The sequence below is a fragment of the Rhinoraja longicauda genome, chromosome 4 (genome assembly GCF_053455715.1).
Source record: "Rhinoraja longicauda isolate Sanriku21f chromosome 4, sRhiLon1.1, whole genome shotgun sequence".
Classification (NCBI taxonomy): Eukaryota; Metazoa; Chordata; class Chondrichthyes; order Rajiformes; family Arhynchobatidae; genus Rhinoraja; species Rhinoraja longicauda.
This window is the reverse complement of record NC_135956.1, coordinates 62,290,358-62,361,976: the sequence shown is the minus strand read 5'-3', so window position 1 is coordinate 62,361,976 and position 71,619 is coordinate 62,290,358. Positions and strand designations below refer to the sequence as shown.

The window sequence follows — 71,619 nt, the reverse complement described above, 5'->3', positions numbered from 1 at the left end:
AGGGCAAGGTTGGCAGGAGCAGGGAACCCTAGATGACAAGAGATATTGAGGCTCTTGTCAAGAAAGAGGAGGTATATGTCAGGTACAGGCAGCTGGGATCAAGTTCCTTGAGGCATGTAAGTAATGCAGGAAGTCCAAAAGGACACATGAGATGACTTTGGCAGATTAAGTAAAGGAGAATCCAAAGAGATTCTACAAATATTTTAAGGATGTAACAGCAACTGGGGGAGAATATTCTGATCCTGACCTCCCATCTACCTTATTGGAGATGTTTGAACTGTCTATAATTGGACTTTATCAGATTTTATCTTGCACATAATGAAGTACCCTTTAACCTTTATCTGTATACGGCTTGATTGTAACCATGTGTAGTCTTTTCTTTGCCTGGATAGTATAAAACAAAAAGCTTTTCATTGTACCTTGGTACATGTGATAATAATAAACTAAAATAAACTCCTTAAAGATCAACAAGAGTTGTTAAATTAATATACTTGTCATTATTTACAATGGAGAAACACATGGTTGCTGGGGAACTCAGAGAAGTCAATAGTGATGTCTTGAAGAGGTTCGTCCAGAAGGTTGGATCAAATGGGATCCAGTGTGAGCTAGCCAGAGAGTGCTAGTGGTGTGTTACTTTTCAGACTGGAGGCCTGTAACTAGCTGCATGCCATACAGATTGGTTTGGATGATAATGCAACTGATGTGTCAGGGACAACACCACGGTTCAACAGTGACCACACTGACACTCACACGACAGTGAACTCACATGGTTTATTCTAATTACAGTGGTAGGAAAGTCCAAAACCACATTTTGATATATATTTTTAAAAACTACCCTCGCTGTCAGAGCACGTGCGTGATTATGTTGGCGATCACAGGCTTCCCCCAGCAGCTTAGTCCTGATCTTCAAAAGTGATGGCATGATAATCTTAGACTTCTACTTGCAGTTCAGCCCTGCCTCAAGAAGATTGGCTGACAGTACAGGTTTCTTCCTGGCAGCTCAGCTTTGGGCTGGAATGTTGGCCTTCATAACAAGAGGAGTTGAGTATAGGAGCAAAGAGGTCCTTCTACAGTTGTACCGGGCCCTGGTGAGACCGCACCTGGAGTACTGTGTGCAGTTTTGGTCTCCAAATTTGAGGAAGGATATTCTTGCTATGGAGGGCGTGCAGCGTAGGTTCACTAGGTTAATTCCCGGAATGGCGGGACTGTCGTATGTTGAAAGGCTGGAGCGATTGGGCTTGTATACACTGGAATTTAGAAGGATGAGGGGGGATCTTATTGAAACATATAAGATAATTAGGGGATTGGACACATTAGAGGCAGGAAACATGTTCCCAATGTTGGGGGAGTCCAGAACAAGGGGCCACAGTTTAAGAATTTAGGCCATTTAGAACGGAGATGAGGAAGAACTTTTTCAGTCAGAGAGTGGTGAAGGTGTGGAATTCTCTGCCTCAGAAGGCAGTGGAGGCCAGTTCGTTGGATGCTTTCAAGAGAGAGCTGGATAGAGCTCTTAAGGATAGCGGAGTGAGGGGGTATGGGGAGAAGGCAGGAACGGGGTACTGATTGAGAGTGATCAGCCATGATCGCATTGAATGGCGATGCTGGCTCGAAGGGCTGAATGGCCTACTCCTGCACCTATTGTCTATTGTCTATTGGTGAGGTGACCCTGATGGTTTCCGAATTATCCTGGTGGCCAGTCTTTGCTTCTGTGGGTGTGTGGGGGCACAGTCCCTCATTGTCTGGGGCAGGAAGAGGTTCTGGCTTCTCAGGCTTGCCCCAGCCATTCAGACGTAGCCTCGGTTTGAGGCACTACCTGGCTATCTATGGCTTCTTTCCCAGCAGACCAGTCTTGACCAAACAATGGCGCTGGTGGGCTCAGGTCTTTCCCAGGGGCTGAGTCTTCCTCATGCCTGCAATAGGCAAACACAACTTGGAGGGAGGCAAGCCACTTTTACCCACTGTTTCAGCTTCACTAATTTCATATCACATTTTTAGATAAACTTGGTGCTGCTCCCAGCAAGCCCTTCTAAACTAGTCATTGAGCTATGGGTTATCTTGTAGCATGATGAGGATGTTAAAGTGAGGGATATGGCAGAACATTCAGTTACAGATTGTGATGGAATATAATACTGTCCCCACAGTATCTCATAGACACTCAGTTTTGACCACCAGTCCTGTCAATCTCCTTTTGTGCCACACTATGCCACAAGACATGATGGAGGATTTCCTCAGTATGAGCTGCTGAAAGAAAATGGCAATGATTATTCTAAACAGACACAGCACCAGATATTTCTGAGAATTTGATGATAACTTTCCTCAATTTCCATGCAGCGATGCTGTTCCAAAATAACCATACAAATAAGTATTCCCTTACATTGACTGAATTGTTTAATGTTAAATTATGTTATGGAAAGCATTTTGCACTCTTTTTCTCTTCTATTATCTGGTTTATGGCTTTGAATAATGGTGCATTTGTTTACATATCTGCTAGTATATTTGGCAATAATAGATTTGTTCTGTAAGGATGGTAGTCGTACGATGTGTTCTCTGCAAACACATTTTCAACTGAAAAGTCATTTCCAATATGATAATGGTTTAATATCTTGCACATGCACTCCATAATACTGCAGAACAAGGCCACCCTGGAAAAATATGATCCCATTGCCACAGGAATTTTACCTTCAAGTTATACTCATGAGACCATTTCAGACATTAATCATTGCTTGTGTGCAAAAGAACTTCTTGACATCAGCCCTGAAGTTGTTATAACATAATTCCAAAGACGGCTGGCCTGCAACTGCAATTTAACAAATCAGGACTTTGGATTTACCCTTGTATTGTGCAGAAAATGTTAAATAAGGTCACTGGTTGACCTCCTTTCAAGTTTTAATTTTAAACTTTTCTTGACTCAGATCTCTGACATTTGGAATCAGCTCCACAGTCATTTCCTTTTCCATTATAATCTTGACGATTGCAGCATGGTTTTAGCCTTCCAGTCTCTGAGTCCAACTCCAAGCAGTTTGTCATATTGGATTGCAGAATAGGAACTGTCTCAGTACAGGCAAACTTGCCACTCTTCTCCATCCTGACTACTATGAACACCTACCTGTATGATGGGGGTCAAGAGGCTGGAGTACCTGCAGAAGATTTCACTGCCCAATCAGACTCCATAAGATGCCCATCGGAAGTCCATAGGGCAACATCAGGGGCCCCTTTGCTGTTGTCAGCATGGGAAAACAATTTCTGTGTGAAATAATTGTTGGTACCTGTGGAAAGTCTATCCCATTGTTTAAGTAATATTTGTAAGCGAGCACATAGGTGATGAGTGAATGGACTTGGTGTAAGATAACTTACCGCAGGCAAAGTTTTCGAAGCCCGCAATTTTGCAGCAGGTGGAACAAGAAATTTGATCATTATAAATTCATGTAAATTAACTCTATTACTTTGACATCGTATTTTTTAGTGATCAATTTTCACTAAGGAGTTGTTTTGATGGGGAAGAGCCTGAGGTTATCAGCGCCTTGAAAAATTCCTACTTTACTGAAATTCTATTGGCAGTTGGACTGCAAAGTATGCAGATAACATAAATTGTGTCCTTGGGTAAACCTTGTTTATGAACAGAAAGAACTTTTTCGTGCAAATTCTTCAACCGGTGACCTTTTCTCTTAAGTTGCTTAAAACAAAGGTTTTGTAGTCCTTCATGGAACACTGCAATGGATTTTAGGTCAATATTGATGAATGAGAAGTTTAATGTATGTCTTTTTTGAGCTAGCCCTAGTTTATTTTATTTTATTATTGTCACCTGTACCGAGATACAGTGAGAAACTTTAGTTTGTGTGCTATCTAATCCAAGAAAAGACTATGCATGATTACAATCAAGCCACCCACAGTGTACAGATAAAGGTACAAAATTTAGTGCATGATAAAATCCAGTTAAAGCTGGTTCAAAGGTCTCCAATGAGGTAATTGGGATCTCCCATCTGCAGGAAGTTGGAAGTCGGTGGTGTTGATGATGGGCCAGATTTGTGTTTTGAAGTTCTAATATAACATCAAAGCAAACAAGAATGATAAAATTAGTGACCAGGACACAGGGTTTAGAGAAGAGTGAAAAAGTTAACAATTGCTCTGAGCCCGACAGCTTATATCTCCAAACTCATAGTGAAGGACAATGGATAAGGGGGGGTTGAGGGGGTGGGTGAATGTGTAAGATTTGAGAAGTTTTCCCTCATTTGGAAAGCAACACAATACCAAAGAGCTGCAGTTTGGACATTTTAAACGAGAGACTGGGGCTGATAGCGGAGAAAGGCTGCGGTCAGATTAACAAAGGATGTCACAATCCGTGGGTCCTAAAATGGCCGCAGGACCTCGTGACCAGCCACAAAAAGTAAAAACCTTACAACCCAGTCTCTAGGTTTCTGCAAAGCTACGGCCAGAACAAAGGATGGGTATTGGCCATGCAGAAACCTACGAAACCAGGTCGGAGTCCAGACACTGGGGCGCTGACATCAGCATACTCACAATGCCCCAAGCCGACCTAAACAGTTCATCTCAGTGAGGGGGCACAATAGCCCATAGAAAACTACCTGGTAGGTGATGGGAAACCAGTTAACACCCATCACCTCACAATGAAATCCCAATTTACACCGTCTGGCCATCCCCGGTATCCCCGACCATAAGGCAGATCAGAAGAAAACCTCATACATATCTTTTTGAACAAAGAGATTCCAAGATCTGGCGGGAGATAGGACGGGTCAGAAACAGTATAACTGGCCACTACTTTTGGGTTTTAAACTCAAGAAGAAATACTGGAAGAAGAAGCTGAAGCTAGAAGAAAACCTGCAAGAAACGCAAGCAGGCAAGAAGACGGACAGGAGGCAAGAAGCGCAGAGAAAACCGGGTTCGAAGTCTGAAGTCAAGAAGAAAGTCGGAAAGAAGAACGGATGCAAGAGAGAGGAACAGGCACGCAACTCGAAAAGAAATACTGCAAAAACCGAACAGCCAGTAACCCCAGTAATAACCCCATGGTGAGCATGCACTTCAAATCCTACATATCCTGGACATAGTTTAGTGTAGAGAGGAGGGTGGTTGTGAATAAACGTTGGGTGTGTATTAAAAATAGGGTTTGGTCAAGGTTGCGATGCGTCGTGCGTTCCCCATCTGACAGTCGTGTATGTGTCTTGCAGAACTGTGTTTAAGAATTCATAAGTAAAAGGGTATTCGTGTATACGTTTTGTGTAACTGTGTGTTTCAAGGATTCAGCGAAGAAGGTATTCGGATATATGTCTCGTGGAACTGTGTGCTTTTAAGTTTTCAGCGAAAAGGGTATTCGGGTATATGTCTTGTGAACTGTGCGTTTTGTGATTAATAAATAAAAGATATTCATGTATTCGGTATGTGTATTATAGATATGTCTTATCGAACTGTATAATAAGTATTCATGGACAATAGTCCCAAGTGCTGAATAAAAGCCTTTTTCATTTAAACCCTGGTTTTAAAATCTGGTCTGGTTGAATTTTTTTCTGCACTATAAGAGCTCCTGCATCTAAGCCCAGTGTCTAGAACCGTAAGGGGTGAGTGGGTCGAACCACTCACGGGGAACCAGTGTGCACGGCCTGGTCAAGGGATCAGAGCAAGGCACGGGGACCTTAGGTCGGGCGAAAGCTCGGCGCAGAAACCCCTTACAGATAATGGCGACCACGAAGGGACACTGGCAGCAGGATGATAGTGTACCAGAAAAAGATTTTAAAACTAGGGACATAATGGACGAGCGCATTGCGGACTATGTGTTTAGTAAGGTGAATATCACCAAACAATGGATGTGTGCGTTACTAGATAACAAGCGCCCACTGGATGCAGCGATCCGGTTGACGGCCAGTACAGCCCATAAGAAATCTGTAGAAAAGGCTGTCTGGCTGACCTGCTATAAAAAGCAGGTCCAGCTTTTGGACCGCGTGGTTGTGGCACAGGCAGCCCAGATCAGGGACCTTCAGGAGGAGGTAGAGGAGAAGGCTGCGGGTGGGAACCAGTTGATTGAGGCTCTGGACTCTTTAAACAAGGAGCGCCGGGTCGTAACCAACCGCCACAAGGCCAGGGTAGAGCTGATGGAGTGTCAGATCACTGAGGCTATGCGCAGTAAGGGCAAGCTCAGGGAGCAGTGCGCTTCCCTGAGCCACCAGCTGGAGACCCAGGAAGAGAAACTTAAGGGAGTTAGGGCAGCCTATAAAATGGTTTTGGAGGACAGGTCGGAAGGGGCCGACCACGGGGCCTGCCTGCAGGAGATAGAGGGTCTGCGGGGTGCTTTAAATAAAGCAAGCGGGCTGGTCTGTTTGATGAACCCCCCCGCGGGCCAGTCACTAACGGGTGCGAAGGTCCCGGTTCCGATCCCTAGAAAGACCATGGTGGCTTCAGCCCCCAGACTCCACAATTCCCCTAGCTACGAGGCATCCTGGAAAAGGGGTAGTGTAGGGGAAAGAGAGAGAGAGGAGCTCCCGGTAGAATACTCGGCACCATGTGCCCGGTCCTGGAAACCAGACGGGGACCCCCCACGGAGAATGGGGACACAGGACCCATTCAGAGCGAGATCATGGTGCCCCACAACTCCCAGCATTTAGGAGCTATGATCGGGCATGTAGCAAAATTGTCCGAATCAGGGGACCCCTCAATACATTTCAGGGAGATCGAGCAAACCGCCGCAATCAACGGTTGCGACGAGGGAGAACGGGCAAAATTGTTGCTGTTCTCCCTGGACAGCTCGATCCTCCAATGCCTCTCAGATGAGAGTAAAAGAGGGACCAGGACCTACGATCTCCTGCGGGACGAGGTCCTGGAAGTCTTGGGAGTGGGCGATGAGGGTCCATTTGCCCGATTAGAGAGGACCCTCCAGATGGAGGGAGAACCCCCAAGGGTTTTTGCGGCGCGACTGTGGTCAGTATATCAGAGCAGTTGCCCGCACGTCCCCGCGCGGGATGACCTGGCCGGGAATGGGAGAGCCCAGTGGCTCCGTTGCTTGGTGTCAAACAGCCTGGCAGCCGTCAGGAAGCAGGCGAAAGCCTGGTTTGATCCCACAAATAGCACGGAGGAGGCAGTTTTAGACCATCTCACGGTAGGGTATAGAAACACCCGGAGTACGTCTACCCGACTCGTAACAGGGAAGGTGTACGTAGCGGAGGCTACTGCACTGGCCCAAAAGGAGTGGCGACAGGAGGGTAACCCTACCGCACAGTCAAAGTGTTTTAAGTGCGGTAAGGTGGGGCACTGGCAGAAGGATTGCAGGGCCCACACCAAGGAAGATAGGGTTGGCACCACCCAGCGCACCGAGGTCCCAGTTAAGCCCGAGATCATCGAAACAATGATCGAGGTGATGCAGTCCCTCATGGCCGCCCAGGGGAAGGTGGCAGTCGCTACCGGCTCACCGGGTGCGAGGGGGGCACTGGACATTCCCCAATGACATCAGCCCACGCAGCCTGCCTATCTGTGTCCTCTCCGCTACGATGCGTGGAAGAGGCCGCTTGTGGAGATGGTAGTGGAGAGGCAAAGGGGCAGTTATCTGTTGGACACGGGGGCTTCATGCACCGTGGTCCACACAGAGGAACCCTTTGACTCTCCCCTGTCCACGGGGGTCCCTTTCGCACTGGCGGGGTTCACAGGGAAGGAACAGGCTGGCGCGCGTTCACAGCCAAGGATGAGGCAGGTCACGCAGACAGGCAAGGTTGCCTGCGTGAGGGGGGAGGACATTCTCCAGGAATGGAGGGTCTCCCGTTTTGGGTGGGATTCAGGTGAGGAAGAGCCTGATCAGCTCGACCAGGGGCTGGATCCCATTACGGAGGAAGAGGAGTCGGAGGGGGACGACAGTAACGTCCCCGACTCAAGCACCAGGAAGGCGGGGGTAGCGAGCGAAGGCTCACCACCTGTAGATACAGGCAGGGTGAGGCCGAATGCCGCGGGTATACCCAGCACCAAGGGGGCAGAGCTGGATGAGACGGGGCCAGGGTCGGCAGCTGCGGGGGGTACCCGAGCTGCGGCACGGCAGGAACCGGTCCTCAGCCAGGCTGTCCAGGGGGCAGTGTCTAAGGTGATCCTCCGTAGGTCCAGCAGGAAACCCCAACTTAGGAAGTTTTGGCCAGAGGTCAATCACACCCCGAGGTACGGGAGCCAAGTAGGGAGGAGGGAGCTTACGTCCCGGAGGGGACCTAGCCCCCGCCAGGCAGCGACAGGCTGCGGAGGATCAAAGGTGGGAGACAGCGTGGTGCAGCCGCAGGGGACGACCCGCTGCAGCCCTGACAGGGATTAGCTGAGCCGCCCTGGGAAGGCGGCACTGTATTATATTTTAGATACATTTAGATAAGGATAAGCTATTATAGATATGGATATTTTAGGTAATATAGATAAGGATAGGTATTTTAGATAAGTTTAAGTATTTTAGATAAGTTTTGTGGGGATAGTTAGCGTTTAAATAAAGTTGATGCGTCCAGGATGTGTGGGTGTGGGGTGCAGGCTGGGGGTCAAGAGACCCGCCCGCAGAGGCGTTTAACAAAGCCAAGCGCTCCCCAAGAGGCTGGCTATACCATTCTCCTTTATCTGTTTTCTGGAGTGGAAGGAGGCACTCGTATGGTGGATCTTTGCCACGGCGATCGGATGTGGGTGGGCCTATCGGGGCCACACCAAGGACATCATCGTCTACGGCTGCTCCGGGGACACGGCTCCCATCACGACCGATGGGACTGGAAGGAGAGAAGCGGAGGAGACCGCAGTTTACTTCCGTGAAGGCCGGTGGCCGGGGTGGCTGGGATCGAACTCTTCAGAGTATTCCAGCGCCCCAGGTTTTGCTTATCGGGACGCTTCATTATTGTGCCCGAGAATCAAGATCATCGCCCAAAAGATCAGCGCCACCGTTGGCAAAAGGATCTGCCTGGTATGCACGGGGAAGGTCCCCACGAGCAGGCGGTGGTGGCTGAGGAAAACGAGCAGGACAATGGCCAACTCCACTGTTGAGTGGGAGAGACTTAACAACAACACTCACAGAACTATTTCTGGGACTAAAGAACAGTTGAGTGTGTGTTGGGACAAATGGTGGGAACCGGATGAGGGGATTTATATGTGTATGTGGGGTTCAAGGTATCGTTGCCCCACGGGCAACAGCATATTTTTTTCAGAGACAGTGGCAGGATGACGGTAAGGGGATGAGGTGGGATGTTAGCTCGCGGGCTTGTGGGGTCCCCCTTTCCCCGATCCCGGTAAACGCCACTGAACTCATCACCAGACCACGCATGACACCTCCCACAGTTCCACTGGCAGTAGCACAGGAGGGTGAGTGCCCAAAAACCACTAAGGGGCCCGGGAATGGCCTGGTACTGATACTGACTGACCAGGTATTGTACCAGGGGGTGCACTATGCGGTAGCCTCGGTGATTTTAAACCTCACCGAGGTGCGGTTGCCGGAGTGGTGCCCCAGGGAAACTGAAAGACTTACCGGGTATATCAAGGAGAATGGAGAGACCGTTACGTGCGGGTGGGCGAGCAGGACCCAGCCGCAAGCTGCTAGGAGGACGTGCCCCCCCTCCACACCGAGTAGACTGTGTTTTATATTGTCCCCTTTTAAAATTTGTATAAACTAGGTTTTTGTATTCGAATTTGTATCAAGAGTGATTGTGAAGGAATGTAAAAAAAAAAAAAAGTATCGTTTTACTGTTGTATTGTTTTCATGTCCTACATTACAGCTGACACCAGTAGGAGGATGGCGGAGGCATCGGCCCGGGACAAGGTGTAGGTGTATGTGTCTGACATGAAAATGTACATACTTGTAATATAGTTTTGCCCGGGACACGGGCAGTAAAGATCAGCCTAAGATGGGGACTGTACGTTCGCAATGAAACACTAGTTTAGTTAAAACCTCAGGGGTCTGGATATGGAGAATCGGGAAAACATTACTCAACCACATTATTTAATTGATTCGATAAGCTGGGGTTATGCAAATCAACAGGAGGGACTGTAAGATTTGAGAAGTTTTCCCTCATTTGGAAAGCAACACAATACCAAAGAGCTGCAGTTTGGACATTTTAAACGAGAGACTGGGGCTGATAGCGGAGAAAGGCTGCGGTCAGATTAACAAAGGATGTCACAATCCGTGGGTCCTAAAATGGCCGCAGGACCTCGTGACCAGCCACAAAAAGTAAAAACCTTACAACCCAGTCTCTAGGTTTCTGCAAAGCTACGGCCAGAACAAAGGATGGGTATTGGCCATGCAGAAACCTACGAAACCAGGTCGGAGTCCAGACACTGGGGCGCTGACATCAGCATACTCACAATGCCCCAAGCCGACCTAAACAGTTCATCTCAGTGAGGGGGCACAATAGCCCATAGAAAACTACCTGGTAGGTGATGGGAAACCAGTTAACACCCATCACCTCACAATGAAATCCCAATTTACACCGTCTGGCCATCCCCGGTATCCCCGACCATAAGGCAGATCAGAAGAAAACCTCATACATATCTTTTTGAACAAAGAGATTCCAAGATCTGGCGGGAGATAGGACGGGTCAGAAACAGTATAACTGGCCACTACTTTTGGGTTTTAAACTCAAGAAGAAATACTGGAAGAAGAAGCTGAAGCTAGAAGAAAACCTGCAAGAAACGCAAGCAGGCAAGAAGACGGACAGGAGGCAAGAAGCGCAGAGAAAACCGGGTTCGAAGTCTGAAGTCAAGAAGAAAGTCGGAAAGAAGAACGGATGCAAGAGAGAGGAACAGGCACGCAACTCGAAAAGAAATACTGCAAAAACCGAACAGCCAGTAACCCCAGTAATAACCCCATGGTGAGCATGCACTTCAAATCCTACATATCCTGGACATAGTTTAGTGTAGAGAGGAGGGTGGTTGTGAATAAACGTTGGGTGTGTATTAAAAATAGGGTTTGGTCAAGGTTGCGATGCGTCGTGCGTTCCCCATCTGACAGTCGTGTATGTGTCTTGCAGAACTGTGTTTAAGAATTCATAAGTAAAAGGGTATTCGTGTATACGTTTTGTGTAACTGTGTGTTTCAAGGATTCAGCGAAGAAGGTATTCGGATATATGTCTCGTGGAACTGTGCTTTTAAGTTTTCAGCGAAAAGGGTATTCGGGTATATGTCTTGTGAACTGTGCGTTTTGTGATTAATAAATAAAAGATATTCATGTATTCGGTATGTGTATTATAGATATGTCTTATCGAACTGTATAATAAGTATTCATGGACAATAGTCCCAAGTGCTGAATAAAAGCCTTTTTCATTTAAACCCTGGTTTTAAAATCTGGTCTGGTTGAATTTTTTTCTGCACTATAAGAGCTCCTGCATCTAAGCCCAGTGTCTAGAACCGTAAGGGGTGAGTGGGTCGAACCACTCACGGGGAACCAGTGTGCACGGCCTGGTCAAGGGATCAGAGCAAGGCACGGGGACCTTAGGTCGGGCGAAAGCTCGGCGCAGAAACCCCTTACAATGGGTGAGTGGGGGGATGGGAAGGGGGGAGCGGAAGGGGGGGTTGAGGGGGTGGGTGAATGGGTGAGTGGGGGGATGGGAAGGGGGGAGCGGAAGGGGGGAGGGGAAAGGGGGAGGGGAAGGGGGGAGGTGGAGAGTGGGGGAGGGGAGGGTGCTAGACCAATGCAGGAGAACTTTGGGCCCTGTTCTAGTTAGATTTTAAAAATCTTCATTACTATCAGAATGGAAAACTGCAAACAGGAGAGAAGGAGACAGAAAGCAGGAAACTACAGTAAAATATCTTTGAGATTTTCATGATGCTCTACTGGCAGATTCACAGCCTATGGGATATTACTCTATTAATCCCCTTTATTACACTTTAAATTCATTTTTTAGCTGATACACAGTAGTACAATTATTTTTTTTCAGTAAACCAGGTGAGTTCAAAGGGACTGTTGGAACGGGGCTCATCACACAAACCAACCTCCCTTTCATTGACTCCATTTACACTGCATGCTGCCTCAGCAAGCCCAGCAGCTGAATCAAAGATGAGTCACTCCCTGGCCACTCCCTGGCCACTCCCTCTTCTCCCCTCCCATTGGGCAAAAGGCGTAGAAGTGTGGAAACGCACACTTCCAGATTCAAGGACAGTTTCTTCCCAGCTGTTATCAGGCAACTGAACTATCCTACCAACAACTAGAGAGCAGTCCTGAACTACTATCTACCTCATTGGAGACCCCCAGACTATTTTTGATCAGACTTTACTGGTTTTATCTTGCACTAAAAGTTATTCACGTCGTACCTTTACCTAGTTCTGGGAGAGGTGGGACCAGTACAAACAGGACGGTCTGCACCTGAGCTGGAATGGAACCAATGTCCTAGGGGAAGTGTTTGCTAGTGCTGTCGGGGAGGATTTAAACTAATGTGGCAGGGGGATGGGAGCAGGAGCAGAGAGACAGAGGGGTGTAAAATGAGGGTAGAAGCAACAGGTAGCAAGGTGAAAAGTAAAAGTGGCAGGCAGACAAATCCAGGGCAAAAATCAAAAAGGGCCACTTTTCAACATAATTGTATAAGGGGTAAGAGAGTTGTAAAAACAAGCCTGAAGGCTTTGTGTCTCAATGCAAGGAGTATACATAATAAGGTGGATGAATTAAATGTGGAGATAGTTATTAATGATTATGATATAGTTGGGATTACGGAGACATGGCTCCAGGGTGACCAAGGCTGGGAGCTCAACATCCAGGGATATTCTATATTCAGGCGGGATAGATAGAAAGGAAAAGGAGGTGGGGTAGCGTTACTGGTTAGAGAGGAGATTAAAGCAGTGGAAAGGAAGGACATTAGCTTGGAGGAAGTGGAATCGATATGGGTAGAGCTACGAAACACTAAGGGGCAGAAAACGCTAGTGGAAGTTGTGTACAGGCCACCTAACAGCAGTAGTGAGGTTGGGGATGGCATCAAGCAGGAAATTAGAAATGCGTGCACTAAAAGTGCAGCAGTTATAATGGGTGACTTCAATCTACATATAGATTGGGTGAACCAAACTGGCAGGGGTGCTGAGGAAGAGGATTTCTTGGAATGTTTGAGAGATGGTTTTCTAAACCAACATGTCGAGGAACCAATGAGAGAACAGGCCATTCTAGACTGGGTATTGAGTAATGAGGAAGGGTTAGTTAGCAGTCTTGTTGTGCGAGGCCCCTTGGGCAAGAGTGATCATAATATGGTAGAGTTCTTCATTAGGATGGAGAGTGACAAAGTCAATACAGAAACAAGTGTTCTGAACTTAAAGAAAGGTAACTTTGAGGGTATGAGGCGTGAATTGTCCAAGATAGACTGGCGATTGATGCTGAAAGGGTTGACGGCGGACATGCAATGGAAGGCATTTAAAGGTCGCATGGATGAACTACAACAAGTGTTCATCCCAGTTTGGCAAAAGAACAAACCAGGAAAGGTAGTGCATCCGTGGCTAACAAGGGAAATCAAGGATAGTATTAAAACAAAAGATGAAGCATACAGATTAGCCAGAAAAAGTAGCATACCAGAGGACTGGGAGAAATTCAGAGTCCAGCAGAGGAGGACAAAGGGCTTAATTAGGAAAGGGAAAATAGACTATGAGGGAAAACTGGCAAGGAACATAAAAACAGACTGCAAAAGCTTTTATAGATATGTCAAGAAAAAAAGATTAGTTAAGGCAAATGTAGGTCTCTTGCAGTCGGAAACAGGTGAATTGATCATAGGGAACAAGGAGATGGCAGACCAATTGAACAAATACTTTGGTTCTGTCTTCACTAAGGAAGACATAAACCGTCTGCCGGAAATAGCGGGGGACCGGGGATCTAATGAGATGGAGGAACTGAGGGAAATCCAGGTTAGTCGGGAAGTGGTGTTAGGTAAATTAAATGGATTAAAGGCAGATAAATCCCCAGGGCCAGATAGGCTGCATCCCAGAGTGCTTAAGGAAGTAGCCTCAGAAATAGTGGATGCATTAGTGATAATTTTTCAAAACTCTTTAGATTCTGGAGTAGTTCCTGAGGATTGGAGGGTAGCTAATGTAACCCCACTTTTTAAAAAGGGAGGGAGAGAGAAAACGGGGAATTATAGACCAGTTAGCCTAACATCGGTAGTGAGGGTTCAGTGTTGAGGTGGATAGAAAATTGGTTGGCGGACAGGAAGCAAAGAGTAGGAATAAACGGGTCCTTTTCAGAATGGCAGGCAGTGACTAGTGGGGTACCGCAAGGCTCAGTGCTGGGACCCCAGTTATTTACAGTGTATATTAATGATTTGGACGAGGGAATTGAATGCAACATCTCTAAGTTTGCAGATGACACAAAGCTGGGTGGCAGTGTTAGCTGCGAGGAGGATGCTAGGAGGCTGCAGAGTGACTTGGATAGATTAGGCGAGTGGGCAAATGCATGGCAGATGCAATATAATGTGGATAAATGTGAGGTTATCCACTTTGGCGGCAAGAACAGGAAAGCAGAGTATTACCTGAATGGTGACCGATTGGGAGAAGGGGAGATGCAACGTGACCTGGGTGTCATGGTGCACCAGTCATTGAAAGCAAGCATGCAGGTGCAGCAGGCAGTGAAGAAAGCGAATGGTATGTTGGCATTCATAGCAAGAGGATTTGAGTTTAGGAGCAGGGAGGTTCTGCTGCAGTTGCACAGGGCCTTGGTGAGACCGCACCTGGAGTATTGTGTGCAGTTTTGGTCTCCTAACCTGAGGAAAGACGTTCTTGCCTTAGAGGGAGTACAGAGAAGGTTCACCAGATTGATCCCTGGGATGGCGGGACTTTCATATGAGGAAAGACTGGATAGACTGGGCTTGTACTCGCTGGAATTTAGAAGACTGAGGGGGGATCTTATAGAAACATATAAAATTCTTAAGGGGTTGGAGAGGCTAGATGTGGGAAGATTGTTCCCGATGTTGGGGGAGTCCAGAACCAGGGGTCACAGCTTAAGGATAAGGGGGAAGTCTTTTAGGACCGAGATGAGAAAACATTTCTTCACACAGAGAGTGGTGAGTCTGTGGAATTCTCTGCCACAGAAGGTAGTTGAGGCCAGTTCATTGGCTATATTTAAGAGGGAGTTAGATGTGGCCCTTTTTGCTAAAGGGATCAGGGGGTATGGAGAGAAGGCAGGTACAGGCTACTGAGCTGGATGATCAGCCATGATCATATTGAATGGCGGTGCAGGCACGAAGGGCCGAATGGCCTACACCTGCACCTATTTTCTATGTTTCTATCATGTATCTGTACACTGTGGATGGCTCGATTGTAATCATGTATTATCTTTTCGCTGACTGATTAACATGCAATAAAAGCTTTTCACTGTACCTCAGTAGACGTGACAATAAACTAAACGAAAACCTGGTGTCAAGACAACAATCTTTCCCTCAATGTCAACAAGACATACATTGTAAAGAATACAGTGATTGACTTCAAGAAGCGAAGCATTCACATACATTGACAGCACTGATGGTTGAAAGCTTCAGGTTCTTAGGAGTAAATATTACCAGCAACTTATCCTGGACCTGCCATATCGAAGCAATGGCCAAGAAAGCCTTAGGATTTTTTTGCATGTTCCGAACAACTCTCACCAACTTCTAAAGATGCGCCGTAGAAAGCATTTTTGCGTGATGCATCATAGAGTGGTTTTGGAACAGCTCCATCCAAGACCGCAAGAAATTGTAGAGAATTATGGATGCAGCTCAGACAATCACACAAACCAACGTTCCTTCCATTGACTCCATTGACATCTCACGCTGGCTCGGCAAGGCCACTAGCATAATCAAGGATCAGTCTGATCCCGGACATTCCCTTTTCTCCCCTCCCCCATCAGGCACGAGGTACAGAAATATGAAAATGCATACCTCCAGATTCAGGGACAGTTTCTTCACAGGTATTATGAGATAACTGAACCATCCCATCACCAACTCGAGAGCAGTCCAGGCCTACCATTTACCTCATGGGAGACCCTCAAACTATCTTAAATCAGACTTTACTGGATTTTATCTTGTATTAAACGTTATTCCCTTCATCCTGTAACTCAACACACTGGACGGCTTGATTGCAATCATGCATGGTCTTTTCACTGACAGGATAGCATTCAACAAAAAGCTTTTCACTATTCCTCGGTACACATGACAACAATAAACTAAAGTAAACCAAACTATAAAGAAATTTCTCCTCATTTTTGTACCAATGGCCTACCCCTCATTCCCAGACTGATCCCTGGGCCTAAATCCTCAGTCAGTGGAAGCATCCTCCATGCATCTCGTCTGCCAACTCTACCAAGAATTTTGTAAAGTTCGATGGGAGCTCTCATCTTTCTAAATTCTAAAGAATACAGTCCCTCTTTAGTCTATTGCTCCCTAACCTTGGAATAAGTTTAATGAATCTTTGTGGTACTCCTTCTATGGTAACTATACCTGTTCTTAGGTGAGGGGGCCAGAAACTGTACACAATAGTCCAACTATCATCGCACATAACTGCAATAAGACTTTCTTATTCCTGTAATCTTTCATAATAAAGGCTAATGCACCATTTGGCCTCATCATCATTTGCTGCTTCTGCAAGTTGGTCTTCAGTAACCTGTGTGAAGGTGTGATTCAGGTCCCTTTGAACATCGACTTCGGGTGTTTGGCAGTTTTAGAACTTAGTTCTGCAAGAACCTTTACAGTTACTATCGATCAGTTACTAAGAACCTTTACAGTTACTTACGAACATTACTATCAGTATGTTCAAGTAAATAATTTTGATTCAGAACCTATGAAGGTTACCTGTCGGGTTCCGCAAGGCTCGGTGCTGGGTCCAAAGCTCTTTATACTCTATATAAATGATATTTGTAAGGTGTCAAAATTGTTTCATTTAGTTATATTTGCGGATGACACAAATTTATATTGTTCAGGGAAAAGCATGAAGCAACTTTTGGACACTGTTAAAGGGGAATTGGAAACCCTAAAGTAGTGGTTTAGTACTAACAATTTGTCATTAAATCTAAGTAAAACAAAATTTATTGTGTTTGGAAATCGAAAAATAAATTTGCAGGTAACACTTTTGATTAATGATGGAGAAATTGAAAGAGTGTATGAAAATAAATTATTGGGAGTAATAATAGATCATAAACTGTTGGAAACCTCACATAAACATTTCAAATCAAAACTGTCTAAATCCATTGCTATACTGCACAAAACTAAGGCCATCTTGAATCAAAATTCACTATTTACTTTATATTGCTCACTCATTATTCCATATATAACACCCTGAGTGGAAGTATGGGGAAATACCTACAAAACTAGCACTAATTCAATCTTTACATTGCAAAAAAGTGCTATAAGAATTGTCAATAAGGCTGGTTATAATGACCCAACCAACCCATTATTTATGAAATCATATGCCCTAAATGTATGGACCTAGTAGACTTTAATACTCTGCAAATAATGTTTAGAGCAAAAGAAAGAACATTTCCTGACTGTATCCAAGGTTTGTTTTCAGCGATGGAGAGCAATAGATGCAGGAGTAGGCCATTCGGCCCTTTGAGCCAGCATCACCATTCAATGTGATCATGGCTGATCATTCTCAATCAGTACCCCGTTCCTGCCTTCTCCCCATATCCCCTGACTCCGCTATCCTTAAGAGCTCTATCTAGCTCTCTCTTGAATGCATTCAGAGAATTGGCCTCCACTGCCTTCTGAGGCAGAGAATTCCACAGATTTACAACTCTCTGACTGAAAAAGTTTTTCCTCATCTCCGTTCTAAATGGCCTACCCCTTATTCTTAAACTTTGGCCCCTGGTTCTGGACTCCCCCAACATTGGGAACATGTTTTCTGCAGGTATCCACTCAGTGAAAATTATATGTTTGAAAAAAAGAGGGTAAGGACAAATGTGAAAAATAGATGTGTGACTGTTAAAGGGTCAATTTATGAAATAGTTGCAACAATGAATTAAAAGAGTGTAGTAATATGTGTAAATTCAAGAAAATGTTCAAAAATATTATATTTGAAAGATACATGATCACCACTGAAAAATGACTGACATGACAGAAATGATGGTTCTTGACTATATTTGTGTCTCTTTCTATGTTTTGTTTATCTGCTTCTGACTTATGATGTTGTGTTTTTTTTAATTATATTTTGTTAAGTATTAAGGGTAGGCACAATAACCTTTGGCTTCTGCCTACACCTTTTTTTTCGGTCAGAAAATATTATGTGTGATTATATTGTTTTATTTTTGATACACTGATTTCGTACAATTTAAATTTCACAACTGTATGGTCAATCTGTTGTATTGTATTGACCGGAAAATAAATAAATAATTTTTTTTTTAAACAATTGTCAGAAAATATTCATTTCTTAGAAGATAAGTAATATAATTTGCCAACTTCGTAACATTAACTGACGGAGCAACTTTCTATTAAATGCATTTAAAACTGATGTGCTTTTCGACTGGACAAAGGGACTCACAGTCTCACTGCAACAAGACGACCCCGGCAGCTTTAAACGAGAAGTAAAACATTTGACTTATCCCAGCGGACTTTATCTTCTCATTTGGAACGACAGATATTGTCGGAAATAACTGCAGATGCCGTTTTACACCGAATATATAGGCACAATGCCGTAGTAACTCGACGGGACAGATGCTGCCTATCCTGCTGAGTTACTCCAGCATTTGGTGTCAGATATTGTAACGTCATTTGAGCAGCACGTCAAATAACCAATGGAGCTCTGAGACTGGGAGTAATGCGGTAACTGCCAATAAAAATGAGATGCTTGGTGAGCTCCTTGTGCTTGGAGTGTAAGTTAGTGGATTTGGTGCAAGTTGGGACAACATGGCTGAGAACAAGGAGGAAGTGAAATATTACCGACTAGAAGAGTTGAAGCAGCATTGCAATGGCAACAGCGCGTGGATTCACATTAATAACAACATATATGACGTGACCAATTTTCTGGATCAGGTATTTTAATCAGCACTTATTATATCCTTCAGTGGCAGCCAGTGTTCGGCTGCTCTGTTGATCAACCTCCTACTCCAGTCCCCGCATTTACGTCGTGCACACTTACAGGGATATTGTTCAGACACTCGTTGTGCAGCGCGCAATTCATGTTATTAAATCTGAAATTTACAATCTACAAGTTCGGTTGTAACCGCATAGGGATTGTATATGACTCTTGGAAACCCAGCGGTGCTGCCTCCAAGCCATTTTGGAAAGCGCTTTACGGCATTAATGGATGAGTAAAACTTTCTTGAACGTTTACGGAACGCATTGGAGAGCGTTTTTGTTTCTCTGCCACTGAATCTCGTTGCACTCGAATTAACTCTTCCTCCAAGTTTCCTAAACAAACAAGTTGCAGGGCAGGCAGTATCTGTGACGAGAGAGAGTTAACACTTCAAGATCAATGGTAGTTTAGTCAGCGAGAGTTGACTTTTGGGTGTAGACTTATCTGTCTCTACTTTATCTTATCTTTTGTAATGCTTTCTGTACTTTTGTACAGTATGGCCACAACTAGTGTGTTTTTGTTTTTGCCTTTCTGTATGTCTGCCAATAAAGTCCCATTGGAGTGCAAGGTGAAAGATCACAGCATCTTCATATGCAGATAATAGTTTTACCTAACATTTTTTTTCTTGAAAATTGGTCTCTTCCATTTCTTCCACATCTCTGCAGTGAGCGTTACATTATGAAAGTAACTAAGGAAGTGTAATTTGTCTGCCATGAACTGCTTTTGGTGAAGTAATGTGGCTATTTTCTTATCCATAATCACGTTTCCTTGTCCAGGCAGTTGGGTTTTCTGAGTTCTATTATTTAATCCTTGGAGGTCAATAGGCCCAGGGATATCTTGTGAGACCTCTGCAAAAGTCAATAATGGTAATATGTATTTTACAGTCTTTGACGGTGATTTCAATAGGCTTATGAAGGCTAGCTTGCAGATATTAACCATGAGCAATGTTATGTCTAGTTGAATTAAACTTTCAAATGCACCACTCTATTTTTTTAATTGACCAGGTTGTTGATGAAAGCATTTAGTGTGGTTAGAAGGGATCGATTTGATAAATGTTTGCTAGGGATTCCATAATTACTGAAGTATTTGGGTTTGTCTATTTTTTGCTATGGATGGGGAATGTTCTTTGTTAATCTGCCGCTCATCATTTTTTTGAAGGCTGGAAATAAAATGACGAGTCATAGATTAATGAATGGCGTGTGATTTTTATCTTGTTGTCCATAATCCTTATTTTGTAAAGGAGGCTTGGAGAACTGTACCTGATGGGGACAGGAAGATTCTCTCCCTTCCCAGACTTGACAGAAATTACTAAGCAATTTTAAGATGTTATACCCGTATAGCAGAGTACTTTGACTGCATTGGTCTGGAAGAGCAGGGAATAAGCTATCTTAACTTCCCCCATTATGCATGTTCTCTTCATATGTGAAAAGAAATGTTTATTTTCTTTTGGAAAACTAATGCTGGAAGTTGGAGCAGGGATGGGTCATGCAGGTTTTTGTGACAACTGTCATCCAAAGGGATCGTGGTTGATCTTGTCTTGTGCCTAATAATAATAATATATTCCTTTATTCGTCCTACACTGGGGAAATTTACATTTCCCTGCAATCGGTGACTACCTTTTATTCCATATCTGTTTACTTCAATCTTAAATATATTTGACCACTCTGCCTCATGGCTCCCTGTAGATTGTAAATTGTCACAATTGAAGTACAGATGCTTTTAATGCCACTCTGGTTACACCTAAGCGACCAGAAAATGGCATTCTAATAGAAAGCAGACAGTCTCCTACTGATGGCAATGTGTTACCCCAACATTATGTGGTTGTCCCTTGCAAATAGCCTTTTGAGTGTGCATATTAAATGTATATAGGTGCAGGAACATGAGTAGGCCATTTGGCCCATTAAGGCTGTTCCAAGGGTCTCGACCCAAAACGTCACCCATTCCTTCTCTCCCGAGATGCTGCCTGACCTGCTGAGTTACTCCAGCATTTTGTGAATAAATCCATTATTCATCAAAATCATTTCTGATCTTTTATCTGCTCAATTTTCAGTTTTTATTTAATTTCTTATGATTTCTTAAAATATTCCAATATTCCGGCCTGCAGTTAGTTTTGGCAACTTTTAGCCGCTTTTGATTTAATGTTACATTTAATTTCTCTGATCGTTTGTGGTTGAATACTTTTTGAAGATGAAGATCGCTACAAATTTGTCAGCTTTTTCGTCCTCTCCTGAATGCAATGCATTATTGAGAGTGACAATATGTTTAGTGGCTTTCAAATAAATTGTGAAATTTTATTAAGGGAAATGTTTAAAAATTTTGAAACATGGTTATCTTAACATTCCTTCAAGGCTGTAGAAACAATCTGCTGAACCAGCTCTTCACGACAAATTGCATTTGATTCTAATCAAGGAAAATCGGGCAAGACTGATAGTTGACTAGCATTTAAATAGAGTTAACTGTACATGCTGTTAAAGCACTTAAATATTTGCAATAAAATGTTTGAGAAACTTCTCAAAAAAATGTGGTATGATAAAAAAGCTCTTGCATTTATGATATCTAGGCCCTATTGGGTTCATGTATATGCAATATACAACTGGCAAACTGTCTTTTGTCAACTTTTGCCGATTGTACTTCTGCCAGTGCTGTCAGCCAATTTATTAGAAGCGACTTGGCAAAATCAATTGTATGGCAAGTAACTGATTTATTCCATAAACAGAAGGAAAGTATTCAGAGGAAAAGGACGAGAGTTTGCTACAATTCATCTGCCCTTTCCAACTTCCCACAATTTTGTTTTATAGGGCATTACTTGCAAATGTGCCTTACAATATGCCTTCAATACAATAAGTTGTATGAACTTAAAACCAGACTGACTTACCTCAAAGTAGTGAAAGACTGCTGTGTGCTCTATTTCACAGAGAAATGCTCACACCTGACTGTGTCATTTAGCCCGAGGGCTTCTCCCTTCATTGAATGAACCGAATTACATCTTTGAGCAAGGTTAAAGGCGGTGGGGTCTGCTGTCTAATCAATACGTTATGGTACTCGGACATGGCAGTCCTGGCAAGCTTATGCTCCCCGGATCTGGAATATCTAACTGAAGTATGGTCCCGACTACCGGCCAAGGGAATTTACCTCAGCTATCCTAACAGCAGTCTTCATCCTTCCTGATGCGGACATCAAGCTTGCTCTGAATGAACTGTACACCGCTATCAACAGCCTTGGGACAAAACACTGAAGCCCTGGTCGTTGTAGCTGGAGACCTCAATCGAGCCAACCTCGGGCGTACTACCAAAGTACTACCGACATGCCTCTTTTCCCACCAGAGTAAAAAATGCCTGATGCTTTGTCCCTCGGCCATATTTTAGCAAATCTGGTCACTGACCTGTGTTTCTACTCACAAACCAATACTGACGCAGGAGGAAATGGTACAGAGAGTTGGTCAATGCTGATCGGCAAACACTGATGATATCCTATGTGACTGCTTTGAGTCCATGAAATGGTCCGTAATCCTCTACGCGTGCGTAAAGGAGTGTGTGCCGACAAAGACAATCTGGGTGTTCCCCAACTGGAAACTATTGGGTAAACCGTGCGGGACATCTACAGGTGAAGGCCAGGTCTGCTGCATACAAGTCAAATGATCCTGAGCGGTACAAGAAAGCTCACTATGATCTTTGCAAAGCTACCAAGGATGCCAAGAGCCAATATCGAGACAAACTTGAGTCACAGTATCATTATTTGGACACCTGCAAAACGTGGCAGGGTCTGACTATAACTAGTTGGAAAGTGAAGTTGGGCAACATCACTGGGTTTAGTGCGGCCCGACCTGATGTATTTAATGCTTTTTTATGCTCACTTTGAGCAGGCCAACCGTCTCATCTGACTCGACCGTGCCTCTTCCCAGGGTCACGGTTGTAGAAGTAGATTGGCCTTCCTGAGGGTGAACCCATGAAAAGCAAATGGCCCAGATGTAGTCCATGGCCGCGTCCTTAGAAGGTACTTGGACCAACCAGTGGGAGCATTCACAGACATCTTTAATCGCTCCCGAGTCAGTTCTGAGGTACCCACCTGCTTCAAGAAGACCACACCGGTGCTGAAGAAAAGTAAGATCTCATGCAATAATGACCACCATCCTGTAGCCTTCACTTCCACCATCATAAAGTTCTTTGAGAAACTTGTTATGGAATTGATTAAATCCAGTCTACCAAGCAGACTTCACCCACTGCAGTTCGTCTTCTGCCACAATAGGTCAGCAGCTGATCTCCCTGGCCCTATATCCCTGGAACATCTGGATAAGAGAGACACCTGTGTCAGACTTCTATTCATAGACGACTGCGCTGCTATTAACACCATTATCCCATCCAAGCTCATCACCAAACTCATGGAGCTTGGTGTCAGCATTCATCTCTGCAACTGGATCCTGGACTTCCTGGCCAACAGACCACAATTAATGAGGAAAGGGAATAAATCATCCCCTGAGATAATCTTCAACACTGGTACTCCGCAAGGATGCGTTCTCAACCCCCTTCTCTACTCCTTATGTACCCATGACTGCAGCCAAGTATAAGTTCAATTAAATGTACAAATTCGCAGACGACACCACCATTGTGGGCCGGATATTACACAATGACGAGACTGAGTACAGGAAGGAGATTGTCTTGTTACCAGGTCATGGGGTTCTCAATGTGAGCAAAACAAAGGAAATGGTGATCGACTTCAGGAAGTGAAACGGTACACATACCCTTGACCCTGCCGAAGTAGAGATGGTTGAAAGCTTTAAGTTCCTAGGAGTAAATATCACCAGCAACTTGTCATGGCCCACCCATATTGAAGCAATGGCCAAGAAAGCACACCATGTCTCTACTTTCTTTGAAGGCTTCGGAAGTTCTGCATGTTCCCATCAACTCTCACTAGCTTCTACAGATGTGTCAGATGTTTTTTGTTGCACCACAATGTGGTTTGGGAACAGCTCCATACCAGATCGCAAAAAATTGCAGAGAATTGTGGCCATAGCCCAGTGCATCACACAAACCAATCTCCCTTCCATTGACTCCATTTGCACTTCACATTGCCTCAGCAAAGCCACCAGCATGATCAAGGACAAGTCTCACCCTGTCACTCCCTCGCCTCCCCTCGCCCTTCCGGCATGAGGTGCAGAAATGTGAAAACGCAAACCTCCAGATTCAGGGACGGTTTCTTCCCAGCTGTTATCAGGCAACATCTAGAGAGTGGTCTTGAGCTACTATCTACCTCACTGGAGACCCTCAGAATATATGATTGGAATCATGTATAGGCTTTCCACTGGCTAGCCCAACAAAAGGTTTTCACGGTACCTGGTACACTAAACACTAAGCTTTTGGATTTCCTTTACAAACCTTGTCTATCCAATCATTTCCTGCAAAACATTCCAAGTGAAGTTAATTCTTTGCTTAGTGTTGATCTTTTATTTGTTTAAGCACCAATGAAGTACCTTGGAAGCATTTTCTGTTTAAAGCAGAATGTAAATGCATGTAATTGCTATTTATTGCTGTCTGGTTTTTTTAATGGGTTGAATAGGTTTTAGCATATTTTAAAGTCCAAAGCATTAATTTCCATTAGTGTTCAGGTTATGAGCCAAATATGGCTATAGTCAAATCCTTGAAACATCATTGCAGCATGTGACCTATTTTAGAAGAAATATTTGTGATAAATAGAGCCCAAAACTTTGGTAAAACATGCTTTTTGGGTATCATTGGATCCAATAGGAAAGATAACATTTTAGATCATCTCATCCAAAATATATAATCTCCAAATATTGGTCATTGTAATGGAGTGCTGGTCTTCATTTGGTGCATTTGTTTCTAGAGGTAATCTACAGCAGCTTGATTCAAGATGAGAGGAGGGTTACTGGTGTGTTTTAGGTTTTCAGTAATGGTCAATACTATAAGATGCACATACTTCAACACAGACTCCCAGCAAAGATAACTGTTGTGCATGTAGTTCTGCTGAAGTCTAAAGAAGGGTCTCAACCCGAAACGTCACCCATTCCTTCTCTCTAGAGATGCTGCCTATCCAGCTGAGTTACTCCAGCATTTTGTGCCTATTTTAGTTCTGCTTCAACTCAAGTTAAATTCCTTTGACACCTTACGATTATAGAAAATCATCTTTTAAGAAAGAATTGTGTCAATGGTAAAAGGAGATTCGGGGCTAGAGTTTGACTTGCCCTAACAACATTTTTTTGCTGCAGGATTTTCGGAAGTAAAGATTTTCTTAATAGCTACAATTTTATTTTTGTTACTGGAAAACAAAGATATTAAAGGCTGCATATTATATTATTTAATGGAATATCATTGAATAAGTGTCAATAAAAGTGATTCTTGTTGAGGTCCTCAGCATTGGCTTATTCTCCTATATACCGAGAAACAGTCAAATCGCACCATGCACAAAATCAATTAAACCATGTGTAAGTAGTGCAAAGAAAAAATAACCAGAGCACAAAATACCATGCTACAGTGTTAAAGCCACAGAGAAAGTGCAGATTAAACAAAATAAAGAAAAAAATGTAGCGAGGCAATGAGAAAGGTAGGGAGATTGGGACTAAACTCTTATGTCATGAAGGGTCCATTCAGTTTCTGATAACAGCTGAGAAGAAACTGTTTATGAATCTGGTGGTACAAACTTTCAAGGTTTTTTACCCAACGGGACAGAGGAGTAGTGGGAATGTTCGGGGCAGAAGTGATCCTTGATTATAGTGGCTGCTTTTTTTGCAGCAGCATAAAGTGTAAATGGCCACCTGTGATGAAACTCGGTGTTCTTAATATGCAATGGTGTCTGATTATTGCAGGAAGGTTGCATGGAAACAGTTTATTTTCCCCTAGACTTTTTCTCCCACTACTGCTTTTTTCCTTCATTTTTAAGTAATTCTCTAGTTCCCAATTGGAATTGTGTTATAACCAACTCGGCCCATGTAATACAAATAGTTTTTCCAGTCATCAATTCCATTATATCCAATTTGCTTTGTTGAAAAGCATGTTATAGCAGAACTACCTGAACCCATGTCTATGTAGCCTGTCACTGCTCCCAAAACACTCTTAATTCTCTTAAGATACCTCCATTGTTGAATAAATATCAATTAATGATGAGCCAGAGTCTAAGAGAGAGGTTAAAAATCTGATAGAATTATGCCAGATCAACAATCTTGCTCTCGATGTCAGCAACGCCAAGAAGCTGATTGTTGACTTTAGAAGGGGGAGGCTGCAGATGCATGAGTAACTCAGCAGGTCAGGCAGCATCTCGGGAGAGAAGGAATGGGTGACGTTTCGGGTCGAGACCCTTCTTCAGTCTGAAGAAGGGTCTCGACCCGAAACGTCACCCATTCCTTCCCTCACGAGATGCCGCCTGACCTGCTGAGTTACTCCAGCATTTTGTGAATAAGTCGATTTGTACCAGCATCTGCAGTTATTTTCTTATACTGAAGATGCATGAAGGTGTCCTCATCGATGGATGGGTGGTGGAGAGTCAACAACGTCCAGAATCCTGGGGTGCATATCTCTGAATATTTGCCAGGGCTAGCACATCGATGCAATCATAAAAGAAGCCCTTGAACGCCTTTTGCACTAGCATTATGGTTATTAATTTATTCATTGTGGTTATTTAACACCATGTTGGTGTTTTGTATGTTTGGATGGGAGCAAGTTTGCAGTTTTGAAAGGACTTTGAATGAAGCAGAGACCACATTCGTCCAAAATGTTAGTATTACAGTTTTTTCACTCAAGTCAGTTTAAGCATGGCATGGTCTGTGAATTACTTGAAATATACATGTGTTAAACTACCTTTAGGGATGTATTGAAGTCATCATAAGGATGTATGAAAGGCTTGGTTAAATTTAAGATCATCATGGATTGTATGCAATTGAGATTTGATCTTGCATTCAAATTTCTGTGGTGTAGAGTATTAATGTTTATGAGTTTTTTTGCAATGCTGAGTAATCGTCCTTCAGTAAACATTGGTCGTAGTCCACTGGGAAGGACCTTGGACTTGTTATCAGGTTGCTTTGGGTTTTAACTATGTGTACTTTGATCTATATATTTTCTTAATGATAATTTTGCAACTGGGTTCAGCTTTGCAAAAGATTTTCTGGGATTTTAGGAATGAGGAAAATCTCTTTAGCTGGAAAGTTTTATGCTTGTTAATGCATTTCCTTTTGCATGTTTACTTGACCTCTTGCATAGTTTTCACTGTTCAAAAGAGAAACGTCAGAAAATTGCTTTGAATTGTTTACATTTGAAGCAATCGTATTTGATTTTGTTTCTATTAAACATTTTTTACTGATGTGGCTTTTTCCTGGAACTTGTTTTTGCAAATCAATTTTGAGCTTGTGCTGTTCAGTGTCTTTTAAATTCTTTCAATATTTATATTTAACATTACTTTTTAATTTGGTGCTTGCAGGATTCAATTGCGACATGCGTGTGAAGTTTGCATGTTCTCCCTGTGGCCACATGATTTCCTCCTAGATATAAATGCAATTTTGATAATTAGCATGAACTCCGAATGGCTTTTTTTATGCTCTTCACCATTGACTGTTATGATGGGCATTTTCTGAACAAAATAAAGAACCTCCTAAGGAATTGAATCAATTTATTTTGAGACCCTGGTTGTAAGAATTGCTTGCCTTTCCAAAGCTGGTCTTGCCTTCTGGAGATGCTTTCCCCCATGCCCTCTTTCTCACCCTCTCTGTCCTAACCCCCCCCCCCCCCCCCCCATCCTTACTGGAATCGCAGCACAGAACGGCTCTATTTTGCCTTTGCTTGTCCTATGCAAGAATATACTTGTGCGAAACATTACAACATTATTCTCCTGATAACCATCTTATTTGGAGACGATTTTAAGAAATCGCAGCTAGGTAATGTAAAGGTTTGAGAAATACAGTATATTGAGAGCCCAAATCTCATTTCAAAAAGGGCCATGTATACTTTGAATAATCTTTATCAATATAATGCTTAGAACTTGCCCAGCTGCTTAAATTATTTAGTCATGACATTGGATTCTGCCACACTTTGTTTCCAGGTTGTATTTTCCATCTTGCTTTGAAGCAGAAAATGTTTTCATTGTTATCATTGATGGAATATTATGTCAAGAAAATATTTGCTTGCGAGACCACCCATCCAGAACTCCTGCACTAAAGGACTTTGCCAAATTTTATCCCCCTTTCTTTCCATATTTCCCGAGCCTGGAGGATTCCCTACAGGTAGATTTTAGCATCTGACAATATCTGCCCCCTTTTAAAAATATATTATTCCTGTGTACCAATCTCTCCAGAGTGGGATTATGTGCGTGCTCCTATCCTGTTGTTGTTTACACACAGATATGGCTTCTTTGTTTTGGGTAAAGTTTAACATTTTTACGGGATATTGGCCTTGGGGTAGGCTGGCAAATGGAGGAACTGAAGTGAACTGATAAATACAACCAAGAGAAATAAAATAAAACTTCAGAATTTCTTGCTTTGTCTTCACATCCTTAAAGTAATGGAACCATACAACAACAAAACAAGCCCTTTGGCCCAACTTACCCTTGCTGACCAAGATGTCCCATCTACACTTGTTCCATCCTCTGGTGTTTGGCCTTCATCCCTCTAAACCTTTCCTATCCATGTACCTGTCCAAATGTCTTATAAATATTGTTATAGTACCTGCCTCGACTACCTCCTCTGGCAGCAAGTTCCATATACCCACCACCCTCTGTGTGGAAAAGGTTGCCCCTCCAGTTCCTAGATGGGGAATCTTTTCCCTCGTTTTCTTTTTTTTCTCTTTCCTGCGTACAGCTTTTGAGTGTTTGGGACACTGGAAGTATGGATTTCTAAGTTGTTGCACAACTTTTGCTATGTGCAAATTCTGTCCACAGGAGCATTACTAACATGCAAACTATTTGTGTAATGAGCAGTTAGTCATCGTCAATCAGCATGGAAACAGGCACTTCTGCCCAACTTTCCCATGCCGACGAACATGCTCCATCTACACTAGTCCCACCTAACTGCATTTGGCCCATATCCCCCCTCAAACGTATCCTATCCTATCCTATCCATAAATGCCTCTTAAACATTGTGATAATACCTGCCTTTACCTTCTCCGGCAGCTTGTTCTGTACACCCACAAACCCTTTGTATTTAAAAAAAATGTTCCTGCATGGGTTCTTGTTAAATATTTCCCTCCTCGCATTAAAGCTAGATTCGCTGGTTTTAATATCCCAAATCTGAGCAAAAGACTGTGCCTTTACCCGATCTATTCCTCTCGTGATTTTGTTACACCTCTAAGATCACCCCTCGTTCCCCTCTACTCCAAGGAATAAAGTCCTATCCTGCTCAACCTCTCCAGAAAGCTCAGACCCTCAAGTCCTGGAAACATCCTCGTAAATCTTCAGCATCTTGACAGCATCTTTCCGATAACATAGTGACCAAAACTGAACACAATACTCTAAATGTGGCCTCACCAATGACTTCTATAGTTGCAGCATGACCAGCTTCTATACTTAATATTCTGACTGATGAAGGCCAATGTGCTGAAAGCCTCCTTGACTTGTGATACCAGTCTTAAGGAACTATGTACCTGCACTCTTAGATCACTCTGCTTTACAACACTCTCCAAAGCCCTACCATTCACTGTGTCGGTCCAGCCTATGCTAGACTTCCCAAAATTCAACACCTCACATTTCTCTGTATTAAATTCCATCAACCATTCCTCGGCCCACCTACCTAATCAATCAAGATCCTGCTGCAATTATTGACTACTATCTACAATAGCACCCACTTTAGTGTCAACTGCAAACTTGATAATCATGCCATATATGTTCTCATCCAAATCATTAATATAGATGAGAAACAGCAATGGGGCCAGCACTGAACCCTGAGGCACACCACTAGTCACAACCTTCAATGTGACAAACAACTTTCCACCATCACCTTCCATGAAGCCAATTTTCTATCCATTCAGCGATCTCTTTGAACCTCATGCGATCTAATCTTCCAGAGCAACCTACCATGCGGAAACATGTCAAATGCTTTGCTGAAATCCATGTGTACAACGTCTACAGCTCTGCCCTCATCAACCTTTTTGGTCACATCTTCAAACAACTCAATCAGATTTGTGAAACACGACCTCCCAAGTACAAAACCATCCTGACTATCCCTAATCGGCCCTTGTCCATCTAAATGCAGGTGCATGTTATCCTTTTTATCCCCACTGCTGTTTATCCGCAAGCTCCTGTACCTGGAATATTGAACACACACACACACACACACACACACACACATACATACATACATACATACATACATACATACATACATACATACATGTGTACTTGTGAGTATGTGTGTGTATATATACACACACTGAACTTTTTCTCTCTCGTTTATCATATTGTTTACAGTGTACTATGTTTACATATTTTCTGTTGTGCTGCACCAAGTAAGAATTTAATTGTTCTATCTGGGAAATACGGCAATAAAACACTCTTGACTCTTAACCAGATTTCCGTAATGGCTATAATGTCACAGTCGCCCGTACTTATTCCATGCGCTCTCATCTGCCTTACCCATCAGACCTCTTGCATTAAAATAAGGACAATTTAAGTGCAACATTCCTTCCTTGCACCCTGCCTTTCTCCTGCCCGTCCTGTTCACTAAACTTTATCTCAACACCCCCCATACAAGGGGGGTGATGAAGGAAGTCTGAAGGAAGTGCTGCCCCAGGGACTATAACCTGAGCCGCAACAATAGCTGCGTTAACCGGATCACATGATGGGTGCAGAAGGCTTCCCTGGTGCACCTTGCGAGCTGGGGATGGCATCTGAAGCCAGGGCTGGGGAGGTCATGTGAGCCGGGATGCCACGGCAAGTCTGTCCACTAACCAATAATTCATTATAAAGGGGTCTGTTAAAACAAGGGGTCACTGTATTGCATTTCTTACATTTGGTACCGTTTAGTTGAATTTTAAATGAGCCTCGTCTCCAGGTTTTGATTTAACGGTGAGCATATTGGGCGTCATCTTTTATTTCTTTTTTTAAATGGCTCTGGGGCATTGTGAAGTGGATGCAAAAGAGGCAGTATAAATTCCAGTCATTATTTTAATCGGCCAATCCCAAATCTATTTCATGTCTTGCAGCATCCTGGCGGCGAAGAAGTGCTGATAGAACAAGCAGGAGGTGATGCTACAGAAGCCTTTGAAGACGTTGGACATTCCAAAGATGCACACGAAATGACCAAACACTACCTCATAGGAGAGCTGCACCCTGTGAGTTCGATAATAACTTCTAAAAAAACAAAGCACACAAATATAATTGTTTAATTTATGTAGCTTTTTCAAGCAAAATAATATCCAAGGACACTTCAGAGACATGGAAGAAAGGAAATAAATTAAGAATATATTTCAGTTTGGTTGCAAGTTTTTTTTTGATGGGGGAGAGAGAGAACAAAGGAGAGAGCATGTGAGGACTAGGCAATGTGTGTGTGAAGTGAGGAATTAAATGAATTGACACTGGTGGTGAAACAAACTGAGATGCTATGTGTGAACCAGCATTATTGGAATATTACTGTTAAAATGATTATTAATCTGAAGCATGCAGAAATAGTTATAAATGAATACAAAATTCTGAATTGGAATTGAATTCTGCACTAGGAATTTATGGTTCAGTATTGGCAGGTGTGAGGACAACTACAAGTTGCTGGTATAGGAGTTTGTTTGAGTTCCACATAGTGTGAACAATCCTTGAGAATCTGGAGATAAGAAAAATACCAATGAGTGTTCAGCAGTGATCTATTTCTCTGGAGCACAAGTTGGGTGTGGTAGGAAATGAAACTCCTCTGGCCTAGATTATCAAATGTGGGTGAGGATTATACCTTTGTGCTCTGACAGATTTCCACAGTACAATAACCATTGTGCTTAATGGGCAAACTGCCTTTATACACGCGTACATTCTATAAATGTTTTCAAGTTGTGACTTTTTAAATGAAAATTAAATATAGCTACCCTAGTCCACAATCTACATATAGGTCTCTACTGACATGAAGAAGGGTCTCGGGTAAGAGCATCTTCAGCCCCAGGGCCAAATGGGGTTCCGTATCGACTCTACAAGAGTGCTCCTGATGTTCTTCGCTTCCTGTGGAGGCTATTGTGAGTGGCTTGGGAGAAGAGAATTATACCCAAAACATGGCGCAGGGCAGGTGGAGTCCTGATTCCGAAAGAGAAGGAATCCACAGATATCAGCCAATTCCGCCCTATCAGTCTCCTCAATGTAGAGGGTAAAATCTTCTTCAGCATCATAGCTCAGAGGATGACCAGCTATTTAGAGAGAAACAACCTCGTGGATACAACAGTCCAAAAAGCAGGCATCCCAGGGTTCTCTGGATGTCTCGAACATACCAGCATGATTTGGCACCAAATCCAGACTGCAAGGAAAGAAAAGAGAGATCTGCATGTCGTTTTCCTTGACCTTGCCAATGCGTTCGGAACTGTCCCTCACAGTTTCCTGTGGGCATCCTTTGACTTCTTCAGGATACCAGAGACCATCGCAAGCCTTGTCAAGGCTTATTTTCAGGATCTGCAGCTGTGTTTCACCACGCCAGACTTTACCACCACATGGCACTGCATGGAGATTGGCATAATGGCAGGGTGTACCATCTCCCCATTGATTTTTACAATGGCTATGGAAGTCATCATAAGGGCCTCCAAGTGGGTGGTGGGAGGCGAGCGGCTGAAGTCTGGAGTCCGTCTACCACCCATCAGGGCCTACATGGATGACATGACAATCATAACAACAACAGCACCTTGCACCAGGCGCCTTTTAGGGAAGCTTCAAGAGAACATCACTGGGGTTAGAATGAAATTTAAGCCACCCAAATCAAGAAGCATTTCTATAATCAAACGCAAACTGACGGATCAAAGGTTTTTCATTGATCAAGAACCAATCCCAACTGTGTCAGAGAAGCCAATCAAAAGTCTGGGGAGATGGTATGACTCTAAACTGAAGGACACTGATCAGGCAAATGAGCTGAGGCAAGAAATCATCAAAGGTCTGGCAAACATCGACCGATCCATGTTGCCTGGAAAGCTGAAAATCTGGTGCCTGCCGTTTGGGTTACTACGTCGCCTTATGTGGCCACTAACCATGTATGACATCACCCTCACAAGAGTTGAGAAGATGGAAAGAACAATCAGCTCTTTTGTGAGAAAGTGGTTAGGTGTTCCTCGATGCCTGAGCAACGTAGGCCTGTACGGTCAGGGGGTACTTCAGCTGCCTCTCTCTAGCCTCACAGAGGAGTTCAAGTGCACTAAAGTCAGACTAGAGATAACCCTGGCTGAATCGAGGGACACTGTCATCCGAGCTGCTGCCCCAACCCTGGCAACAGGAAGGAAGTGGACGGCTAAGAATGCGACACAGCAGGCAAAATCTGCTCTCCACCAAGGCGACATGATTGGGCAAGTCCAACACGGACGAAGTGGCTTGGGGCTTGGCGGAAAGCGACCTTGCTGGAACAAGGCATCCTCACTGGAGCACCGGAAGTTGGTCACGGCCGAAGTCCGCCGACAGGAGGAGTCGAGTAGGTGTGCCAAGGCTGTGTCGCAGGCTAAACAGGGCCAGTGGATGAGATGGGAGAGTGTGGAAAAGCGGAAGATCAGCTGGAAGGACATGTGGGAGATGGAGGCGAGCAGGATAAGCTTCCTCATTCGGGCAACCTATGATGTCCTTCCTAGCCCAAAAAATCTCAACCAATGGCTGGGCGAAGATCCATCATGCCCCCTGTGTTCAACACCAGCCACGCTTAAGCACATCCTCACTGGGTGTAAAGTAAGCCTCTCCCAAGGACGGTGCACCTGGAGACATAATCAAGTGCTCAAATGCCTGGCAGCGACTCTGGAAAGCAGGAGAACAACCAACAATGCCCTGCCGCCCAGAACAACCAACCCAGTTATGCCAATTGCCTTTGTTCGGGAGGGGGAACAAAAGCAACGGAAAATTCCACCAAGGACAAGGTTTGGACAGCTGGAGGCAGCCCGGGACTGGCAGATGCTGGTGGATGTGGACCAACGGCTTACAGTTCCACCAGAGATAGCCATCACCAACTTGAGGCCTGATCTTGTCCTCTGGTCCAACTCTCAGCGCATGGTGTATTTTGTGGAGCTCACAGTCCCTTGGGAGGATGCTGTGCAGGAAGCCTTTGAAAGAAAGAAACTGCGCTACACAGACCTTGCAGCGGACGCAGAACAGCGGGGCTGGAGAGCAAAGATCTGCCCGGTAGAAGTTGGATGTTGAGGATTTGTGGCAACATCTACCGTAAGACTGATGAAGGACCTGGGGATCAGCGGACAAGCCCTAAGCCAGGCTATCAAGGAAACATCACGGGTGGCAGAGCGGAGTAGCCAGTGGCTCTGGCTGAAAAGGAAAGACCCCATCTGGTCTCCCAAATAAGCCGGCTAGGCAGATGCAGAGGGGGGTGGTTCTGGGACGCCAGAATGCACTGCTGAGCCTACTGGAGACGTCGTGGGTTCAATCAGCGAAACGTCGATGAAAGTAGGTGCCCACTTGATAACTCCAATGTCGTGTCTGCCGAGCCTTTCTCAACATCGGAGGAGCATAGGTGAGTGCATAAGCCTCCCATTACTACCGGGAACAAATTGACATTTGGCACTTTGGATTTCTAACATCTTGTCCTTTGTATTTGGAAACAAACAACAGGTCTCTACTGACATGAAGAAGGGTCTCGACCCGAAATGTCACCCATTCCTTCTCTCCAGAGATACTGCTTGTCCCACTGAGTTACTCCAGCATTTTGTCTCTCCTGATAGGGACAGCGGTACAAAAAAACTTTGCGTTAGCATTGTTCTATTTGCAGTGTAGGATATAGCCAATGAGGCATATTCATTGTGTTGCCTTTTTTGTAAGAAACTTGGCATCCAACATTGACAGAGGACCAAAATGACCAATACAAAAATGTGTTTATTTAGTTGACTTTTTTCTTTTCTGAAAGAGGGTGAGGAATCAACATTGGTCATAAGAGAGAACGCCTCGATCCATCAGGGAGAGTAAGTGGAGCATCAGTTTGAAATCTGAGGCAAAATAATGGAAAATGCATAGCACAGCACTTGCTGAATTAGTATTCTGTCACCTGCCTCCCAGAAGTATTTTCTGATATTACTTATCCAGTGACCATTGGCAATTGTAACCCAAATAACCATCTGCAAAGAGATCTTGCTGACTTGGAGGCGGGAATTAGTGGTCAGGTATTAATTAGATTTATTAAATTGTGGCGAATATAAACCTTGAGCATAATGTCATCATTTTGGGCCCATTGCACTCAAAGCAGTGACATTGTGTGGAGAACCAAGTTCCTGTGATTTCCATGCAAGTCCATTTGTCCAATTTACTAAACTCTGCTTGTTCTTGTGAGGTTGTTTACTGTGTGGCTCGTCGATAAAGGCCCGAAATAAAGGCAAGGAGCCAGGTATTTCGGGGACGTTATATTTTATTATACCTCGGTTATCAGACGGGTCGAGTCTGCCGGAATGGCTTCGCGCCCAAAACCTTGTCCTTATATACATGGTACCGGACCGCCTCCCTAGACTGGTCCATTCCCGTGCCGAGGGGTCGGTAGGAGTATGGCCCGACCCTTGGGAGCCGCCACAGGACCCCCCCCCCCCCCAGAACCGGAGGCACGAAACGCACTGGCGGTCGCACAACCCGACCGGACCGCGTACGGTAATCGGTCGACAGAGGGGCCGGCGGAGGCACAGTTGGAGGGACAGGTGGTGGGTCCCGGAAGGGTGGGCGACCTCGTGGCCGAGGCTGGGCAACCCGCACCGGTTGGTCGATGTCTAAGTGGGCCGGCTTCAGGCGGTCAATTGACACGGCCTCCGGCCGGCCCCTCATGTCCAAGACAAAGGTTGTCTGTCCGTGCTCCAGCACCCGGTACGGGCCCTCATACGGCCTCTGGAGTGGCGTCCGGTGGGCGTCACGGCGCAGGAACACAAAGGCGTAGTCCCGGAGGGCCGATGGCACGTAAGGGCGGAATGTCCCATGGCGGGACGTCGGCACGGGTGCGAGCTTGCCAACTCGCTCTCGGAGGCGCTGTAGGGTGGATGAGTCTTAGACACTGATTCAGTTTTTGTTTTAATAATCGCTTATTTTTCATCTTCCAGGATGACAGAGATGCTTTTGAAACACCACAGGTAAAGTGAACTTTTATTTTTGTAAGAATGGGGAAGTTGGAAATGGATACTATTTTTTTTTTTAAAGATCAGACAATTGAGAAGGCTGGGGCAAGAGAGATGAGGCCCGGGACAGATTAACCCTGAGCATAGTGCCAGTGAGGCAGACTTGAGGAGGCAAGTGGCCTTTTCTGCTTGTATATTCTTGTTCCTATGCAACTTGGTCTTAAAAGACTGTGCTGTTCTAAGTGGGTTCCTTCATTATGTTTATTGGCTGCAGTTGCCTTGTGATATGTTGAACATTAGATGAAAATGGTGCAAAGAAGAATGGTCCCTATGCTTTGCAAATTTGATCTCCCGTTTTGTTCAAAGCCTTATTGAAATTCTTGCAGGATATGAAAGGAAATTTGCTGCACCAGTGCAGTGTGTGATTACCATTGGAACATTGCCATCTTTCTACTGGAATATAGCACTGCTTTGCTGTACACAGTTTTGGGGTTAGTTGGGGGTGGGCGGCAGTGGAATGGAAAAAAAAAAATCTATTGGAAAGTGGTGAATGATGCATGAATCACAAACATTTATTTAAAAAAAAAAATCTATTTGAATGTGTAACTGGCTTTTATTCCCAATCATTAGTTACCCAGGGATGGGGCAGCGAGGATGCTATTTATTTGGCTTGCGCTGCAGTGGTGCAATGTTTGGATAGGTGGTTTGTTCACTGCTTAAATTGTTTAAGAGTTGGGCATGTTAATGTGAGATTGGAGACTTGGGTCAATCTGGGATAAAGAGTGCAGATTTCCTTTTCTAAGAAATGGCAAATAATTGCTTTTGGAAACATCATGCTGTTATATGCCAAGTGTTATTTTTATTAAGAATTATTCTGATTTCATATTTGCAATTCAATTTTAAATGTGAACTAATTTTCAGAATTCTTTGTCTGTCTGGTCAAGTAGTTTCAGTGCTACACCATATCTAACTTTTCAGCAATTGCCATAATTTATGAACTCTAAAGAAAAGCATGCAAATGCCATTGGTAACCCCTCTGTGCATGGATTTTCTGGGTTTTTTTTAATGGGGTGGATCAAGTCAAGTCAAGTCAAATTTATTTGTCACATACACATACTCGATGTGCAGTGAAATGAAAGTGGCAATGCCTGCGGGTTGTGCACAAAAAGAATCACTGTCTTGCTCCCTCTCTTACAGAACCCAGTTGTTGTTAAAGAGTTATCTGAATCAAGGTATATATTTTTTCTATTAGGAACTTCTTTAAATGATGAGTATATTTCTGCCAAAAGCATATTGTAGCATCAAACATTGTATAATGAACCATGCTTGAGTTGCAACAGTTTTATTTGTGCTATTGCATGGCTACATATAAGACTTGTTTTCTTTGTTACCTTGCAATCTTTGTATTATTCACCAAAATTGCATTCCATGACAAGAATTCTGGATTAATTTCGCAAAAGATTTTCTTCAATTTCTTTTCTCTTTCAGTTTCTGTTGATTTGATGTATTCATTCACATCCATGCAACATTCACATTACAAACTCTTTTGTTCCCTGAACATTATAATGATTGAGGGCAGCTGGCTTGTACACGTAGCCATGCATCTTGGAGGTGAGGGAAGAAATAGTGCCTGTAGGAGGGAATTTTATACTATACCCGTACCCTGTATCTGACTTTGCTTGGATATAGAAACATAGGTGCAGGAGGAGGCCGTTCGGTCCTTCGAGCCAGCACCGCCATTCATTGTGATCATGGCTGATCGTCCCCAATCAATACCCCGTGCCTGCCTTCTCCCCCATATCCCTTGATTCCACTAGCCCCTAGAGTTCTATCTAACTCTCTCTTAAATCCATCCAGTGATTTGGCTTCTACTGCCCTCTGGCAGAGAATTTCACAACTCTCTGGGTGAAAAAGTTTTTTTCTCAGTTTCAAATGGCCTCCCCTTTATTCTAAGACTGTGGCCCCCTGGTTCTGGACTCGCCCAACATTGGGAACATTTTTCCTGCATCTAGCTTGTCCAGTCCTTTTATAATTTTATATGTTTCTATAAGATTCCCTCTCATCTTTCTAAACTCCAGTGAATACAAGCCTAGTCTTTTCAATCTTTCCTCGTATGTCAGTCCCGCCATCCCAGGGATCAATCTCGTGAACCTACGCTGCACTGCCTCAATTACAAGGGTGTCCTTCCTCAAATTAGGAGACCAAAACTGTACACAATACTCCAGATGTGGTCTTACCAGGGCCCTATACAACTGCAGAAGAACCTCTTTACTCCTATACTGAAATCCTCTTGTTATGAAGGCCAACATTCCATTAGCTTTCTTCACTGCCTGCTGTACCTGCACGCCAACTTTCAGTGACTGGTGTACAAGGACATCCAGGTCTCGCTGGACCTCCCCCTTACCTAACCTAACTCCATTGAGATAATAATCTGCCTCCTTGTTTCTGCCGCCAAAGTGGATAACCTCACATTTATCTATATTATACTGTATCTGCCACGCATCTGCCCACTCACTCAACCTGTCCAGATCACCCGGCAACCTCCTAACATCCTCTTCACAGTTTACACTGCCACCCAGCTTTGTGTCATCCGTAAACTTGCTAGTGTTGCTTCTAATTCCCTCTTCCAAATCATTAATATATATGGTAAACAGTTGCGACCCCAACACCGAGCCTTGCGGCACTCCACTCGCCACTGCCTGCCATTCTGAAAAGGACCCTACTCCTACTCTTTGCTTCCTGTCTGCCAAACAATTTTCTATCCATGTCAACACCCTACCCCCAATACCATGTGCTCTAATTTTAGTCACCAATCTTCCGTGCGGGACCTTATCAAAGGCTTTCTGAAAGTCTAGATGCACTACATCCACTGGCTCCCCTTCATACATTTTAATTGTCACGTCCTCAAAAAATTCCAGAAGATTATTCAAGCATGATTTCCCTTTCATAACTCCATGCTGACTTGGACTTATCCTTTTATTGCTATCCAAATGCACCGTTATTACCTCTAATAATTGACTCTAGCATCTTTCCCACCACCGAAGTCAGGCTAACTGGTCTGTAATTCCCTGTTCTCTCTCTCGCTCCTTTCTTGAAAAGTGGGATAACATTAGCAATCCTCCAATCCACGGGAACTGATCCTGAATCTATTGAACATTGGAAAATGATCACCAATGCGTCCACTATTTCTAGAGCCACCTCCCTGAGGACCCTGGGATGCAGACCATCAGGTCCAGGGGATTTATCATCCTTCAGTCCCATTAGTCTACCCAATACTATTTCTCGCCTAATGACAATTTCTTTCAGTTCCTCTACCCCCCTAGATCCTCTGTCCTCCAGTACATCTGGGAGATTGTTTGTGTCTTCCTTAGTGAAAACAGATCCGAAGTACCTGTTCAACTCTTCTGCCATTTCCTTGTTACCCATAATAATTTCACCCGTGTCTGCCTTCAAGGGACCCACATTTGATTTTGCTACTCTTTTTCTCTTAACATATCTAAAGAAGCTTTTACTGTCCTTCTTTATATTCTTGGCCAGCTTCCCCTCGTACTTCATCTTTTCATATTGCCCGTTTTGTTACCTTCTGTTGTCCTATGAAAGTTTCCCAATCCTCTGGCTTCCGGCTACTCTTTGCTGTGTTATACATCTTTTCTTTTAGTTTTATTCCATCCCTATCTTCCCTTGTCAGCCATGGTTGCCTCCTACTCCCCTTAGAATCTTTCTTCCTTTTTGGAATGAAATGATCCTGCGTCTTCCGGATTATGCCCAGAAATTCCTGCCATTGCTGTTCCACCATCAATCCTGCTAGGATCCCTTTCCAGTCGACCTTGGCCAGCTCCTCTCTCATGCCTTCATAGTCCCCTTTGTTCAACTGCAACATTTTTCCTGCATCTAGCTTGTCCAGTCCTTATATAAAATTATAAGTTTCTATAAGATCCCCTCTCATCCTTCTAAACTCCAGTGAATACAAGACCAGCCTTTTCAATCTTTCCTCATATGTCAGTCCCACCATTCCAGATTTAACCGATTTAACCTTCTTCTCAAATTGCAGATTAAAACTAGTCATATTATGATCACTACCTCCAAGCGATTCCTTTACCTTAAATTCTCTTATCAAATCTGGTTCATTGGACAACACTAAATCCAGAATTGCCTTTTCTCTGGTAGGCTCCATTACAAGCTGCTCTAAGAATCCATCTTGGAGGCACTCTACAAACTCTCTTTCTTGGGGTCCAGAACCAACCTGATTTTCCCAGTTACCTGCATATTGAAATCACTCATCACCACAGCGGCATTGCCTTTCTTACATGCCAGTTTTAACTCCTGCTGCATCTTACACCCTACATCCGGGCTACTATTTGGGGGTCTGTAGATAACACCAATTAGTGTCTTCTTGCCTTTACAATTCCTCAACTCAATCCACAGTGACTCTACCTCGTCAGTCCCTATGTCTTCCCTCGCAAGGGACAGAATTTCATCCCTCACCAGCAGAGCTACCCCACTGCCTCTGCCCACCTGCCAGTCCTTTCTATAGGATGTATAACCCTGAATATTAAGTTCCCAGGCCCGATCCTCCTGCAGCCATGTCTCTAATCCCCACAATGTCATATCTACCCACCTCTAACTGAGCCTCAAGCTCATCTTCTTTACTTCTTATACTTCACGCATTCATATACAATACTTTTAATTCCTTACTCATCTCACCCTTCACATTGATCCCTATTACACTTGGCCATACTCTCCTATACCTTTGTGAGCTTTCTTTCCTGTTAATTCTGGGGTCATTAACTATCCCTTTACTCTCTTTCCCTTTAACTCCATCCTTGACTAACCCATTTGACACTTCCCCCCTCCCTCCCCCTTATTTAGTTTAAAACCACCCGTGTAGCAGTGGCAAACCTGCCCACCAGAATGCTGGTCCCCCACCTGTTAAGGTGCAATCCGTCCCTTTTGTACAATTCCCCCTTACCCCAAAACAGATCCCAGTGATCTAAGAATCTAAATCCCTGCCCCCTGCACCATTTCCTCAGCCACACATTCAGGTCCCGTATTTCCCTGTTCCTGCTCTCGCCTGCACGAGGAACTGGAAGCAAACTGGAGATAACCACCCTGGAGGTCCTGCTTTTCAGCATTTTTCCGAGCTCGCTAAAGTCATGCTGCAGAATATTCATCCCCTTCTTTCCGACATCATTTGTGCCAACATGCACTACCACTTCCGGCTGTTCACCTTCGCCCTTGAGGATTTCCTGCACTCTGTCCGTGACATCCTGGATCCTGGCATCAGGGAGGCAGCACACCATCCTCGAATCCCATCTGTTGCCGCAGAAACCCCTGTCCGTACCTCTCACAATGGAGTCCCCTCCTACCGTGGCGTAAGCACAGACATAAAATAAAACTGCTCATAGATCAGTGGTGAGTCTATCGAACAAGTCGGTTCATTAAAGGCCTTAGCAATGCACATCGGGAAACAGTATGGGCAAGCTCAATCTGCTTCAACAAGCCAAAGTAACTGTACAATTTTTATACCCTCGTGACACTGGTTACTTGTGGGGTTGAAATAAACCATTAATCAATGTCTCTGTAACCTTTCATCTTTGTCTTTCCCCAGAGTTAACTTTAATCTTGCATTTCTTGTTGTTTTTAAAATCTCTCTCCCATATATCTATCGCATAGATACCATAAATGTCGATGTCCGTGTTGAGGGATACTTTGATTCTACCTCGTAGAGGTAGTTTGTTAACCTTTGGGAGACTTGCCTGCTAAACACAGTGACAAAGAAAGAGCAGCTGGAATTGCAAGATTGCAACAGATAAGAACCCAGACAGAGCAATGCAGGACTATCTTCGCCCCTACTGATAAGAAAGCCTGCTTTTCAGCAGAATGTTTCAGCTTTGCTATTCTGTCGACATTCTTGGCCATTTTCCCATCGTGCTTCCCCAGTATGTGAGCTCTGGGGTTAACCAAATTATAACCTACTCCTCTTCCTTATAATTCTCTAAATTCCCGACAACAGTGCCAATGCTGTAAATGCATTCTTTATATTCAAATTTTAAGTTGTATTCACGCACAAACTACAGGGTAATAGATGTGACTGCCTAGGATTTTTTGTTTAAAAATATTTTTTCAGACCTTTCCCGTTTTTAATTCTGTATCTGTTTTTGTTTCTTCATACAGTTGGTGGTACGGTTGGATAATTCCCGCAATAGCCGGAATGACTGTGGCCCTCTTGTACCGTGTTTATGTGGCAGATCACTGAACACACCACATGAACTAAATATTGGCACTACTTTGCATTGATTGATTAGAAGCAAATTGATTGTTACAAATCAGTTAAAAAAACAAAACAAATATTACTTTCACTGAAGGGATTACAAGGTAGAAATTGTTGTTTGTATGCTCATTGCTGGCATAAAACGCATGGCATGTCATCACTGGGGAAAGGTTTGCCATTTCTGCTCGGGTATTGGTTCCATTGACAAGGTCTGTGGTGAATGCTAGTTTGTCACTACTCCATCAGATGTTTGGGTCCCTTAATTTGGCTAATGAAAAAAATAATACATTTTGAGAATCTGTAGAGAAATTAGTTTACACTACAGCAGGTACTGGCCTGATATGTATGGGAAGGGGTTGGGGTGGATCAGCATCTTTCTGTGAAGAAACAATGGCCCAGGCAATTGACCACTTGCACCCATTGCCCAACCTAACCTTCACTCAGGAACCTACCCAGGACCACTACTGAGAGCGCAAGATTTTATTTTATGGATAAATAATTAATGACTGGTGCTGGCAGTTTGCCAAGGAAATGATGAGGAAATGGAAGGGATAGTTTTGCACCTGACATTCTATCAAATAATAGGATCACAATATATATATATTTTTCCCCCCTGTGCAGTGGATACAAACCATACAGACACTGCCCCAACTTGCATAATGGTTACATTCCGTAAAACCTCATGCAAGTCAAATTTTGCATGAGGTTTTAAGTCGGGATCACCTTAAAACTAGATAGAAACGAAGAACTGCAGATGCTGGTTAATACACAAAATGGCACAAAGTGCTAGAGTAACTCAGCAGGTCAGACAGCATCTCTAGAGAATGTGGATAGGTGTCGTTTTGGGTCGGGACCTTTCTTCAGACTGTTTCAGTCTGCTGAGTTACTCCAGTGCTTTGTGTCATTTCACTCTAACACTAGGCATCATTGCTGCTGGTCTGCACCAGTGAGACCTGCTTCACCACCTCCTGTGCCATCCTGTTGATGCTGCTGTTGCGGCTCGCATTGTAGCCACTGGTCGACAGCAGTTTCTTCAGGTCTCTGCCACCAAGAGGATGCGCTCGGTCACCGGCTCACCAGTCCTCTCACCAACTGCTGCTTCTTCCTGTTGGCCATTGCTTTGTCCACTCTGGTCCACTGTCGCCTTCTCCACCTCCTAACGCTTTGTCCACTCCAATGCCCCCACCACCCCCTCTGCCCCACCACCCCCTCCGCTGCCATCACCTCCTCCCAAGATTCAAGGCAGAAGGTGTTGGCAACTGTGGGCAAGAAGAAGGGGGTGGCGGTGGAGTGGGGGAGCAGTGCAGTGGACAGAGTGACGACCGACAGAAAGAAGTGGCATCTAGTGAGGGGGGAAGGAGCCCCATGATGACTGAGTGCGTCCTGTCAGTGGCAGCGGCCTGGAGAAAGCACTGTCGGCCAGGGACTACAATGTGAGTCACAACAATAGCCGCGTCAACCGGACCGTGTAACAGCTAGTGAAGGAGGGCTTGCTGGTGCACATTGTGGAAGATGTTGGCGATTTGGCTGAGAGTTGCTACCCACCCATTCTTGCTCGCCTTCCCAATGTCACACCAACAGTGGCTGTAACTGCAAGAGCAATGAGCCCAGACGACAATTTTATGTCTTGTATATCATATATTTTATATATGAAGCTGACTGGAAGCCCTCCCCATCCTCCCATTGCAATAACATGGGTTATTCAGGAAAAAGGACCACCTAATGTGAATTGTTTACGTAAGTGCATGTTTATGTAAAGTCAGGGAGTGCCTGTATATGTTCTGGTGTAATTGATTTAGCTATCTGGACCATGCTATCATGTTTATTCTCTGCAGGTGTCTTCCACTTGCAATTGACTCTTCCCATCCAGTACCCCAAATTTCTAATTTCTCTTCATTCATGATAAGCAATTATTTCCTTGATAGATGAAAGTTAGCAGCATGGCAAAGTAGAAAATACGTCCAGACTTGCACCTTTTTATTTCTAAATATTGCTAACATGCAGAAGTTTCATTTTTGCCGTATCTTATAATCCGACCCTTGCACTCGCATATGATTTTGATATAAACAAATTTTTAATATGCAGTTTTCTAAACAAAAATATAGCTCAAGGTGATGCTCCTCATGAAAGTGTTTTATAATTGTGGTTTTATGCCTAATTAGGTGGGTGTGAAGATTTGAATTTTGAATGATTCCTTTTCATTTCGCCCACTGACCTCTTACCATTGCTAAACCTGTAGAACAGTGCAACACGCATTTTTTGAGCCTATGTTTTATGCAAGACTTTGGACGTAATGATACTCTATGTTGACTACCACATTGTATTCTTGTTTCGTCTTCCTGTGTAATCGATCTCTATGGGAATGCAGAATAATGAACGCATGCAATTTTGGCTTGCATTCAATTGTATGGGTGAATGTCTTTATAAATAATGATGAGTGGACTGTTCATAGAATTACATAGAATGTACTCAAAGTATTATGGCAAATCTGTTATATTGTTCTCTTATATGAATTTCCATTCTAATTTGCTGTCCTTCCATGATGCCCCATGGTCACATCATTTTATCGCAAAGCATTAAGTAGCGTCTTTTTAAATGTCTAAACTATTCCTCGTTGCAGCACATCCACATTATGTTCATCGTGATGAAATCCTTTGTTGGTTAAAATGACACTTGTGCACCTCAGTTGTTGTGCCTAGAAGTTGTACAACTTGCAAAGGATTTTCCAACTTCCCGTTCCTTTACAGTTCAGTAAGGGGCCTGTCCCACTTGGGCGCTTTTTTTAGGCGACTGCCGGCGACTGTCTTAGTCGTAGCAGGTAGCCGAAAAATGGCGACTGGACCCCCCTATGACAATGTCTATGACAAGCTACAACAACCTACCACCTAGTCGACATCAAGCTACTGACTACCGGCGACCCAATCGTCGTCAGTAGGATGTCCACCTACGACCGCACCTACGACGATACCTATGACAACCTACCACCACAGAGGCGACAACCTACGACAACCGAAGTCAACCTACGATCACCCGCGACAAGCTGGAAACCCTGAAGACTGAAGACAACTGAAGACAATTCACGTTTCACCAAGTTTCCCTATAAAAGGGGGTGTACGGTAGGGTTTCCAATCATTCTGCATCATGACTATATGGAAAGTGATGCCATGAGAAACAACTCTGAAATACAATAACTTCATACATCAATTTTCTGTCAAAATGTCAAGAATTTCCTTTATTGACATAGAAACAAGCAAAAAAATTTAGAAGGTTGATAAGAACATCCACCAGTGCATACAAAAATATTGTAATAAACTTCAATAAATTTCAATATACTTAACTTCAAACTTTAAAATTCAAACTTTAAACAGAATACAAGTGCAAAAACATACAAAACCTAACATCATTTATGCACACATTACACTGATGGGTGATCAGATCAAGTCCACACTTGGAATTCACCGAAGTCAGCACCGGCGACAACCTACGACAGCGCCTACCTCAGGAGACGTCAAGCTACGATCATTGGCGTCAAAATAACAGTCGCTGAAAATGTTTAAACATTTCAAAATCCAGCAGCACCAGAAAAACGTTACGACTCTGGAGACTACTCACGACCATACAGGCAACACCCCTGTGACCGTGTGGAGACAGCCTAGTCGCCTAAAAAATTGCCTAAGTGGGACAGGGGTTTAAGACTTTTTCCACCAGTAAGTCTTTTATACAAAGGATACAATACATATTCTTCACATTCAATACATCAAAAGGGGTATTGGTGCTGTGATATTTTTATGGGTTTTATTGAAGTGTGAAACGTGAGACCTGCGTGAATCAAAGAAAGACAATTGAATTTTGATCGTAAAACGCTAAATGTGAAAAATTATAACGTTTTATTTTTTATTATTATTGCAATAGATAGTGACTAAATGTGGGTTCTTCATGAGTATGATAAGAGGAATAGTATCTGATTTGGCACCTGTTTTCTACATTGTTATAAAATGTTTCTTAAATCCCATGTACTCTTGGATGGGGATGCTGGCAAAGAGAAAAATACCCAGTAGATGACTTGCAGTTAAGATCATAAGTGATAGGAGTAGATTTAGGCTATTCGGCCCATCAAGTCTACTCCATTCAATCATGGCTGATCTATCTCTCCTTCCTAACCCCATTCTCCTGCCTTCTCCCCATAATCACTGACACCTGCACTAATCCAGAATCTGTAGTGCCCTCCATAATGTTTGGGACAAAGACCCATCATTTATTTATTTGCCTCTGTACTCCACAATTTGTAATAGAAAAAAATCACAGGTAGTTAAAGTGCACATTGTCAGATTTTAATAAAGACCATTTTTATACATTTTGGCTTCATCATGTAGAACTTGTAGCAGTGTTTATACATAGTCCCCGATTTCAGGGCATCATAAAGTTTCAGCCTCCCATGAGGCACCTTATCAAAGGCTTTCTGAAAATCAAGGTATACAACATCTACTGACTCTCCTTTGTCATGCTATTTACTTCTTCAAAGAATTTCAGCAAATTTGTCAGGTAAATTTGTCAGGCAAGACCTCCCCTTCACAAAATCATGCTGACTTCAGCCTATTTATCGCAAACTTCTAAGTACACCGTAATCTCATTCTTTATAATGGACTCTAAAATCTTACCAACCACCGAAGTCAGAATAACCGGCCTATTGTCCCCACTATTCTCCTTTGTTCCCTTGTGCAGCGAGGTAATATTGGCAATTATCCAATCGTCTGGAACCCTTCCGGACTCTAGTGATTCTTGAAATATCACTATCAATGCTTCCACAATCTCTAAAGCCATCTCTTTTAGAACCCTAGGTTACAGTCCATCCGGCCCAGGTGACTTATCCACCTTCAGCCCTTTCAGTTTTTCAAGCACCTTCTCCCTAGTAATATCCAATCCACTCACTTCCACCCCCTGACTCTCTTGAATTTCAGGCGCATTGCTGGTGACTTTCACTGAAGACTGATGCAAAAAGGTTCTTCAGCTGCTGTGCCATTTCATTATTCCCCATTATCACTTCTCCTGCATTATTTTCCAGCAGTCCAACGTCCACTCTTGCCTCTTTCTGACTCTTGATATGGCTGAATAAACTCTAGCTATCCTCTTTTATATTGTTATTAGCTAGCTTACTTTCATATTTCATATTTTCTCCCCGTATTGGCTTTTTACTTACCTTCCCCTCTTTAAAAGCTTCCCTGTCCTTTGGCTTCCCACTAATCTTTGCAATGTTATATGCCTTCTCTTTTAGTTTTATACTGTCCTTGACTTTTCTTGTCAGCCATGGTCACCTCTTTCTCCCTCTAGAATCTTTCTTCCTCTTTCGAATGAAAAGGTCCTGCATATTCCAAATGATTCCCAGATTCTTGCTATTGCTGTTTCACTGTCATCTCTGCTTGGGTCCCTTTCCAGTCAACCTTGGTCAGCTCCTCACTCATGCCTCTGTTGTTCCCTTTGCTCAGCTGCAATACTGACGCATCCGATTTCAACTTCTCCCTCTCAAACCAAGAGAAGAGTCTTCAAAGTAACTCAGAAATAATCCTTATAGCTCTGATTATCGTAATTGGATTGTCTACACCGGTAAATTTATTGATCAAAATGTCAAATTTGTCTGACAATGCCTTTTGGGTGAAATGCAAAGTAATGCCATTTTGACCAAACTAATGCCTTTAGCATTATATGTTTTCTCGCACCTTTGTTGAAGAATATAACTTTGTAATAACATTTCTACAGAATAATTTATCTGATGAAATTTCAATAAATACTCTAAAGAACTATTTTCAAATTTCCTTGCTCTAACTTTCATGAACAAAAAAAGAGATTTGAGTTGTGTTCCCTATACTGTTCAAATTGTACTTTGTTTTTCATATTCCCTCTAAATGCTGCAAAATTTCGGCAGCATAACTTTCAGGGGCAGTTTACCCACTTCCCTTGGGTTACTGCACCTGTGCAAGTCTCGAAGCAAGGAGAAACCTCTAAACTCATCTTGCTAGCCACAATGAAGTGTTTAAATTGGATCTCTGTTGGATATAGCTTGGATAACTTACTGTATGGGGAAACTTGCACTCTGATTTTTTTGAAACAGCACTGCTAATTTTGGTGATGTAACTGGCCATATGTGTTTTATTGCTCATGGTAGAATGAGGAGAGGTGAACTCATTGTTTGCCCAATTGTGAAATCTGTGTTGGCAGAGAATGAATCTTGAATCGGATACTGAAGATTCAAAATAATACCAAAATGTTGGAAATGATCAGCATGTCAGACAGCATTTGTGGAAAGAGAAAAATGAGTGGGTATTTCAAATCAAAGATATTTCAAAACTGGAATAGAGGAAGCAAGTTGCAGAGAAGGTAGCGGAGGAGTGCCTTGGGGCAAAAAGAATATCTCTGACAGGGGAATGACGATGACATTAGGGATTACCTGTTGAAGTGAGTTAGTGAGAACACAAAGGAATGTAAAAGTTTCAAAATGTAGAGCTATAGAAAATGCCCAGAAAGTTGGGTTATTCCCATTGTAGCGTTTTATAAAAATAATAAATCATTTAATGTGAATGTTTGATTGTCGGTACTCCTACTTTGCTCAATTATACGTATTGTTAGAGCTGTACTGGAATTCTAGAAGGATGCAGCATTATTCTTAATCCATGGTATAATTTAAATTGCACGAAACAAAATCAGTTTCTTGTTATAATCAAGTAAAATTGGACTTAAATTAAACCATAGCCTCAAAGTTTAATCTGTCTGCAGAAAAAACAAACTCTTAATTCTGTAGGGTCTCTAAAGAAAATATATTGTTGTCTATGCGATTTTATATGGAATGTTCTAATGAAATGGTATGAAATGGCAGTGTACCCCAAATAGACTGAATCATCTATTGTAAGAATTTTTTATATAGAGACTGCTCAAGTAGATCCCTTTTGAATTTTTGTATGGCATGTTTTAAAAATCAAGTATACCTTATCAACAGAAACAAATAAAACAACTGCTGCAAGTAGTTTTGGATTTCGAACAGCAGGTGGCAGGTCTGTTAAAAGCTTGGTAATTTTATAGATGAAATACAGAATCAACTGCAATGCAGGTGACCTCTGGATTATGTGGCAGGGAGGAGGGGTGTGTGGTCGTTCTGAGTAAAATGGTGCAAATAGTGATCTTTCAACCGCAAAGCCATGTCATCTGCACATGATCAAGAAATGCGGGTTGAAGACAATTGTTTATTTCTGAATTTTTGGTAGTGATTTATAAATTCTGTAAGGGTGATTTATTTTTTGCATTACCTGATCTGATGTAACACAGGAATTCACCTGCACTACTATGGTGCATAGATCTGAATGTTGCAACTATAATAAATATTTATAGGTTGAAATATTTTGACCCCAGGAAGATTTTGGGCTTAAATATTCTAATCTTATTTTTGGTGGTTTATTTCATAGGAAATGGTGGTCATTTGGACTTTTGGTATTGTTTTCTCATTCATCAAGTTCATGGCTGAACTTGCGAGGAAAGAGGAAGCAAAGTATAAAATAATGGGCCAGAATTTACAAGCAATGATAAGCCAACATCCGTGACCATCACTGGCTTGTGAAATAATGTTTGTCAACCTCTAAGCGGTTAATGTTTCTAGTGGCAATTTAAGAAAAACTTCTAGCCCAATAGTATGAAAATATTGGCTTGGATGACGAGAGAAATGAGGCTCCTGATCAATAATAAAGAGGCATGGGGCTGATACAGGCAGCTGCGATAAAGTGTAGCCCTGGAGGAATTTTTGGAACGTGAGTATGCTGACATAGAAACATAGAAAACGGGTGCAGGAGGAGGCCATTCGGCCTTCGAGCCAGCACCGCCATTCATTGTGATCATGGCTGATCATCCCCAATCAATAATCCGTGCCTGCCTTCTCCCCATATCCCTTGATTCCACTAGCCCCTAGAGCACTGTCTAGCTCTCTCTTAAATCCATCCAGTGATTTGGCTTCCACTGCCCTCTATGGCAGAGAATTCCACAAATTCACAACTCTCTGGGTGAAAAAGTTTTTTTTCTCACCTCAGTTTTAAATGGCCTCCCCTTTAATCGAAGAATGTGGCGCCTGGTTCTGGACTCGCCCAACATTGGGAACATTTTTCCTGCATCTAACTTGTCCAGACCTTTTATAATTTTATATGTTTCTAAGATCCCCTCTCATCCTTCTAAACTCCAGTGAATACAAGCCAAGTCTTTTCAACCTTTCCTCATATGTCAGTCCTGCCATCCCAGGGATCAATCTTGTGAACCTACGCTGCACTGCCTCAATTACAAGGATGTCCTTCCTCAAATTAGGAGACAAAAACTGTACACAATACTCCAGATGTGGTCTTACCAGGGCCCGATACAACTGCAGAAGAACCTCTTTACTCCTATACTGAAATCCTCTTGTTATGAAGGCCAACATTCCATTAGCTTTCTTCACTGCCTGCTGTACCTGCACGCCAACTTTCAGTGACAGGTGTACAAGGACACCCAGGTCTCGCTGCACCTCCCCCTTACCTAACCTAACTCCATTGAGCTAACAAAAGGAAATCAGGAGGGCAAAAAGGGGACAGGAGATAGCTCTGGTGGATAATATTATGGATAATCGCAAGAGATTTTATAAATACATCAAGAGGTAAAAGGGTAAGCAGGGAGATGAGGGCCTTCAGGAATCAAAGCGATCTTCTTTGTGGAGCCACAGGAGATGGGCAAGGTCCTCAATGAGTATTTCTCATGTATTTCCCGTGGAGAAAGACACGAGGTTCGGGGAACAGGGCAGTCAATAGAGTGTCTTGAGAGCAGTCAGTGTTACGGTCAAGAAGGTGCTGAAGGTCCTCGCGCATGTGAAGGTAGACAAATTTCCTGGGTCATTTCAGGTATATTCGAGGACACTATGAAGCTAGAGGGGAAATGGCTGAGATGTAAGTTGTCGTTAATTACGGGTGAGTTTCCAGAAGACTAGAGGGTAGCATACCTGGTGCCTCTATTTAAGAAGGGCTGTAGGGGAAAAGCCTGGGAACTACAGGCCCGTGAGTCTAACGTCTGTGGTCAGAATTTTATTTTATGTATTCAAACATTTTTCCTCATTATTCTCTGCAGTATTTCCACGTGTCTTATTTCTAGCTGGATTTCCACAGAATGATATCCCAATCTGTTTAAAGGGCCAGATACTGGTTCAAAATTAGCAAATTGGGAGAAGAATTCATTAATTGGAGCGCAATGTGCACCAGGTAAATATACTTTTTCCAGAAAGAAGACAACGCCATCAGTTGCAAATATTTTCCAGTGGACTCCAATAAATTACAAGAAGAATTGAAGATTACAAGAAGAAGGGTTTGGGCGGCACAGTGCCTGAGACCTGGCTTTGATCCTGACTACAGGTGCTGTCTACGGAGTTTGTACGTTCGATCTGTGACCGTGTGGGTCTTCTCTGAAATCTTCGGTTTCCTCCCACACTCCAACGACGTACAGGTTTGTAGGTCAATTGGCTTGGTATAAGTGTAAATTGTCGTGAATGCATGTGGGGTAGTGTTGATGTGCGGGGATCGCTGGTCAATATGGACTTAGTGGGCCGAAGGGCCCGTTTCCACGGTGTATCTCTAAACTAAACTAAAAAAGAAGAAACATTTCACAGTTGTCTTGTTTAAAGGTGGGTGTCATTATTTAATACAATCTTTTCTCAAACTGAATGGGATGATATTGTGTACACAACAGTCATTGCTATTGTGGGCCTGCCCATAAGGGAACATCAGTTTTGCTGTATTTTAGATTTAATTTACTATTTGTTTTCAGCATTTAGCACCCTTGTTCAAATTCTAACTGCATTAGGCAGCTGCAAACCACTAAACCATGCATTGTATAGGTTTATCCTCTTTTATTTTATTACTATTCTCCATAATGAAATCTTCAAGTAAAATGCATGGGGATCAATTTTCACACAGGACATAGCTTGACATGCAACTTGCATCCAATATTTCCCCACTTATACCTTCTTCTTCTTAAGCCCTTTGCTCCTCTAGGGAGCGTAGGCCATTGACAAATGTTCTCCACTTCACTCGGTTGTTGGCAGTTCTTTTGAGATCTCCCCAGTTGAGCCCACTCCCAGACATTTCTGCCTGGACACCTCTTCCCCAGCTGTTCCAGGAGTGACGTCTTTTCCTTTTTCCTTGGGGTTCCATTTCAGGGCTTGCCGGGTGATGTTTGTGGCAGGTTTTCTGAGGGTGTGTCCAATCCAACTCCATTTTTTTCCTTTGAATTTGTTGTCACATACCTACCAAACCTAAAAATATTGTAATTAATAAGCTATCTTCTAAAATCAGCTATTGTTTAAAGATTCTGAACAGAAAAGACTGAAGGCAGCGCAATCAAAACGAAAAATTCTAAGTGCAGAAGCAATTCAGTTGGAAAAAGAGCAGGATATTTATTGATTAATGTAATGCATAAGGTGATGATCAATGTCATCAATCTAATCCCATGGAAGGAGTTTAACTAACTCATGGTACAAAATGCTTTATCAAAAAATACAATTGCCATCATTTCATTACATTGGCATTTTGTTATAATACAAAATGTTATATATTTAATTGTACATTCAACACTGAATAATGACAATCTTTGCTATTAAAGGCATAAAGTGTACTCCCACTTATTTTAAGTCCAAATAAGATTGTTATTAAACTTTTCCTTAGAGGCGTTGGAACAGATGACAAACATTTGGAAAAGTAACCTTTTCTTTTCCACTGACACTTTTATGCATAGTTGTTATTGCTGTAGCATGTGTCCTTACACAGCAAGAAAATAAATTAGCAAGGGTGCTGCAGATAATATGTTATTAATGTGCTAAATTATGATAGGTGATGGTTTAAATGTCAGCAAGAATAATTATTGGCAACAGAGTAACACTTGATCAAGACATTTCCTGCTGTTTTCCTTATCAACATTCAAATCATAGATAAAGGCAATATGATTTTATATTTAAGGTGAAAAGTCATCAGCCCAGTTCACAGTAGGTGAAAACTCCAGCTGATATAGAAGATGCTGAACATCAGATACTTTGCATTGGAAGTTATAAGAACATTACTGAAAGGAGTCTTTATCTCGGTTAGTTCTGAAGAGATGGTTGGGCATAATAAAATAGTGCTTTTGCATTACTCGAATGGTTTTAGTATCTGGCATATTCATGTAGTCCATGTCCATGCACTCAAAGGCAACTAATCCACTTTATCATGAATGTCGACCTACCCACTTTCATCATAATACTCTCTAAACCATTAAAATCCTTTGAGCCAATCTTTGCATTGGTGTTGCACCATGACGCAAGGTAATTCACAAAGCTTTTGGACTGACTTAGAATTGAATTCAACAGGCTTTTGAAAGACTGCATTCAGCCCTTGTTGGAAGGGTAAATGATACACACCTGTGCCCGCACTCTATTGGATAGATGGAGGAGACAATTTATGAAAAGATAGAACCAAAGGCTGATGAATACATGTTTTATGCCCTGTCGTCGCCGGTTCTATAGTTGTAAAAGGCTGCGGACATTGGAAAAACTTGTGCTCTTTAAATCTGATAGTTTTAAAGTGACTGAAGTTGAGATATTGCTAGGGACCTTCTGCAAAGAATCTATCAATGTACACAGCTCAATGTGAGCAATATTAGATGAAGAATCGTCATTGGTTACTCTAGTTTGATAAATTACCTGCAGTGTTTTCAGATTTGTTTGTTCCCCTGTCCATGTCATTGCTATACAGTACTAATGAGCTCTAAAAGGAATTACTCATTTTGGTGGAGAACAGAAGGATATCCAATGGGCCTGGTTTCACCAGAGGAGGCGAGTAAATTCAAATTAGAGAAGATTTAAAGATGCATGCTCTGAGTACAAAGGCAACATTTATTTTGTGAATAAAGACTGAAGGACACAAATTTGAATTAAGGTTTGATGAATTCTGAAACATATTTTGGAGGAATCATGTGCTCAGTGAGAATTCAAGGAGTACAGTATGGCAGAGTAGTTAACCACTATTTTCTCAAATCAAAGATTTAATATAAAGGATCTTTAACAAAATGGAATGTATAAGTGTAGAAAAGATATTCCTTGTACATATACTGCTAAGAAAATGAATATTTTTAAAGTTAAATTCAATATTCAGGATAGAGTAAGCTGTCCCAGGCCTTGTGCTCTAGAGCGTTGCGATCGGGGATTTGCATTGAGCAGGTTGATTGTACGTCATGGTGGAAGTAAAATCGAGAATCATGGAGGGAAGACGGTTGCAATAAAACGGTGCAGCAAGCTGGGTTCTTAAGATGATTCAGTCAAATATTAATTGTAAACTCTTAATTCACCAGCTCAGCAAACATACACTTTTACCTTCATATTTCCAGGATTCTTTGTTTTTATTATTCAATTATTTGTCCAGATGAGTCTAAAAATTATGAGGACATTTGTATCATAACAATGAAGTCAGGTTCTTGTGTAAAATTCTGATCCACAGCTTTGCTTTTCTATTTGTTCTGGCAAACATGCACAAAAAATACCTTCTGGTTACTGCTGCACAAACAAGCCTTCATGAATATTAGCCTGGCTGTTCCTCCCAAGGCTGACTTTTTGGCAGGATTAATAAACACGTTTGCTACTTATAACAATCCATTATCAATCACCTGCAGCAAAGCCTAAGCCCTAATGCACAAATATTCTGAAGCTTTAAATAATCCAATTGTCAAAATGAGTTTCCTTCAATTGTTGCTGAAACCATTTACATCACTGGGTGAAATGAAGATAAGTTGCAATGGATAAAGTGAGAAGCTTGTCAAGGTTTTAAAGCACATCAGCAGGCAATTAAAATTAACAAGGGGGGAGGGGGGTAACACATCTCAGGATTATTCTATCTAATAAGCAATGATTCTATATCCATTCCTATTCTTTAAAAAATGGTCAGAGAACTGTTGTTCTAAATGGATGAATTTTATCTTGCATCACTCTTCTAGTCAATTATGTGTTCTGATGGCGAGGATGGTTTGAAATGTCTCCAAGTAACTATGACAATACGTGTTGCAAAGGCAATGCAGGCCATGGCCAGTAGCACAGCTGGAGGAAAGAAGACAGTGTTACCAGTTTGCATGTCAATTACTTGATGAACACAATGCACAATGGAGAAAAAGCACCCAAAATAAAGCAGTCTTGATTTAAAGCCGTCACATGTTCTGTCGGGTGTGAAGGACTCTGAATGATTTTGCAGAACTTAACATTTATTGTGCTAAATGGATCAATTTGATCCAAAATCAGAATTTTAACTGCAACAAGATCCTGCTGGAAATTTGATCATGTCCTTTCTATGTAACACATGACCAGCACCCATCAGTCATACTGTGGCATGCACTGTGTCTTGACATCACCAATGGTAAATTATTATGCACACTTGAGGCCTACAAATGGCCACACACACCAAGGCAGATCACAGATCACAAGGCAGATCCTACCTCAAAGATAGGAGTTTCGCCATCAACATAGGCAGTTATTCCTATGCTCCAGCTAGCCTCTCCTGCGGAGTTCCACAAGGCTCCATCCTAGGCCCCATTCTCTTCTCTCTATACATGCTCCCCCTTGGCCAAATCATTCAAAGGCACGGCATTTCTTTCCACTGCTATGCCGATGACACTCAGCTTTACCTCCCCCTGAAACCCAACAACCAGTCAAATTTAAACAGCCTCTTACACTGCCTTGAGGACATAAAATGTTGGATGGCACAGAACTTCCTCCAATTAAATGAGAGCAAGTCTGAGGTCATCCTATTCGGCCCCCCCGACTCCATCAAATTGATAACAGGCAGTCTTGGAAGTCTATCCTGCCTAGTCAAACCGCATGTCAAAAACCTCGGCATGATATTTGACTGCATTAAAATTTGATAAGAAAGTCAACGCTGTGGTAAAAGCCAGCTTCTTCCAACTTCGAACCATAGCTAAAATCAAACCTTTCCTCCAATTCGACGACATAGAAAAAATCATTCACGCTTTCATTTCCTCCCGCCTAGACTACTGCAACTCCCTATACACTGGGATCAGCCAATCTTCCCTGTCCCGCCTGCAACTGGTCCAAAACGCCGCAGCGAGACTCCTGATGGGTACCCGTAAAAGGGACCACATCACCCCGATTCTGGCCTCTCTCCACTGGCTCCCTGTACGGTACAGAATCAACTTCAAGCTCCTCCTATTCACGTATAAAGCCCTAAATGGACACTTCCCCCCCCCCTACATCAAAAAATTTCTAACCCCTCTCTCTAACTCCAGGTCCCTCAGGTCGGCCGACTTGGGGCTACTCACTATCCCGCGGTCTAGGCTTAAGCTCAGGGGTGACCGCGCTTTTGCGGTTGCAGCTCCTAGACTGTGGAACAGCATCCCTCTCCCCATCAGAACTGCCCCCTCCATCGACTCCTTTAAGTCCAGGCTCAAAACCTATTTCTACTCCCTAGCGTTTGAGGCTCATTGAGGAGGCGCTGTGAACTGTTTGCGTGCTACTGTATGTTTCATTTTTTTTCCATTGGAACCTAATCAGATGTACAGCACTTTGGTCAATGTGGGTTGTTTTTAAATGTGCTATACAAATAAAATTGACTTGACTTGACTTGACAATTGCAAAAATGATTCCAAATACTTGCTTGTGTTTCGGGTCTTACTGCATCAGGAATATTACCTTTGCTCAGCGTATCCCTATCTCCACCTTTTCTGCCACTGAATAATAACGGGTTTTTTCAGTTTATCACAATCTGAAGTGTTTCTCTTTCCAAATATGCCGCCTGATCTACTGCCGGTTTTCAACATTTTCTGTTTTTTAATTTTAGGTTTCCAAAATCTGCAGTTTTTGTGATTTTCAGTCTTCCTACTTATTCCTTTTGGAGCAGCATGGGGGAATTATGACTATGTTATCTCACAAGTAACAATTGCTGGGCATGCAGCAACAAAGATCTTTAGTGCACGATCAGGTCCCTGCCTTTGATCTTTTTAGCATCTCAGGTACCCAGCATCGCCCCACCACATGTATGGCTCTGACCCACCTCAGTACATGGTACTGCTTATGATTATGTGAGACTAGCCCTCAAAAGCTCTCCCACAACATCCCATGGGCCCACCAGTGTTGTCATCAACTCCCTGAGGTCAGCTCATGAGCCATGCTTCCTCCCACCCCCCACCCTATGACAATAACTATATATAACTAAATAGTTATATAATAGTTATGACTATAACTGATGGTCTTAACCGGAGCCCCAAACTGTCTGAAGAAGGGTCTCGACCCAAAACGGTCAGCCATTCCTTCACTCCAGAGATGCTGCCTGTCCCGCTGAGTTACTCCAGCATTTTGTGTCTACCTCCAATCTCCTAATGGTCCTGTCCCTCTGATACTAATGCTGTAACCCCATACCCTAATTCTCTGAGGCAGCAAGGTCATGATGGCAAGGCCTGGAGTGGCATTGATGTTGACAACAGTGGGTCCACAATTGCAACAATTGTTAGCGCCTACTATAAAGCTCACCTTGTGCATCCCAAAGGAGCTATTCACTTGAGTGTTTTATCCACTGGAGAAAAGGAGAATGGATGGAGGAAATAATACATAAATATTACAGTTGAAGAGTTTTTGTTTTAGCTATCGACAATCAGTATTACAATGCAATTGATTGAAGTACCAATGAGAATAAGCCAGATCTCTACTTGTCTAGTGTTCACTATTGGAAAACGTTTGAAATAACTCCCAACTCACACCTGTAACCACTAACCTCGTGTTATCCATACCCTGGTGGTATTTCATTATAATTTGCCTTATTTTGGACGGTTACATTTTGACAATTGTTAATATTACAAGACTTGCGGTCAATAAAATAACCTGCGAATCCTTCTGTATTATCTTTATGATGATTACGTACAAAGCTTGGATAATTTTCTCTGCACTTAAACTCAATCAGTAATCAACTTAATGACTGCCAATCTAAGCAAATCCATTTACGACTCCCTAAAATAATACTCTAAAGAAACAAAAGCCGCTAGTTTCTTATTAAAAATTAACTTGTCTGCATCTCACCAATATAAATGTTGTTCCTGGTTGGTGAGGTGGGATTGTAATGTTTATTCAAAGGTCCTGATGATACCACAATGACAATTGGGTAGATTGTAAGTGTGTTATGCTCATATTTATAAGACAAAAAAATTTCCAAGTAGAAACTGCGGACGAAAGTAAAGGTTCAGAATTTATTTGTCAACTATCCGGACGTGGACTCTGGCGCAAACCTCTCCTGCGGGCCCGGCATCCCCCGTTGAGTCAAAACTTCTCCTGCGGGCCAGGCAACCCTCCCCCAACTGACGACCCATGGACCCGTTGCCGGCTGGGGAGTCTCCCCCTGGAGCCAGGGGCATGCGAGGGGGGAGAGGAAAGGGGAGAGGAAGCCCCAGGCGGCCATCGCGCCATCCAGAGCGACCCATGGAGCTGTTGGGTGCAAACCTCTCCTGCAGTGGCAGCTCAAGGGCGACGGCCGTTGCTTTGGGCGGGAAGAAGCCCCGGCAGAAACCAGTGTGCTTTGAGCGCACGAGCGGATCTGGCGGCCATCTTACGTAAGTATTAGATCAACTGCCCAGGCGCGGACCCGTTGGGTTCCCATTGTGAAGCAAGATGCCGTTTGCACCATTGTAAAGTCGAAATATCGTGAGTCGAAGCATCATAAGTCGGGGCGCATCTGTATTAGATCAACGGGCCCCAACTGTGCAAGCACAGACCCATTGGGTTCCCATTGTGACAGGCAGGGGAAGTGGAAAAGGGATTTATTAATGTTTTAAAAGTGATTTTTAAAGTTTAAAAAGTGAATAACTTTAAAAACATAACAACTATTTGAACCGCAGGCCAATGGTGAGTAAGGTGGCCCTAACATTGTTGCACTATCGTGTACCGCTTTGGCGATATTTTGAGTACGTACAATTACACTAACAAAGCGACAAACAAACAAGATGAGCGTTTTATATATAATGGTCTGACAAAAATTAATGCTATGCTTGGTTTAAAGCAAACAATGGCTAGAGGCAATGCAGATAAGTTCTAACTTTATAAGGTTGCTCACTGAGTTTGGGGCTTTAGATAATAAAGAATGATAAGGAATCCAAGGAAGATTATCTTCTTAGGCCCCCTCAGTCATGGGTGATGCATCCTTGTTGGCTGCTTGCTCCACGCCTCGGCTAGAGCAGCTTCGCTTGTAGCTGAAGAGACCAATGCGGAAGTGACAGTCTCTGTTGCAAAGGTCACATTTGTGTGTGGTCTCTGGTTTGTTGAAGTTGCTGCGCTCCTTTAAGCGTGCCCACTTGTCTGCCGCTGCGTTCATCAGTTTCTCTTCCCCCGTTTTGAGATGTTGGTTCAGGGTACCTCTCCACCACGTACGGTCAGCTGCAAGGCTCTCCCAGGACTCCACATCGATGTCGAGCGCCTTCAAATCTCTCTTGCAGACATCCTTGTAATGTAGCTAGGGGCGGCCGATGGTTCTCCTCCCAGATGTTAGCTCTCCATAGAGGATGTCTTTTGGAATATGGCCATCCTCCATGCGGTGGACATGGCCCAGCCACCGCAGCCTGCGCTGTCTGAGTAGAGTACATACTCTGAAGGCCAGCGCGAGACAGAATCTCGGCGTTGGATACTGTCTTGCCAGGATATACCCAGGATACAGTGGATGCTTCTAAGGTGGAAGGTGTTGAGTTTTCTCTCCAGTCTGGCATATGTAGTCTGTCTCACTGCCGCACAGCAGCGTGCTGTTGACACAGGCATTGTAGACTGCTATCTTGGTCTTCACTGTCAGCTTTGGATTGGTCTACACTCGAGTTGTGAGGCGAGCGAGAGTTGTAGCTGCCTTCCCGATCCTCTTGTCAATTTCTGTGTCCAAGGAGAGGTTGTCGGTGATGGTAGAGCCGAGGTACGTGAACTGATGGACGGCATCGAGTTCGTAGTCGTCGATGGTGATGACAGGCGGTGCCTCGGTATCCTGCCCCAGGACGTTTGTCTTCTTCAGGCTGATGGTCAGCCCAAAGTCCTTGTAAGCCCAATAGAAGCGGTCCATCAGTGACTGTAGTTCCTGCTGGGAGTGGGACACAACTGATTATATATGTAAATAAAATGGAATAGATTAATTTGGAAATTTTAAACTGTGGGTGTAGTTCAAGATTCACACTCCAGGTTAGGCAAGCTTAAGCTCAATCAGGAAGACCTACACACGCAGCAATCACTACACAGAATGGATCACCGAACAAAGTGGTGAAAGCAAACCTCCATTCATTCAATTTGAAATTAGATGTATAAAGACAGGCAGATTGCTTTTTTACAATGCAAGTTCCCTGTGATTTTTGTTAGTTAAACAGAGATTGTGGGATTTTTATTTAATGGGGATAATAAGAAAATCAATCAAATACCTCATCAATTGGGATTTCCAAAACTAGCTGAAATCTCTCCACTGGCATCAAATACTTAAAATCTACCCAATGAGTCTTAAACTTCAATATTTATTTGGTAAATCAGGAACTTTTACTCATTTATTTAATCTGATTAATCAAATCAAGAACAGCCCACCCCCACTATGGAAATTCCAACATTGTTGCACTTCCATGGAGTTGTGTTTCCAATTGTGTTTTGCACTAATGTCTTCTTACCTCTAAAAGGTTATGAACTAGAGTTTCAATTTTTTTAATCTTAATTTTTATGCTCTTCAATATTTAATTATCAGTTTTATTACAAAAAGATTACTGAAGTTTAAAAAAATAAAACTTATTAATTAAATTAGGCGATCAGGCCCTTAAATGGCTTAAGCAGCTTATGATCACATCAGCAACTGGGACATAATTATTTGATGTACAGCAGCCAATAGCATTGCGTGGTTTATATTGAAGGCAGTGAGTACCAATATCATTATTTCATCTTAGATGCCAACAGCAAGGATCAAAGTCAGGAGATTGTTTTTTTATGCCAACTTGGACAAAATTTAGAATCTTCTATTGCAGAATTTGATTTGGTAAATTTTTTAAAGTATATTATTTTAATAATATGATCAATATTTAACATGTTGATTTTATACTTTTTTTGGAATTTGTTTAATAAATTATAAAATGATTTGTCACAAAATCAAAACAGGAGGGGGTATATTAATGGGAAAACGTTGTTGATATGCATAGCAGCGCCTTGTTGCCTACAAAAAAAGCACCTTAACTGGTAACGTAGATGGGTTGATTAGTAGGAAGGAATATGAATATTTTATTGTCACATGTGACTAGGCACAGTGAAATTCTTTGCTTGCATACACAATGTATACCAATAGCAGCCACCTGCGGCACTGACAAAGTGACAAAGTGACAAAGCTCGCCATCTCCCCCTTTTGTTACCCCCCCCACAGCGGTCCCCCCAAGCCGGATCCTCCATTGTTCTTCCCCCCTCCCCCCCCTTCACGGTAGTCCTCCACGCTTTCATCGACCGTCAACTGTGGGTCGGCCCGCAAAGCATTGCTGCCGCTGCCGCCACCACTGCAAGGCTTCACCACCGCTGAGGCTCCATCTTCACAAGGTTTCACTGCTGCCACCGCTTCACTACCGCCGAGGCCTCACTGCTGTCGACGCCCCATTTCACACCTCCATGGTGCCGATCCGGGCCCCAGCTGCGGGCTCTGTCGGCCGCTCCTCCGACCCGGACTCTGACCCGCAAGGCCCCGAGACCACAATGCCACGATAAAGGCCTCCAGCCGTGTTCCCAATCCACAGTCGTGGCTCGTCGGGAAGACTTCTGGCCGTGCAGCCTGTCAGGAAGCCAGGCCCTGTAGCCCGTCGGGAAGCCTGGCCGCGCGGCCCGTCGGGAAGTTTGCAGATGACACCAAGATTGCTGCGGTCACAGACTGTGAGGAAGGCTGTCAATGTACACAGCAGGTATTTATTCACAAAATGTTGGAGTAACTCAGCAGGTCAGGCAGCATCTCAGGAGAGAAGGAATGGGTGACGTTTCGGGTCGAGACCCTTCTTCAGACACAGCAGGATATGTATCCCCTGCACTTCACTATACTCATGCACATGACAATGAACATGAAAGGTCCTGCCATTTACTGTGCACACATATTCTCACTCCTCCCTTTAATATGCGGGATTTCTAATCATAGGAAAGGTACCTTCCTCAAAAATGATTGAATCCATTAAAATGATCACTTTTGTTTTTCTGCCACAATCACCTTTTTAAACGACCTTGTAATTACAATGGCACAATGTTACTTGTAATATTGTTTCTTCATATTGTATCCTTGTCTCATCACAGGTATCTTATTCTAGTTGAGAACCAAGTGTGGCTTTGCTCAAATTCCAAGCTGAGCAATAAATATTTGTTAAAAACACAAGGAATGCTTTTCAAGTTTACGAAGTAGATTGACCAAACAAACTTGCCCCTTTTGAACCACACCAGATCAAGGGCATTCAAGTTTGTCATTATTTTGTTAAGAAACAGCAGGGCAGATTTCCCTCACCTGGTACTGGGTGCATTTTAGAGATGTTTGACATAAAGCTGCTTCTATTTCTAGGTCCAAATTATAACCCTGGACTTTGCGATGGTCTAAATACCATAGCAAAATCTTCTGATGCAACTTTCAATACTGTTCAATTCCTATCGTGGCCAAGTTGCGATTCTTCAATATGTTCTAAGTCAGTGCTATGGTATTAATCTAATCACATGTGCATGTTTCAGCAGAGATCACCAGATGGGATACATTCCTTCCCAAGCCCAGTTGAAATGTGATCAAAATGTAACAGCTATAGAGATTAGCTATTTTAACAAGATTATAGATCCAAGATGTCAGAAAACCACTCTCTGGACAATGATAACCTACCTGGCTAGCCACAAAATGTTAGCTCAAGGATCTTTTCAAATGTTTAACCTGAATAGTTTATAGCAAGTCACAGCATCAGTGGGGACCCTACCTTTGCAAAGATGTGGCCCAAGAAAATGAATAAAGAGGAAAAATTAAGTCACTCTCATCTAATTTCTTTACAATTATTATTACTGTCCTTCATAAGCAGATACTAGAGTTCAACAACCTCTATGATATCCCATCTTCACAATCAGAAAAGCTTTGGAAACCTGTATTTTATAGCTGTATTTAGGGATAATAGTGTCATAAAAGGTAAGTCTGAACCTATCATTTCCTCATGGGTGCAATATACGATTTGATTTTTGATCCATTTGATCTTATGACATTTTAAGTAGGATGGTATTTGGATATTCCATATGTGCATACCAGTATTCTGACAAGCCACAAATCAATCTTTCTGTACTTTTGCAGCCATGGGCCCTGTGTATACAGGCCACGATAGGAAAAGAGAACCACATAATTTGTTAAAACGATTAAATGCCAGGAAAATGAGGGTGATTATAATGTGCCTGAAATAAAATAAAATGCACAATAAGCATGGAAAACAGATATCTTCTAAATGATAACAGAATTTACAGTTGGAAGATTACATAATATACACTAGGATTTTTAGGAGCAGTTCAACACTTTTTGATTGATCATTTATCTTGATAAACTCCTGTAACAAGTAGAAAGTTGCTCCAAAATCTAATGGGCTTTTAATCGTCATGTGTCAGTCACTTAAAGAATGGGTTTCTCTGGCTCACCATGATTGAAGTCACAAACGTATTAATTTTCCAAAACAATATTATCATAACAGTAACACGATTAGCATTTAATTTTGCCCCATCCTTGTACTATATCGGAATAAAGAAAAATGATATTTGATAGGAAAAGATAGTGTAGCAATCTGCACTTATTTCACTTCTCATCCATGCCACATGTGTCAATGTTGCCTACTCAGTTATTCTGTGATTTTTATTTCCTTTCTATAGGTGTTACCTCAGTGAGAAGTATGCTTCCACCAGCTGTGTTTCGCTCCCGCCTCAGCCAAGGTTAGGCACAACTAAAGTTTTGTATTCAGCACTGGACGTCACAGTTTGGGTAGGATGTCAAAGCTTTGGAGCAAATGCAGAAAAGATTTCCCTAAATAAAATCTGAGATGAGGGATGTCAGTCATGTAGAAAGATTAGAGAAGCTAGAATTGTTTCTTTACAGCAACAGTGCCTGACCCGCTGAGTTATTCCAGCACTTTGTGTCTATCTTTGGTGTAAACCAGCATCTGCAGTTCTTGGTTTCCACATACTCTCTGGAATGGGTGGGTTGTCTTCTGTTGGGTCCTGGGGATTTTTGTAGAATAGAGACACCTACAGTGCAGGTACATTACTCCATAAAAGTGACTAGCTGGTGGACAGGGTGGTGAATAAGGCATTTAGCATGCTTGCCTTCATCGATCAGGGTATTGCAGGGTACATGCATCAGGATGTGACCTGAGCCTTTTTTTCACTGGAAGCAGGAGGCTGAGGGATGACCTTACTGATAGTGTGAGACAGGAAACAGATAGTAACATTAATCAGCATATTCTGGAGGTTCAACAAATCACATCTTCTGAACTTATTTGCTGATCTAATAAACAATACATGTTATTAAAGCACCAGTCTTTGTTGGAGCCATGTTGTTGGAAAGAATGGAGGCTGTTTTGTTATAGGTGTGGAGACAAGGATTTTTTAAAGTAAAGAGACTGCTTCATTAGTGGTTGGAAGCAAATAGAAAAAATGCAGATAGACCTTTGATCTCTCACGATCCCTCTCACCTTGAACCTATACCCTCTAGTTCGTGATTCCCCTACCCTGGGAAAAGGTTCTGCACATTCGCTTTTCCCCTCACAATTTTACACACCTCTATAAGGTCACTTCTCAGCATCCTGCACTCCAAGGAATAAAGTCCTAGCCAGCCCAACCGCTCCCTGCAGCTCAGGTCCACAATTCCTGGCAACATCCATGATGCAGGATAAGCATCCTGCTGTAGGCATCTTTTCTACAGCAGGATGACCAAACCTGAACATAATACTCTAAGTGCATCCTCGGCAACATCTTGCACAACTGTAAAATAATGTCACAATATGTTTACCCAATTACCTGACTGATGAAAGCCTTCTTTACTGCCCTATCTACCAGTGATGCCACTTGCACCATTTTTGACTAATTTCAGTACTTTTTGCAGCAGCTCCCATTACATTTTAGCAGAGATTGCCGTGTTTACATGGTAACCAAGGTTGTGCAGCAATTTAACCAACTTCAGATTCAATTACATCATAGTTTTTCATACATGATCTTGCAATGGAAACAAAAAAGATTATTCCCACAATTCTTCCCTCTGCCATCAAGATTCTATGATCTTAATATTATGGAGTGATAATAACCATTTGTGGGTTGTTTTTGTGCCATTCTGCAAATTTAATTAAACATTTCTGGGCAACAAACTCCCCTTGCTTCTTTCACAATATGTGACATAACTTTACAACACTGCAGAGCAACCTGGACCAAGCTGTTCTGGGAGCAGCCATCATTTCACAGACCATGGCTCATGTAGATGTACTGAGGAACCTGTCGGGTAATTCAATTACTCGCCTTTTAACTTTTGGGTCAACCATCGTTATTCCACACTGTACTGACCACTTCATCAACCTCAATCTGTTTTTCCCCACTCCCCAACTTGGGGCCCAATCTCTTGCTCCTCACCATTCACGCCTCCAGGAATGTCAACCATCACTCACTGGCTCCAATGATTGCCCGTCCCCCGCACAACAATCTCTCTTGGCTCCATTTTCTTACCCTCCCTGCCTCCTTATAACTGACTCAGATATCAGTTGTGAATTAAGTTATTTGAAATGTTTCTAATTTTTATTTGTTGAGGCTCTTGCAATTGTGCTTATGGGGTGAGAGTTGTTTGCATTGCTCTGCGTTCTGTTGCAACAAACATGAACTTGAAGGAAAGTCGATGTTTGGTTTTGCTACAAGGCTTTTGGGACATGTAACTTGAGAAATGGATTTGTGTGTGATTTCACTATCTGATGCAACTCTAGTAAAATTATTTTTATTTTTGATGGTAATCTTTTATCACCTAGATCGCATCATTCTGCAAAAAAAATCAAGTCAATACAAACCATTAACATTTACGCATTTTTGTGGAATATTAACATCCCGACATTTTCTCCAAGAATCATCATGGCAACTTCATTAGATCCTGATGAAATAATTTTTCATTACTTACTCTCTATCCCAAAGAAAAAGCCAGCCTATGTTCAAAAGGTTGTTTATAATCAAAGTCATGTAAAATGAAGACGGCAGCACAGAAGGTATCCATGTAAAGGTGGTACTGTGTGAACAAACAAAAAAAAGATATTAATAACAATAATGTGTTGATATGTTGTACTGAGCGTTAAGACTGAGATTAAACTGATTTGTGGTATTGACAAATGTGTTTTTTTTAAGAGAAGTAAACAATTATTGGAACTATAATGTCCAAGAATTTGTGAAATACGTCTTACTGACTTAATAACTTTATTTCGCTAAGTGAATGAATAGTTACTAATCCATCTCCAGCCTTAACAGCCTGCACAGAAGTGCCACACTTCTTAAATAACCTACAGACTCAAAATCAATGTGTAATTCTTCAACCCGCTTTAAAATACCATTTTAACGTCTAAGTCATCACTGAAGGTGCATCGTTTTATTTTATGCTCCCAAAGCACTTACTGGATTACATCTACTGTTTTGTTCAATTATATTAAAACCTGTATAATGCAAATCTCACAACTATTATATTGCCCAAAAAACAAAAGGCAGTAGCAACTCAGTGGGCCCGGCAGCGTCTGCGGAGGGAATGAATGGACAACATTTCAGGTCATTCAGAATCAGTCTGAAGAAGGGTCGCAATAAACATCATCTGTCAGTTTCTCCACAGAAGCTGACTGACCTGTTGAGTTTAGTTTAGTTTAGAGATACAATGTGGAAACAGGCCCTGCGGCCCACCGAGTCCGCGCCGACCAACAATCCCCACACATTAACACTATCCTGCACACACTAGGGACAATTTACACATACACTAAGCCAATGAACCCAGGTGCCTGTACGTCTTTGGAATGTGGGAGGAAACCGAAGATCTCGGAGAAAATCCAAGCGATCAGGGGGAGAATGTACAAACTTCGTACAGACAATACCCGTGGTCGGGATCGAACCCAGGTCTCCAGTGCTGCAAGCGCTGTAAGGCAGCAACTCTACCGTTGTGCCACCGTGCCTTCAGTTCCTTCAGTCTTTTGTTCTTTACTTAAGATTCCAGTGTGAATAGTTTCTCGTGTCTCCCAATGTATTATATGGAACGTTATGTAGCAAATTGATAGCATCTGTGTTAATGTTTCACGAGTCCTTCATGGGTTCTTGATTATAAACATTTTAGGTGTTTGATAATTTGTGGTCCATTTTAAAATGCAGTTGTCTGGAATATATCATTATTGACTGCATCTTAACCAGCCAATATATTCTAACACCTGATTCCTAGATTTGAACTGTTTTTTACTCAACAAGGGCATTCTGGCCATCAATTATGGATTTCAATAACAGCTACCCAAGTAAATGCTGTCGCTAGGTGCTATAAACCTTTTCACAAAAGTGAAGCAAAATACAGAAATTCTGTTGTCATGGAGTCTTCACTTATGATGCTAAATAAAATTTAGTCTTTGTAAAATATTTAGTTTCAGTCTCAGTTATGCAGTTTTGCTTTTTTTTCCTTCCTTATAAAAGGAAACAAGTCAAACCAAAGTGAATAACGTTTATAATCTGTAGTTAGTTAAAATTAAATTGTAGTTAAAATTAAACTGATTTTATAGCTGACTTCTTACAATCATTTTTGTTGAAAGCATATTAAAAATGGAAGTTATTCAAAACATGTTTTTATTCCAGCTCAGTCTAGATTTTACACAGAAGCAAGTCTTACCTTCGACATAATCCACTGAAGACATAGACAAGTCATAAAGCCTTCCAGGCATATATAACACCCCAACGAGAAAATGTCCATCCTCCTGAACCTGTTTGGTATATTTCCAACAGTCTGAAGAAAGATAGGTGATTTGTTGACAAATACCACTAGTGCAAAATGTAATTAGAGACAAAGGAATGTTAATTCAATTATAAAGGCCTTTCATTATTGTTTAATTCACTAGCACTTCACTTCTAGGAATGCTTATCTTGATGAAGCTCACTAAACAGCCTTTGGGCAGGAAAATAACTGGAGATGCTGGTACAAATCGAAGGTATCGCAAAATGATGGAGTAACTCAGCAGGTCTGGCAGCATCTCTGGAGAGAAGGAATGTGTGATGTTTCGGGTCGAGACCCTTATTTAGACTGAAGAAGGGTCTCGACCCGAAACGTCACACATTCCTTCTCTCCAGAGGTGCTGCCTGACCTGCTGAGTTACTCCAGCATTTTGTGATACCTTCAAACAGCCTTTGGGACTCAACATTAAACACTCGACAACTTCAGTGAAGCAACTCTTCTAGTCTCCATCAGAAATGCTAATTTCAAGCTCTCTGTCCTCATTTCCCAATTTATATTTCCTTCTTATTGATCTGCTACAATGGTAAAGGGAATAAACAATTGTGGTGGACTATTGGGTACCAACCATGTTTGAGATGTTAAAAATGTTGTTGGAGATTTAATGCAAGTGGACATTCTATCATGTTCCTGTCTTGTGCCATTTTCATGGTGGAAATATTTTGGGGTGTCAGGATATGTCTCGGTCATTGCAGAATTGCAACTTGTCCTGCTGGTATGGTAAATTATTTATGACTGATTTAGATGAGTTTCTATTCATGGCAAACATAGAAACATAGAAAATAGGTGCAGGAGTAGGCCCTTCGAGCCTGCACCGCCATGCAATATGATCATGGCTGATCATCCAGCTCAGTAACCTGTACCTGCCTTCTCTCCATACCCCCTAATCCCTTTAGCCACAAGGGCCACATCTAACTCCCTCTTAAATACAGCCAATGAACTGGCCTCAACTACCTTCTGTGGCAGAGAATTCCACTTACTCACCACTCTCTGTGTGAAGAAATGTTTTCTCATCTCGGTCCTAAGAGACTTCCCCCTTATCCTTAAGCTGTGACCCCTGGTTCTGGACTTCCCCAACATCGGGAACAATCTTCCCGCATCTAGCCTCTCCAACCCCTTAAGAATTTTATATGTTTCAATCCGAAAATGTTGATGATGGGGGACCTCAACCATGGTGCAACCAAGCTGCACTTGGGAACAGGCACCAAAGTCCCATAGCCAGAGTACACTCTGTGCTCGTGCTACTCTTAGGTATTGAGAGTAGCTTCCTCCAAGCATTGTTCAAGATCAATTAATGTATAAATGTATAAAAAGGTTAAGAATTTCTCTTTTCAGAGCTAGAACACCACAGAAAACTCTCCCATGAAATTGGGAGAATTTCATAAACAAATCTGGTTGGAGACCAAGCGTGAACGAAAGTAGTTTGGAGTTAACACTGTACTCAAATGCAATATAAAGCCTGACTAAAGGTCTCCATTAAAACTTCAAGTTCTGAAGAATTTGTAAAGGAACTTCATTGGTGAATGACTGGTTGTGTTCTAGCACATTCTTTTACTTGCAAGCATTCCAGCAGGTTGAGTACATTAGGTCAATTTTCAAGCACTGCCAGTAGACTGTGCAGGCAAACTAAAAAGAAACTAAGATAGAAAGTGATTCCAAAATAACATTAATATATTGCCCTAAAGTTTTTTTTAAAAAATGGTATCATCAAGAAAATATGGGTAGTGAGAAACAGGAAAAGCAGGAATTACAGAAATAGTGTACAAATGGAAACTAGAGGAAAGATATGGAGTAGTTGTGAATGAGCAGCATTAGTGACTGCGATAACTTCAGCCGACCCAAAGCTGAGCTCAAAACAAAAGTATTTTATTCAACAAACAAACTGCTGGAGAACTCAATGGGTTGAGCAGCATCTGTGAGGGAACCCTGCATTTGGACTGAGTGTGGAGAGGGAATATCACCAATATAATGAGAGGGAGATGGGTGAGACAGAGCCAATAGGTGATTAGTGCACTGAGGAGGGGTAAAGGATGATGGCTAATGGAACTGGGTAGGGGAAGGGGAGGGAAGGAGTTGGGAGACAGAGGCAGGTGGTTGATAGGTGGAAGCAAACAAAAAAGGATAGATGAAGCTACGAGGAGAGGTGGGAAGATGAAAGTGGAGAGCGGTAGGAGTGTGATACACTTGAACACAAAGCCTACCTGTGCTTGAATATGATAAGAATTTAATTCTGATAAGAAATCTGACCAGGCAGAGGGGATGAGAATGATGTGCCACGGGAGGTAGTTGAGACATGTGCAATAACATTTAAAAGGCATTTGGACAGGTAGATTGATTGGAAATGTTTAGAGGATATAGGCCAAACATAGGCAAATAGGACCAGCGTAGATGGGACATCCTGGTCGCATAGACGAGCTGGGCCTGTTGCAGTGCTGTATGACTACAGTATGTGACTACGGTGATAATGGTGAAAATAGATACAAAATGCTGGAGTAAATCAGCGGGGCTGGAGTAACTCAATGGTGCAGGCAGCATCTCTAGATAGAAGGAATGGGTGATGTTTTGGGTCGAGACCCTTCTTCAGACTGAGAGTCAGGGGAGAGGGAGACACAGAGAATTCCACCTTCTGGAATTCTTCCCAACTCTGTCCTCCGTCTGGGTATGGTTCCATCTGTCCTTCATGTCTCCCTCATGGTTCCCATTATCATTATCCTTGCGTATCAAATTCCAGCACTTGTTGCCTTTGTGTTCCTGCTTATCACCCTCCAGGAGCTCGCTCCACTATACCCTTCCCTCCCCCTACCCACTTCCATCTGCCTTTTTGTGCTGCCTCCACCAGCTGTCTTCCAACTCCAGCCCCTTCTGCCTGGCTCCAGCTGCCATCATCCCTCACACCTCCTTTGTCCACCCATCATCTACTTTCCTCTTTATTCTGCCTATCTTCCCTCCCCACACTCAGTCCTGATGCAGAGTTTCAACCCATAATGTTGACAATTCCTTTCCACCCATGGATGCAGCATGACCCACTGAGTACCTCCAGCAGTTTATTTGTTGCTCCAGATTCCAAGATCTGTTGTCTCTTGTGTCTCGATGATTCATGCTATCTCTATATCAGGCAAGCGATTTTTGAATGCATAAAGATTGTGGAGAGTGACACAATCTCCAGAAGCAGAGACAGAGCTGAATGCCATTGGCATGCATG

General features: G+C 42.8%; 1 protein-coding gene across 1 annotated transcript; it reads left to right on the top strand.

The window, feature by feature from the left end:
• The first annotated feature begins 18,585 nt into the window (after nucleotides 1–18,585).
• Nucleotides 18,586–48,885, top strand: cyb5a (cytochrome b5 type A (microsomal)). The gene is made up of 5 exons (XM_078397829.1): nucleotides 18,586–18,899; nucleotides 31,077–31,205; nucleotides 36,108–36,137; nucleotides 37,320–37,354; nucleotides 42,297–48,885. The coding sequence occupies exons 1-5, from the start codon at nucleotides 18,774–18,776 to the stop codon at nucleotides 42,376–42,378; spliced, it is 402 nt and encodes a 133-aa protein (XP_078253955.1). The 5' UTR covers nucleotides 18,586–18,773; the 3' UTR covers nucleotides 42,379–48,885.
• Nucleotides 48,886–71,619: the final 22,734 nt, after the last annotated feature.

Bases quoted from the DNA above. Each gene is read 5' to 3' on its own strand.
- cyb5a (XM_078397829.1), top strand. From the start codon at position 18,774: ATGGCTGAGAACAAGGAGGAAGTGAAATATTACCGACTAGAAGAGTTG. The intron at 18,900-31,076 runs GTATTTTAATCA...CATGTCTTGCAG, and splicing joins TGACCAATTTTCTGGATCAG to CATCCTGGCGGCGAAGAAGT. The intron at 37,355-42,296 runs GTATATATTTTT...TTCTTCATACAG, and splicing joins AAAGAGTTATCTGAATCAAG to TTGGTGGTACGGTTGGATAA.